Below are 72,089 nucleotides of genomic sequence, written 5' to 3' on the forward strand. Positions count from 1 at the left end.
ATACTAACTGACTTGCCATCCCAGATTCTTGGATTCATCCGAATCACGTATAAGTTGGTTAACTCTAATGTTGGCGCCAGCTATTGACAAAACTACATAGTTTCAGGATTTTAGTCATTTTTCCTTTGCTCATCCGGGTTTTACCTCACACCGTCTCCCAGCTACGACGCACAGGGAAAGACAACTTTAGACTCCAGCTGGGTAAAAAGATCTACACCAATGCATGTTTACTGATATTGATGAGACGGATAAGTTAGAAAGAAACCTTAAGTCCTCTCTTTCATCTTTTTTGAGAGCTCAGCAGAGACACTGGATGATTTTATGGGGCTGATCCTTTCTGAGTAACGCAAGCCTTTACAGTTTATCAATTATGCCTTGTGTCTAAGCCGGTAGATGCTTGTATGACGTAAGCTGATGCAGTGGAAATCTTTTCCAAATTAATCATCAACACTCAGTGGTATGAGGAGCTTTCTTCTGATTCAGCTAAACAATTTATGTAATGCACTTTAGATCCGTTAACTTGGCCCGTTATAGGCCAAATAAACTATAGTTCTCACTAACCTGAATTGCTGACCTAAAATCGGCCTTTTGAAAACGTGATTTCCAGCCACAACCGAACCTTTCATTTACCCTTTTCATGCATCATATCAATGCGACAAATCATTTTAAAATCAGGGAAGAGGATTAAGAACTAATCTATTTAAGAATCAAATAACTTTCTAACATCCCTTTCAATAATATGTGCAGTTAGTCACAAAAATACCTTTTTTAAAAAAGGTATTTTTGCAGCAGTCCTATTCCTATGGTTCTCATGGATATTTCTTAATGACCGTGGGCATTTTTTTTAACCGGAAGATCGTGCTGTAGTCACCTCAATTTCAAGTTCATTGAAACATGACAGTCTCTGACAGCGGTGTGGGGCATGTAGGTTCAAAGAATCCATTTATTTCAAACGTTCCCCATGAATTTATTTTAGATTAATAGTAATCGAAACCACCTTGGTTTTTCCAAACACTGCAAGACAGTATTTTTTTTCTAAGTGGCAATCGCTTCAGCGCTCTAAGGCACATTTTTAACAGCGCCGATATAATCAAAATGGCACAAATTGCCAAACTCATATATTTTTACCAACTTTGTTTTGATGAATTTATTTTGCCTCGCATAGTTAGATCAGTCGTTTATGAAGACAAAGCATATATATTTTACTTCATTAACAATATTTCATCGTGAAAATCAGTTTTTAGTTTGACACCCACTTCTCCACTGCCGCCATTGCAATAAATATGTAATATTTCTCCTTTTTTTCTTCCTTCCTTTCCACCTCCTTATTCCAACTGAGAGCGAGAGGAATGAAAACACTAGGTATGAAACAGCACCGATATGTCCCGAAGGAGCTAAACACACTGAGTTCCGATGCGAACCTGAGGCCATAGCTTTTCAGCCTTTATTCAATTGCTATTTGTTTGTTAATTGATCTGCTGACACTAACCATGCACGATCGAGTAAGTCGGGTGATGCTTTCGGTGACTAATCATCACACTTGCTAGGTGTACGTCGTTGTGTGGTTTAAAAAACTATACCAGTGAAGAAAAAAGATATGTGACACTTTTTTCAAAGAGAACGGTGGAAAATGCTGGAGAGGTAACAGAATAATAACAGGGAAAACTCCATAGATAACTCACCTGATCTAATCGGGAAAACCACTTCATGAAGTTTCAGGATTTATTCCTCACTTTTGCATCACTATTCTCTGATGCTTTACAACGGTGACGGTGGGTGGACTATTGACATGCCCTTTGCTGTGTTCTATACTTCCCCTTTTCATGTCGTAGGCTTGCATTGGGCACATCCTAATTTCGTTGAGCTTCAAAACTCGCAAAATAAAAGACCCAGTCCCACTGGTAAGAATGAGTTCGTACCCGTGTAACATCCTGCGAAATAGATGTGGAGAGCTAGGATTGACTGTAAATGTTTCATCAAAACTTGTAAGGCTCATCTAGGTAACACATCTTGAGCTATCACATGTTCCTCCAGTTTTTAAAGATCAAGACAGAGAGATAGGAGTTCCCATCTTGCAGTTCGCAACTCGTGAGGCATCTTCAACTTTGTGTATCAATTACAGGCTCCAGTTGCCGTGGGCTACATCATGATTACAAAATGGGATATTACTCCGATTTTCCTAAAGTTTCTTTGCAGATTTATAGCAGTAACGCTTGTTTTATGTCAGACAATTTTGAAAAGTTACAGCTTATCAAAACAATCAGCTGGAATGTTAACCAATATTAAGCAACTTGTTTAAAGTGCCCCTGAGACGAAAATTGACCATTTTATTTTTGCCTAAGTTGTTTACACAATGTCGAATTGGGTCAAGTTAAGACCCTTTTTGCTATTAAAAACTCAAAACAAACCTTCGATGACCAATTTTTTACCGCTTCAAATTCGTCCAAAAATCGTCCGCTATTGCTGAAGACATGTTCCACCCGAGCCCGCAAAAACCTCATCATGACGTCAAAGGCTCAACAAGCTTACGCTTTGCTTTGTCACAACTCTCTTTGTTCGCTGCACAGAGAGTCACACATATTGCTTTTTTGAGAACTGTTTCGTTGTCAGTCTGGAAATGTCGACTTTTTCAGACGATGTGTTGTCCCAGAAATCATCTGAAGCTTCTGTGGATAGTTTTGCGCCGACAAACGATGAATTTTTGCCATGCGAGTAAAGATAAACACAGAACGGCACGGACTCCGCATGTGGCTTTTGTAGTCGCATCGCTTTATTGCCTTCGAACTGTATTTTTGTTTTTCTTAAGGGATTTTCCTTTTTTGTAAGAAATGATCGGGTGATTAGTAAAAAAAGTTTTCGGTAATGGCTAATTGTGTATCCGAAGGCGGATATTGGGAGTTTGTGAGAGCGATTTCTAAGCCATCAATTTGTTTTCCCCGATGTATTTGGTCAATAATATCATTAACCCTTTCCTACGTATTTTTTACTATCGGTGCTGTGAGAGGTTTGTAGTGAACTCTGTTGTTGAGTTGCACTTTGGCCTCTTTTGTTTTTTCTGTCTTATTCAAGATGACTAACCACGATAAGTATGTATATTTTTAACTTGTTTTTATTTATACATTTTACTTCATCCTACTTTTATTTTATCTAATTTATTTTAGGCAGGTCCACATCAGCTTTTTGCTGCGATTGTATTAACTTAACCTGCTTTACCAAAAAAAATAAATGTATGTAATGTATGTATGTATGACTATTGTTGTGTTGCTTCGGTGAGGTTTAAAGTAGAGTTTGCTTCAACTTTAGAGCCGTGACCTCATTGAGTTACAAAGTACTTTTTGCAGTCTGCAAGTAGCGTTATGACAATTTTCCAAGTAGCTCTGAAGGGCGATAGAAGACTGAACCGGTGGCATTCATTTTGATATGAAACAGAAGTGGTTCTTTGTTTTGTCCGTGAAAGGTGTAACGGAGGCGCATTCGTCTTGCGAATAAATCTCGCAAAAGTTGGCCTGCTTTTAAATTCGTTTGTTACAGGCGTTGGGATGAATTTGAGACCCTTTGATAGCACGCTGACTTGGCTGTCAGAATTGGTTCATAGTTTGATAGGTTTTTAAAGAAATTTTCATTTTATGGGTTTTTTGGCTGCAAGCCTACATTTTAAAGTGTTTTTACGCTGTGTCTTAAGCTGTTTGTTCTGCTTTCGCTAATATTAAAGCCAGCTTTTTTAGAATCAGAGCACACAATTATATTTTTCATCTCTTTTGTATAAAAGGGAGCTCTTTGAGGTCAGAAATCTCAATCCTCAATTCGGCTATTTTACCATTCTTATTTACAATGTTCACCGAGTACTTTCTTTTGTGTAAGGTATTCTGCCAGAGAGTTGTTAAAGGTGGATATTGATCAGCTCATATGTAAAGGTCACAAAATCCGTGGAGGTTCGTAGACCTTGCTTTCCGGCGTCGAGATCGCACCGAGGACGGTTTTTCTTGTCCCTTCTCTTCTTGAACGGTAGGCACTGAACCCCGACAGAATTCTTCGCCTAGATCCTTCAAAGTACACAGATCTCCGAGAAGTGTTCGGAGTCGGATCACAAATATTTCTGTAGGATTGAAGTATACTCGGCGAGGTCGCACAAATCGCATCCGTTTTTCCCGCTCTGATCTATTTGCAAGGCTCCGATGCAGAGAAATACCTGCAGCATGGTCTGCCCGATTACTTCAGCTTTGAATTACGCATCGATGCCCAGTCAATTTTTGTTTAGTTTTTGTAAGAATATAGTAAAGCGCGCTGTTATGTTTGCTTGACATTTTGCCATGTGAGATTCTCGCGTTGAGCCTTTGACGTCACTCCCTCTGAGTCCTGCGATCAACTTCCGGAACATGATCAAATAATGGCGGAAGCGAAATCGTGAATTTAACGGCCCGAAAAAAGATATTTCTGGTGCTCGATCTAAACTGAAATTTGGCAGAGTAGGTGAAGGAGACAGACTGAACACGAAAATGGAAAAAAATGATGTACGAAAATGTTTTATCTCAGAAGCACTTTAGGGATAAACCACAGTTTTTGTTGGTTTACCGGTGTGATAAACCACGCAGAGTGTTGAGGGAACACGAAAAAAGTTTGTAAACCGCGAACTGCAGCGGATTGGTTCGCAAACTTTTCGCGGATTAAAGTTTGTCATAGAAAAAAGCAGTTTAAGAGGCCCTGCGCCTAGGAAACGACCGATGATTTCTGGCTAAAAATTAAAATCGGCCGATTTTTATCGTCCAAGTAGAGGTTACCTAACATTACCTAAAAATGAGTTTCTTTTGCTTCAGTACCGCTTTAAACAAAAAATATCGAGCCGCGAACTTGCTACGTCTGATAGCAAAATCTGTCCCAAAATATGCCCTTTCAAAAACCGGTTCAAAAATTAACTCGTCGAGTCAGTACAACGGAAAGCACTTAGGATAATCTTCCCCAGTCTTGACTATGGATCTGGCCTTAGTGAGGCTCGGCTGCAAACATTCGTGGTTTGTAGAGCTGAACTGGGTTCCAGGCTCATGGCTGGGGCGAGGAGGACTGAACCTTTACCTTTCATCCTTCCTCGCGCCACAGAGGCGCCATCATGGTTATTCTTTGCGAACTGGCAATGCTCGATTAGATCGGTTTAGAGAGGCCACAGACAGACTTAACAATTTTGTTACTGTTCGTTATCAATAAGATGTATATTTAATGTAGTACCTACGTAATACATATATCTTAATAGACGTTTTGTTGTGTAGTATCGCTGAGTATTTTTACGAGTTGTGCCGCATTTTGACGAGCCCGTAGGTAAAAAAACTCTTAAAAGAGGCGGAACTTACGCGCTTCGTTATCATAAACAATTGATCTAAACAAGTGAAGCACATTATATGCCACAAACCTGAGTTTTGTGAAAAGACGAGCGGGCTCGTCTCACTCCAAACCCAATAGAAGAACTCGGCCAATGTCCAGTCATCTTGACTACACACTTGGTTAATAAAGCATATATATTCAGCGCATATTCACGGGGACTCATTTTGCTCATATTCAATGGCACGAAGAACTTCAGCATAAAAGAAAAAAAAGCCAACTGGTTTTGTGGCCAGAATTAGTCTACCACTGCGATCCTCGGATAATCTGCAGTGAACGTTCGCAAAGTTTGCAAGCCTAAGAAGCAGTTTTGAATTTACGGAGGGTTTTTTTTATCCAAATAAAGGCCACTTTCCTAGAATCTTTACCATTGAATTTTAACTTCATTTTGAGGAATTAACTTTATTAGACCACATTATGACAAAAGCAACAGTATCGGGAGACACATTAAGCCGTGTACACTTGTTCAAGCACCGTTCAGCTATTTTATTTACTCGCAGTACACTATTGTTCCTTGCCCAAGTTGGTTTCTGTTGCCTCCGCATTGATTAAAGCCTTCGCGGAGTTTTTGTTTAAATGTAGAGACGACAGAACAGTGAGAGGTTGATACCAAAACACCCGTTACCATAGCTGCCACAGTCAAAGGTTTTTGAAACTCCCTGACGTTTCCCTGAAAAACGTGAAATTTCCCTGGCCGACAGAATAAACAATTTCACAAACGAGTCAGCTATTCCAAAGCCATCCTTTCCACCGATAAATTGTGTCAAAGGTGTAGAACTGAATAATAATTTTCAGGGTAAAAAAACTGTTAAATGAGGCAGAACTTACGCGCTTCGTTATCATAAACAATTGATCTAAACAAGTGAAGCACATTATATTCCACAAACCTGAGTTTTGTGAAAAGACGAGCGGGCTCGTCTCGGTCCAAACCCGATAGAAGAACTCGGCCAATATCCAGCCATCTTTACCACACGCTTGGTTAATAAAGCATATATATTCAGTGCATATTCACGGGGACTCATTTTGCGAGCTTGGGCTACATGTGATAAGATAAGCGCGGCCAAGCCAGGAGCGAAATTTCTCACTAGGTAATTGCGTAACAAAAAAAGGTGAAATCCAATGAAATCTGTAACACCACAAACCATGGTAAATGAGCCACCAAATATGCATAAAACATAACCAAATGGCAGCCAAAAAGATACAAGAAAAACAGTTTGAATACAAGAATTAAAATCATATCTATCGTTGGGACTGTTGCCGTCGTCAATTTTAAGACTTTGAGGCACTGTAATTTCTTTCCTTTGTAATAGTCTTCTGTACGTTTGCTCTCCGAATGGAGCGAAAATGAAGAAAACCAGCAAGATAATATTTGTACGGCCCAAAGACAGAAGTCATTTTGCATTATGTTGATTACTCCATGTATTCGGCCAAAAATTTCAGCCATTGTACCCCCCTCCACCCCACCCCTCCAGATATTTGAATAGAAGAAAATAGCACGACTTTGGGGACAGAAGCAAACCTAGTGGGACAGAATGGGATAACACGTTTAATCTAAGTTTTAACGCATAATTTAATTGTCTAACAGACCAAAATCGAGGGGGTGACTTTTCCTTCCGTACCAAAACCTCATAGTATCATTGACGCTATACTGTCAGATGAAAAGTACCTGGAGTAGCCTTCAGTGCAAGCGTCTTTTAAGGCCGAGTTAAGGTTATAAGCTCGTGATCATTTATCCGAACTCCATGTTTGATTTGCAGTCAGAGTGGAAGGGGGACGAGGAAAGAGCGGGAAGGGCGAGTAATTTTCACTCCCCCACCCCAGCTCCTCTCCTTATTTTTTACCGTCGCTCGCCCCCTAGATACAAATTGCTTTCTCTACTCAGCCTTCCGCTGCCACCAAAATCAAAGATGGCTATACCAGGAATAAAGGAAAGTTCAATTTAGACCCGCCGTAGGTATTGTCTGTGCCAGATATTGCTTTAAATATCCAACCTTTCTTCCTAAAGATGCTGCTTTTAGTGATCGTAATAATATTTTGCAGTAGGATTCTAAAATCTCCACCAAAAAAGGAGTACGAGAAGATTTGTAGTTTTCTCTCCTTAAAAGATAATTTCTTCCGTAATTTCTTACGTCATTTTCTTATAATTTATATAAACTCCATCCACCAAGAAAATGCGAGAAGCCAAACAGTCTGTGTTCTACTCATTGGCACGTAGATACCGAATTAAAACCCCTCATCATAATGGCTCAATTAAAATCAGCCAAAGAGGGGTTTTTAGTCTGTGCTTTAAGTCTGTATCAATAGCATCCGGCAGAGGAAATCAAATCAAGCCATTAATGTTTTACTAATATTGTTCCCTTGTAACGATGCAGATTCCTGAACAACAACAACTTAAAGAATTTTTCCTCTGAACAACTACCTCAGGCGTGGTTTCGGTCCAGCTTTCAAAACTTGTAAGTTTAGTAGTTTTGAATTTTTATTATCTTCGGATGAGCAATAATGTTAGCACTTAAGGTCCCTAGACCTTTTAGCAGCGCACCCTTCTCCAGGATGGAGACTGAAAATTAAAACCATTGAATGGCAAACTGCACAGGAAATTTTCATTAGTGCTGTAAGAACCATTCTTTATTTGACAAGGCACGTTCATCGTCGAGCAAATGCAAATTGAAATTAATAAAAGAAAAAAAGAATAAAAATTACTTCCTGAGTCTAAGAAAACAAATAAGCTTTTACAAACATTTCTCTCACTGATAAATCGAGTAAGATTATTTTTAATTTTTTTCAGTATTCACGCCTTGAGACATGTTTTGAATCTTCGGGCAACAACGTTCCAGACACAACAGCTTTGAATTTGAAATACATGTTTCGACAGTTTTTTCTGACAGTTTTAGTTCAATCAACGCAAAGTTTAAAAGTGAAAAAGATTTAAAGTTCAATATCAAAAAAATTAGCCTTGAGATGACAGACGAACTGTTGAGAAATGTCTTTCAAAATCCAACATATTGCGTCATGTTAGGATTTTAACCTGCTCGCTACTTCCCAATTGTCATTATCTTTCTACACAGAACCCTGGACTTCAACAAACTGGAGACTCTGCCTTCTGATATATTCAAGCGCTTCAAGTTAATCGATCTGTAAGTAATGGGCCCTGAAGCTTTCGACAGTTGACTGCCGTTCACTTAAATTGATTTTCTACCTTCCCAAAATTGTTTCGAGCCTTTTCTTTAGAAATGAGAATGAATGCCAATTAACCACCTGAGTTTGTAAAAAAGACAAGTGCTAAAACAAATCATCTTGAACAAATTGGTAAAGACAGGAGGTTGACACCTCCCGCCCGACAATACTATTTCTCCTCGGAAGGTGCTTTGTTCAAAAGAAATCTATAAATCACTTCGGGTTTCTTCTCCATGTCCCGTAGTTCATCAAGATTTACCATAACAAGACGCGATTTCAACTTAAAAACACAGAATAGATGACTTACAAAATCAATGTTAAGTTCAACGTTTGTAATAGATTATAATCTTAGAATTCTATTTGTTGAAGGTATACAATAGGTAGATTTCTAAAGCTTGCCTTCAGTGACAGAACACTGTGGCTCGGCAGACTCAAGCTAAGAAAAAAATTGAGTATGGTGTTTTACAGGTGGCTGGGGAACAACAACATCAAAAAGTTACCTGAAGACTTGTTTGCTAAGCAGGATAAGCTTAGATATCTGTAAGTGGTAAATCTTTTACTTATACCTACAATAATAAAATCTGAACTACAGAAATGACCCGCAACATTTCAACATGGAAACCTAGTTTCAGTTAGTCCATTTACAACACACGAACGTTCTGGCGGCACATTCACCTGCACCCGGCGCGCTTCAGCGTCAAATGAAACCTCCAATCAAGAGTCGACCTGTGAACTAACACTGAGAGGTGTCAGACATAATGCATCTATCACTTAGTTGTCATTGTTGACCTTTGTTTTTTTTTTGAGACATCCTGAATCACAGGACCGGTTGAAGGCGGAGAAAACAACATAAAATGCGAGAACTGATTTCATTCGATATGACCTTGCTAAAATTAAACTCCAATCAACCCTAGTGTGGGTTCTGCTATAACTTACTTGGAAGTAATCCCGGAAAGGAACTGGTGTCGGAACCTCTTGCATAACCTTCAATAAAGACAATATTGTCTTGTTTACCACAAAACTCTTCTTTTCAGGCTCCGCTCCCCACAAATGCTTTTATTTCTGGTTTTAGACATGGTCAATTCATAGCCAATTTTTTTATTTATTGAACGTACTGATTGAATTTGCACATGAAATTATGTAAGGCTCCGATCAGCTCTACCGCGAATGACGCCTCTCGCAGAAATTGGACATAAGGTGTGAGAGAAAAAATGGCCGGAATGCTAACAAACAACCAATCAAAGTTAAACACGGAGGCGCGCTATAAAAGGAGCCTTAGGTCCCACTGGACCATTTGTCTATCAACCGTCGTGTGATGTAGAACTCTCAGAGTCAAGTCAGCTTAAGCTACAGCTACTCTACTGGTTAGAGCGCCGGATTGTGTTGTGGGGAGGTCGAGGGTTCGAGCCCCGACCGGACCGATACTCGTGGTCTTAAAATAAGTGAGAAGAATTTGCTACCTTTCTATAATCAAGAAATAGATAGATATTCTAGTCTTCTCGGATAAGGACGAATAAACCGTAGGCACCGTCTCCTGCAGGGTTAGGGGTAGGAGACGTTAATTTCCCACGCACGAGATTACTGTGTTGTGGATGTCCTCCCTTGGGGTGGGATGGGTAGGAATTGGCCTTGAAAAGCCCCCATGGGGAGTGGTCAACTAACGTATGTATCGTATATGAGAACGATCCTTCGCAGTAAAGCACTATTTGAGCAATAGTGAAAATCAGACCTGAAAAAATTTCAGGCCTGTACGGGATTCGAACCACTGACCTTAGTGGTTCGAATCCCGTACAGGCCTGAAATTTTTTCAGGTCTGATTTCCACTATTGCTCAAATAGTGCTTTACTGCGAAGGATCGTTCTCATATACGTCTCATAACCGCAGTTCACACATATGTTTCATATGTTTGTTGTTGTTTGATTTATCATCTACGGGTTTATATCGAATTAATTTGATGGCCTGCTCCCAGTTGGCTTGTTAGCTCAATTGGTAGAGCGCTGCACTAGTATCGCAGAGGTCAGTGGTTCGAATCCCGTACAGGCCTGAAATTTTTTCAGGTCTGATTTTCACTATTGCTCAAATAGTGCTTTACTGCGAAGGATCGTTCTCATATACGTCTCATAACCGCAGTTCACACATATGTTTCATATGTTTGTTGTTGTTTAACGTATGAATGTATGTATGTATGTATGTATGTATGTATGTATGTATGTATGTACTCCAAAGCAGTGAACAGCGGGCGGATTCCTTAAAACTTTTTTATGTCTTCATCACGATATAAGAATTTTTGAGATCTCTATTTCCTTTCTCCAATGGAAACTGTCTCATTATTTGTGGCGGTAAATTTGAGATCGAAGTAGGTGGCTCGCGCGTTACCTCGTGCCACCATGCTGGTGGAAGTAAACAATAGATATCTCATTAGCTCCTTTTGTTCGTCTACCAGCATTTAAATTTGGCCCGCACACGTCAACGGTGAGTGAAAAATGAGCCGAGGTCTTCCCAGGGAAGGCTTCCTTATATGGCGCGCCTTCGTGTTTAAGAGTACTTCTTCCTAGCCGAATGTAAGTTGTTTGAAAAAAGAATATCGACAACGAAATCGAGGAAAACGAGCCACAGAAGTTTTAACAGATCACTCGAAAGTTTCTAAACCCAAAAATGGCTGAGAATACGGGCTAGATAGCTTAAGAGACTCTTAACAGGGACGATGGCTGCAGTCGAAAGGCAATCATATGAAGAGTCCACTCTTTCGCCATTGCTGTATGGGCTCACGTCTGACTAAAGTGCGGAAGTCCTGGAGAGGAAGAATAGGTACTATGAAAGGCAGAAAATTTTAGTTCTAAAACTCCGAACGCTCTCATTTGTTCACTGCAGCAGCCTGTATTGTTGTCCCTTGTTTTTCGTGGCCTTCAAGAACAAATTGGAACGGATGATTTCAGTTATGCAAAAATGACGATGGTGTGGGGCTCATGTCGTTTTTAGAAGGTCCAACAAAGACGAGACAGAGTGGGCTGCAGAGTAAGAACATAGATTTCCAGCCAAGGTTGTTTACAGCACCAGTTAGTGGAAAATGGTATCCGATAACCCACTATTGGATGAGAACCTGTGAAAAACCTATGAAAAACCTATGAATTTTCTGTGAAAAAACATGTGAAATACCATTTTTCACGCGTTTTTTCAAAGGTTTTTCACAGGTTTTTCACAGGGTGTGAAATTTTGAAAACCTGTGAACATGGCACTTTTCACAGGGTCAAAAACCTGTGAAAAAAAATGTGAAAAAAACTGTGAAATAAAACCTGTGAAAAAACCTGTGAAAAAGCCTGTGAAAAAGAATCTTGTTCTGGAGCTTTTTCACATGTTTTTTCACAGGGTCTAATATCTCAAAACCTGTGAACAAGGCACTTTTCACATGGTCACAACCTGTGAAATAACCTGTGAAATAAAACCTGTGAAGAAGAATCTTGTTCAGGAGCTTTTTTACAGGGTCTAAAATTTCAAAACCAGTGTGAACATATATATGGCACTTTTCACAATCCTTTAACTGATTTCATTGTGTTTGTTAATTCATTGGCAAAGTTTGACAAGCAATGACCTGTCATTGATAAGTAACATTCCTTCTTTTGACAATTGAGACATGCATGGGTCTCACGATGTTGGTGTTCTGGTTTACTTTTAGGTAAACAACCTTTCTGTCAAAAACTGGCAAGACTATGACATCTCACGGCAAACATAATGAAGTAACCTGGAGTGCTACCAGATATACTCCAGATAAAAGCCCTGATACAAAGCCTTAGGAAAGTTTTCTATGGCTTTGTATGGGACCACAAGAGGTACTAACAGCGCACACATTTCCCAGCCTTTTAATTTCATAAGGACAGCTTGTGAGATGTGCAGAATCCATAAAAGTTTGTGAGAAAATTAGATTAAAGTGTTTAAGACAAATTAGGAGCTTTTTCACCTTCCCAAAGACTTATTAATTAGTTTTTAAAGATATCTGAAAAAGCTCTTTTTTGCACAGTGCAAAAAGTAACTTATATTAGTGAAAGTTGATGAGGTTTGAAATATTTTGTAATGCCAACGACAAAATGTTCAGCTGTCACATTAGCAAGATGAGTACCACATGGACGTATATTTTAAAATAAAGTACAGAAATATCATTGATTATAAGTTTGTTTCCAGCTGTTAGTACCAGATGACCTGACTCAGATGACCCGACTCCACGATTCTTGTATACATTTGTATGCACACGATTACTTTTTTTAACTGCGACAGGTTACAAAATAGTCACCCTTACCTTACATTTACTGATCGATACACACATGAGGAGCTTGATGATATATATTCCGTCTGTATCATCTATATATAGCTAGACTAGCAGACCTTAAATTGTGTATTATGGATTGGTTACTCATATTTTTGAAGATATACATGTACTCAACTAATTGTCCTTATATCATCACATTAATCTTACCTTTGTAAGATCTTGTTAATTATTCCTTCTTAATTTTCTCTATACCAATCAAACCTTGCTTGTCTTTCAACTACTTCACTAGCTAGCTCTCATCGAGAGAGTGCACTCAAGCCACTGCAGTGCCACCACATGCACAATATTGGCATCATATTGAATCCTTTGAAGTAAATCTTCATGACATGTTCATTTACGATAATTACAATAATTTGACCAAAACATCAAGCATCATTTAATGTTAAAATTTAATAGTAATGACATCAAAAAAGACCAAGTTGGACACATTTTGCTAAACATCATGATGGATGTACATGAAATTGGCTTAGTTTACAGAAAATACTGTCAGTTACATTTGCAATTGCTCTAAAAGCTACCTCTGTATGTTAACTCCCTCTGTAGCTCTATCAAAACACACCACTTAAAACAAATAGTTCTTTTATAAGCTACCTGGTGACATAATGATAAAGCCATTATACATACCAGAAGGAAACATTCCAAAAATTAAATTACTTTTTTCAAACTTAAGTCAAAATCTAAATTTAAATCTAAATATGTCAATATTTTGCGTAACAGCTACAATTGGTAATTGGCCTGGGTTACAAATGGATTTAGTTTTACACCAACATGAAAGGAAAAATGCATTAACACACATAATTTAAGCTTTCTTTTTCTACAGCATCTCGGCAGTTCCAAATTCTATATCTTTGAATCTTTGGAGTTAATTGCATTATGTGGCATTTTAAACTTATAAATCAACAGTTTTTTTTTGCTTTGCGAATCCGCTTGCTCGTGACTGTTACAGGTTTAAAGATGTCTGCAGGTGTAAAGGATTCCACAGGCACATTCACATACCCTCTGTGCCCAATGCATGGTGTGATAGCTGGATTAGTACTGTTTTGTGTATGTGCAGAACTCGTGCCCACTAGTATGGGTGGTGATAATGGGACAGAGGAAGTGTGTGAACGTATGGGTGATGATGAAGACAATGGGGCAGAAGGAGTGTGTGAAAGTATGGGTGATGACGATGGGGCAGAAGGAGTGAGTGAATGCATGGGTGGTGAAGAGAGGGCAGAAGGAGTTTGTAAAAGTATGGGTGGTAATGAGGTCAGGCCTCCTTCAGCATAAACTAAAATATATGCATTTGAGATAAATATGCTGTTAGCTCTCTATAGGAAATGCTATTGGTAGTGTCACACTAGCAAGCGCCTTTTGTGGTTATATTGTCCCGATTGTCAAATTTAAATTTGAATGATCAAATTAAAATATGTCCCAGGTAACATTTCTGCACAACAGATTGTTACTACAGGTTTATTTTAATTATTTTATTGTAGTATTTTAGTGATGTACTGTATATTGTAAATCAATTCTTCTTTAATTTTAGTTTGCATTAAATTTTTCCCTTTAGGTTGTACATCTAAATTCCTAGTAAAAAAAAATTTGGAACCTGCCTTAATCACAGTAAGAATATAAATTGAAGGGAAAAATAGCCCCCCCCCCCCCCCCCTCCAAAAAAAAACAAAACAAAACAAAACAAAACAAAAACCAAAAAGAACAAAAAACAAATTGGTGGTAGGTTTACTTTTCAATTACGCAGACAAATTAAATATGGCGGGTAAAATGCCAATCTGTCTGTTCCCTAGTGTTGTACGTGTGAAACTTTCTTACTTTACAAAATTCTGACCTTAAAATATTTTTGAGCAGCCGTGAGGACTTTCCCAGTGGGCGCCAACAACTCTTCGCCAGTAAAGCTCTTTACTGATGGTGCCGATTTTTCTTCTAAACAAAGCCGTAAAGTTTATGGACTCCATAGTACGGTGCACTAGCTACCTCTTTCACGACTAAATCGGCGTGAATAAGAAAAAAGCGCGAGCTGAATTTTGGCGCCACCATTTTCCCACCTAAAATGGTGCAATAGATGCGAGCCAATGGCAGTGAAGAAGAATGATGACATCATATTCAAGCGAACAGAACAAGATGGCGGCTGTTTCGTGCCCTTGTCCTCTTTGCAAGGGAAAGCTGGTCTCCAGCAGAAAGGTGCGAAAATGTGAAAATTTGTTGTAATTTTCCTCAAGAAACAGGAGAAGAACGAGTTGAAGGAGATACGCTGTCAGATCCTGAGGAATCTGACGAAACACAAGGAGAGCCTGCAGTGCCGGATCCAAAAAGTGATCATGAGGAGCTCGATCGCGAGCAAGAATCTGTCGAAGAAGACTTGCAGCAGCTGCTAATAAGAGAGACTTTTCAATTTAGGATCGTTCCTTCTTTTAGCGAAAAGATCGATGCCCACATTTCAATGATTTATAGGCAATTATTTATTGTTATCGGAGATTGAAAAGGATTTAGATTGTGTTAATTTAGTTCTGCATGAGGAAAGATTTAGCAAAAGCACGAAACGTCGTAATAACCTCTAAACATGCATACATCTTAGTAAAGAAAGTATTTTTTCCAGAAAGCTTATTTTGTCCTCCTTTAAATGAGATACAACACAACTAAATACTGTAAATATCTGTCGAGAAAAAAATAAAAGAAAAAAAATTGTCATTATTTGTCATTTTTTCGCCAGCGAGAAAAGGTTTAATTAACATTAACTTTCTAATTGCTAATACAAATAATGCAGTCTTAACTAACATTAAAACATTATAGTTGTGTATTAATGTTTACATAGAGCACACTTTGATCTTTCATTTTAGCTTGGTGTTAATGATGACAATGACTACGATGTAGAAAGTGATGATGCTTTAGAAAGTGATTGTAGTTTGGAGGGTACAGATGAGTTTAGTAATGTTAGCAAAACTTTGAAAAGTGACACAAACTTTGATCCATCTGTGTATGAACATACATCTGCTTAAACCCCACTGTATCCTAGAAGTTCGATTACACTTTTACAAGCTGTTGCTTCTCAGTTTTTGTGGTTTTCTTCAAATCCTGGTATTAGTAAAGAGAGCCTCTCATCAATTTTGTGTGCAGAAGTGTCTCCTACCACTGGGTAACCTGTTACCGAGTAACTACGATGAGGCATACTCAGTTATTAAACCCTTTCTTGTAAAAAAGCCTTTGCTCGTGACTGTGTTCTATTTAGGGACACTAACAATTACAAGTATAGCACCCTGGTGAAATGCCCCAAGTGTGGCTCAGATCGTTTTTTAAGTAGAAATATAGTGAGGACTCATTTTGTTTATTTGCCACTTGGGCCACGTTTCGCTCGCCTCTATGGGACAGCATCACTAGCCCAAGTGTTCCAGTCATTTACTGGAAATGAGAAAGATCAAACCCAACCTGATATCATGGATGATATTCAACAATCTCCTGTATGGAACACCTTCAGAAGAAGTGCCAGGGAAAGAACAATCTTTTTGAAGTCATCAACAGATGGCATGAACCCATTCAACAAGAATAAAACTTCCTACTCCATGTGGCCCATTACTCTGGCTATGCTAAATTTGCTCCGACAGATTAGGTACCTGTTTGGGAAGCTGTTTCTTGTTGGCATAATTCCAGGTGACTATACGTCCATTAAAATTTATCAGCAAAATAGTTAAAGCTCTCCAGTTATAATTCCTTATGAACCTGGTTGCATTTTAATTTTCTTGTATTTCCGCTCATTGTTTGAACAGTGTAGAAGTAAGAATTATTCTAGTTTTTTAAATGTTGTATTTCTGCAGGGTTGTAATGCATGCTTCCCTTTGTCACTGTTACTTTCTTTATGATGGAACCAATTACAAGAAGCCTGCATTTTGATAGATGGTTTGGCAGACTGCATGTGTTTCGCTGCAAAGGAAAAATTTTATTGTCACTTTTTGGCAACCACATTTTTCCATATGGTGACTGAAAAAGAAAATTCCAGCGGCCAGTTGGCGCCTGCTTAAAAAAGTTAATTTTGGACCCTGTTGAGAGAGCCAAGGAGGACATGGAAGATGCAAGTGGAGAAGAAGAGCAAGAGCATTAGTTTACAGAAAAAGGACACCCTGAATCGGGTGGAATGGAGAAGGGGAGTTTAAAAGATTGCGGCTAAAATGGGGTAAATTTGGCCACCCCCATTTACGGGGTGGGGAGATAAACCCGGATAAAAAAAAGGATTTATGATGATGAGCGAGAGTGATGTCTAATAAATAAAATGGTTCTTTTCAGAGCCACCCGGCTCTTTTCAGAACCACCATACCTATAAGAGTCAACATTTTTTGTCTTATTTTGATATTTTTATCATAATCATAGAGAAAAAATCATGGAAAAATCATGGGAAAACTTGTGTTTTACAGGATTTAAAAATTCTTTGGATTTTCATTTAATTTTACCGTGTATACCCTATTAAAGCCCATTATGAGCAAAGTAAGATTCAATGATAACCACAGAAATTATTGCACGCTCATTGCCTAATTTTGATTGTCCGTAAGCAGACAGCTGACAAGTGAACTTATAACTTATGTGACGAGCAAGAGCAGACAATTTGACAATTTGTTGTCATACAAAACAAAATTGTCAGTTTTCAATGTGTCCCGTGTTATTGACAATTGTCAAAATAGCCTGCAGATCCACAAGGCAAGTGGATCCCCAGCTTCTTTGACAATGTTTTATATGATGAAATTCATTAACGATAACAAGACAGACACATGAAAACCAATTTCAATTTGTCAAAAAACAACGTATCAAAGCAAACAAATATTTTCAAGACTGGCCCCGCCAATTGGGCCTGCGGATTTCAATGCGTATAACTTGGCAATGTCCGCACAAATGAGACAACTGGCCTGGTTAATCAAAGAATTGCAAAATCTAACCAAATCCTGCAATTTCTTAGACTGGTCTGAAAAGCCAAATCTACAATTTGGCAATTCACATGTTTTTTCACAGGTTTTTGAAGCATTTTTTCGGTGAAATTTCTTCAGAGGTTATTTCACAGGTTTATTCACAGGTTTTAAAAGCAAAATTTCTTCAAATTTTGCTCACATGTTTTTTCACATGTTTTTTCACAGTTCTTAAAATTCACAGGTTTTTTCACAGGTTTTAAATTTTGTGATTTTCACCAAAATTTAGCCCTTGCAAAATTCACAGGTTTTTTCACAGGGTGTTTCTGGGTCAGATAATATTTCACACGTTGTTGACAGGTTTTCCACAGGTTCTCATCCAATAGTGAACCCTCTTTCAGCGGTTTGTCCAGCGAAGACCACTAAATATGCAATGATCTGGTTGTTTCTACCTCACTGTCAAACTGAACCGAAATTTCAATGTCAAAATCTGCTTTAAAAGGCAACAGTCAGGCGTAAATATCATAAGCAGCATGATGCAAATGGGGTGGGACGGTATTATTCGTAAATTAGAGAGAGGAAAAGGTCACGAATCTCAGTGCAGGTGCTGGCCCAAATTGGCAGCGTCGAAAGAAAACCAATTGTTACCATCATATTCGGCTTTAAAGTCACTGAATTTCTCCACGAATGCAGCCACTTCAACTATGATGAGGTATCAAGTAGAAGAGACCATGACGGAAGACACTTAAAAACTGCTAAATTTCTCGCATGGTCGGCCACTCAAAACGCGTACCTAAGGTTTGAAAGCGACAGTCGAGTTCTTGCAAACGCATAGCTTTTATAGTCGAGGAAGAATCCGATAGATAGGTGCAAGTTACTTTTACTGATTGCTGTACAACGAATGTTCTTCTTAACGTTTTTGAAGGGATTAAAATCAATGTACACACTTCTCCAAGCTTGTGGCTGAATACCTTTTGAACGATAGTCTCGTTAAAGTTTGAATTTGACATGCGTTGAGTTCTGTCTCGGCCAGTCATTTGGATGCATTTCGAATAAAATAAATGCAAGCAATGTCAAAATTTTATTTGTTGCGATCATCTTTCTTTTGCTTTTTCGTACATTTTTTAATCACTTGTAACTTTTTCACGATAAAAATTGCATTAGACAAGAGTCTTGTTTGTCTACAAAGTTTATTCTTACTAAATCAACGGAGTTTTGTTGTTCTTCCAATGTAGGCGATTGAGCGGCAATCAGCTAGAAAAGCTACCACGCAACATTTTTATTGATTTGTCAGCCTTGGAAGAAATGTAAGCGACAACTTTTTCCATTCAAGAGATATTACTACCCTGTACGTAACGTTTGTATGATCCTTTTACTTGCACAATCGACGTATCTTCCTCTGTATTTCTTTCTAATGTATGAGCGTAATACTTTTTATTTACATAACGATTACTGCAACTGATTAATGAACCACAGCTGCCTAAATTTTATCAGATAACAATTTCGGCAGAAAAAAAGTCTTCCAAGATAGAATCAAAATGACAGAGTTGGACATAGCGGGAGAAGAACTTGATAATAGGCATCCCCCTTGAAAATGGAGTTTTTTAATTGAATCTTTGTTTGTTTATCCATTTTTTCCTAACTGGCAATCATCTCATTCTCCAAACACGGTTTTTTAGGGACTTGTCCTACAATCAGTTGCAGAGTTTGCCTCGAGGGATACTAAGCAGTGATACCAACCTAAAAGTACTGTAAGTAGGACTTTTCTTTGTTCGAAAAAGGTTTACTGGTCAGATATTAACATTCATAGTTGGTGGTCCAAAATTAGTTGAAAATATCACTTATATCTACCTTTTTCGAATTGAGCCTCGTTTGGAAATTACCGATTGAGAGTAGAGTAGTGGTTAAGTGATAGATGTCATAGTACAATGAAGTGTCTCCCTGCCCTTTTTGTCTTTACAGAAGGTCTCTCAGCATTATAAATGGAATAAATATGTCCTTTGAGTCCAGTTGCTGCATAGTGTAGATTCTTGGTTATATTTGATATTTTCAGAGACACACAAAAAAAAGCTTTTAATTTCCTGCCTTGTTAAAAAAATAACTAGTGTTGTACTATCAGCTAGCCGATTTTGGCTTCTGTCCAGCACATAAAATATGTTAAGGAGTGGGACTGTCTCATTTTTTAAGTAGAAATTATGCTCCTAAATGTTAGCTTACTATGTGTCTCAATAAATACTCTAAGGGATTTGTCAAACAACAAAATTCAGCGTCTTCCCGAAGATGTTTTTGGCAACCTTACTCGGATGAAAAGGCTGTAAGTGGCATTTTGTTACAGCGAGTGAAACCGTGCATTTTTTTTTGTTGAGGTTTCAGTAAAACCTTTCATTGTGGCCATTCCAAATAGAATGCTAAAATTGTTGGACTATTTCAATCCACATATGAAGGTAAATTGCCCCATACGCTTCACTAGCTTCATTATGTAACAGGGTAGAGAGAGATTGGAACACCTCTCCACCCCGGTATATAATGCTAACTTTAGTGGATTTGGTCATTGACAGCAGTTAAAAGAAAATATTAAAAAAAGGATTGCGACTGCTTCGCTCAGTGTTTTTCTCCACTTTACTGGACACCTAATTTTTTTTCTGGCCAAGCGATCGGGGAAGGTTTAAAATGTTACGTTTAACTCCCACAAGATTGATTTGCGATATGAGCAACACTTTGAATTCATAGTTTCGATGCCCCAATACGAAGAAGCGAATTCATATCATTATATGCAAACGACCATTTAAACAGCCGAAGTACAAATGGCACCTTTTTTTCACATTCTCAAGATTAGGAACAAAAGGTTTGGTTACTTAGCTAAGATGTATTACCTTGCAAATGAACAGTTAAGTTTTATTGGAGGTCCCTTCTACGACATACTAAAAAGCTATCCGAGAGTCTCAAATACCAATGCAGTTGACTTATTTTTCAACTTCTTTTGTTTCTTTTTTTAAGCTTTCTCTCCAGTAACAAACTTCAGCGTTTGCCAAAGTTCAAAAATCTCTCCGCGATAGAGACTTTGTAAGTGATTCGTCTCTGTGATAAAAACTGGTTTAGTGCGTGTTTTGTTTAATAAGCATTAATCAAAAGGAAGCTTTGAAATAGTCTACCGATTATTCTTGGGACCTAATAAAAGTTTGTTTTAAGGATTTTAATCGAAAAAATATGCAGTAACTTTTCAAATAGACGCAGAAAATAAGAGTTATCAGAAGTCGTGTTTTTAAGGTAGCGCAACATATGGAGGATAGTACATGGCATTCAAATTTCTCTTCGAGTTTTAAACTTTTAAAACACGAGAAGATAAATTTCGTATCTCCAAGTGGCCATGTAATATTCTATTCATTATATAAACAGAAATAAAGAACGAGACCATTTCACTTTAGCAGCAGAAGGTGCAATTTATGTAGCCATGGTAGCGGCAATATTTTCACGTGTGAAGATAACATGATATTCACGCTGTGAAGATATCACGTTTTCGCGCGAAAGCTCACAAGAGTCACAAGGTATTTCATTGGTGATATATAATAGTGATACAGAGCGTGTCGTATATTTAATTTATCGCGTAGATACCTGGAAAACAATAGCCTCGTAACCCTGTCACCGGATCAGTTCCAAGGCTTGTCCAAATTGAAAGACCTGTAAGTAAACCCAGTAATTTAACTGAACGAGGTGGCGAACGGAAATTATACCTAACCGCACTTGTAATGATTCGTAATCTTACTGGAGATATCTGATCATCTGTAATGAAAGTTCATCAGCTGCTGTCTTATTATTTGGTTCTTTCCAATTTTCTGTTACAGGACATGCGATTGCGAAAGAAACCAAAAACAATCATAAAAAACTACCCTGTTACTTGAGGAATAAGTAATTCTCTAAATTATGAGTAAATTGTATCTGTGGCGTAAGACAAAGGGTGAACAGACCTATTCCTTCACCCACTTTTGTTCAAGGTTTCGTTGAATTACTCAAACTAATGCGCTTTGGTAGGCTTAGACTCAGACACATTGGAGGTTACCTGAGTCACGTCTAACGTTGCTGGAGTTTGAAGTTGCTATAACACCTAGGATAACAACTGCTAACTCGAATCTCACTGACAAGATTTCACATGACAGAAAAAGAAGGCAATTACTGAAAGGATGTAGCAACTCTTTCCCGTACATAAAGCAGCGCGTACTCATACTCGGACTAAGCAAGGCAACCGCTGACTGCCTTCACCTAATTTTTTAACTAGTCCCCAGCAGTGAAGTTTTTGTCTATTTTCAATCTACTTTTCAGTGTCACATAGATTATAAAGATATTTTGTAATAAGACATGGAAAAGTCGATGAAGCCATTAAAAGTTTTTCTACAATGGAAGTTTTCTTCTTGAGTTTTCTGTACTTTAACTGATCATGATCTGTCTTCTTTGTCGTTGAAGGGCTGTTTATGAAAACAATATTCAGTACCTGCCGCCTGGAGTTTTTAAAGGATTGACTAACATGCAGTCCATGTAAGTCTCTGTTTCTCATTATCACTTTTAATCTACGTTAGTGAAGCATTGAAAAACTGGGGTCTTTGTGAGAGCGCATTCGTCGGCATGTTCTTTATCTCCGTCATTTGAGTAGGTTGTGTCAAAAAGTATACACGAGTGACCAAGATCGCCAGCGAATGGACACGAGTGACCACTAACAACCAAGAGTGACTACGCGTCATCAAAGTAAAGTAGTCATAAATTTGAGTGACATCACAATTTCCTTGTCATCAGGTGACTTCATCTAAAGACCTATGATTTCACCTTAGACAAACCATTTCCGGAGACTGACATATGCAAAGAATGTATCACCTCCTTGATTCCAAGGGCAGGTCTCAGAGCTACTCAACTGTCAAAAATGTTATGTAATGAGCCCGTTTCGACCTAAAATGCTACGACAGAAGAAAGAAAGTTACGGAAATTAATGGAAAGAACGCGAGGCATACATAGCAAAAAAAAAACCCTTGATTTTGGACAAAAAAAGATAAAACAAAACGACAAAAAAGGAAAAACGCAAAGACAAAATGTTGACGGAGAAGGGTGACGAGTGATTGACACCGGTTAAAAGATTCATGTGGCGGGAAGCAGGAAGATGACACCACCCCTCCCTTCCTTTGATTACTGCATACTAGCTAGTTGCTCTTGATCACGCGGAGTCAATCATGGAGAGTAGCGGTCATTCGTGGTCGCTCACTCGGGGTTACTCGTGCTCACTCTTAAACACCTGGGCCCGGTTGTTCAAAAGAGAGTTAAGTCTAAGCCGAGGGTTAAATCGGCCTAACCCTGGGTTAGATTTTAAGCGGAGGTTAGTTGCGTTGTTCAACGGAAGGTTAACACTAACCTCGGGTTAAACGATTGGTTAAATTTAACCCACCGTGTGAACAGGGTTAAATTGTTAAACTCCTGTTAAACCAGGAATAAAGATGGCGGACTTGTTGCTTTACGATTTACGCAGAAGGCGACCACGAGAAAGGAGATTTAGAGCCGAAATTCAGCGTGAAATCGACGATTTCACAGACGAAGAGCTGCGTGCTCGTTACCGCTTTCGACGAGAGTCTATTTTATTTATTACCAATCTTGTTGCCGGTGATATCAGTCGCAACACTCGACGGAATCACGCCCTACCACCGCTCCATCAAGTTTTAATTTCCCTCAGGTTTTGCCAGCCACTGCAAGTTTCGCCACTTCTCGCGAGCTTCGGCTGTTGTCCGCATTGCCACACCAACAGCGTTAACAGACTTAACAGCATCGGCGAGTTTTTCCACATTTCATTTTTTTTCTGATTGGTGACGCTGTTGGTACACTTGCTTTGTATCACCGAAACGTTTTTTTTCCACTTTTTCCGTCAAAACGGCAATTTCTGAAGCGCTAAAATTCTGTTTTCGAGCTTTGCGTGAGATAGTTGAGAAAGCCATTTTGCAGATCTCGCAGCTTGCTCACCATGGCAACATTGTAAAAAAAGGTAAAGTCTGTTAACGAGCCTAGTGGCCCATTAGGCCGGTGCTTAACTCCGGTTTCTGTAGCGACTAGGAGTATTTCGACTCCCCCCTGGATGGGATGCCAGCCCATCGCAGGATGGCAACATTGTACGAATAGTTTATTATGGGATGCTAGCCGCAGGCTAAACGCGCTTAACCCGAGGTTAGCTAACTTTTCCTCTAACTGCGCTTCGAACAATGCGAGTTAACAGCGAGTTAACAAACTCACGGTGAGGAAATTTAACCTCCGGTTAGGCCTAACCAGAGGTTAGTTTAACCTGTCTTTTGAACGACGGGGCCCTGGTTACTTGTGGTCAATCATGGTCACGCGGGGTTACTCGTGGTCACTCGTGGTCACTCTTACCCACTTGGGGTCACTCGTGGCCACTCTTACCCACTTGGGGTCACTCGTAGTCACTCTTCGTCACTTTTGGTCACTTGTGGTTACTCGTGGTAACTCGTAGTCAATCACGACCAGCCGGGGTTACTAGTGGTCATTCGTGGTCACTCGTGGTCATTCGTGGTCACTCGTGGTCATTCGGTGTTACTCGTACTCACTCGCAGTCACTCATTCTGCTTTCTTCTTTTAATCTAAATTTATGTTTTCATGTTTGTCATTTACGAGTTACTCTTTCATTCTATTTTCATTTGTAGGAGCTTTTATTTCAACAAAATCCGCACAGTGAGCAACGAGCAATTCAAAGATATCGCGCCAAGTATTCGATTCCTGTGAGTTTGAAAAAACTGTTACTATTTAAGGCGTACGTGTGATTAAACTTCATCGAGAGTTAATTCCACATTCAAGTAAGACAGTGTGCTTAGTTCTCGGATTAGCGTTGCCCCCCTTCTTCACGGACACGTAATCCAATTGGCCGAATCATGCAAGTTGAGAATTGCGTTATTCGAATTACCCATAGATACTTAGGAATAGGATATGTAATGGCGATCGGTTGGCTCTCTCGGTGTAGCGCGTCTCTTGTCCTAGTATTGTTATTTGCAACATCGCTAGACAACTCATCTGTACCCGAAAGGCTTTTTGATGATGGAAACTTGTTTCTGGCCCTTAATTTAAACTCTGCCAGCTTTCCTGGACGAAACTCTGGTCTACCAAGACGCTCAACACGTGTTGCCTCGTCGCCATCTTGGAAACTTCAAGCTTCGATTTACTTGGCTAACGTCAGTCTTTCTGCCTCGTACTTACTGCTCTTAGCCGGGGATGTGAGCTCCAACCCCGGTCCGGTGAAAGATCCGTGTGCTATTTGTTCTAAAGGATGTCGCTCAAACCAAAGAGCTATTCAGTGTGACGGTTGCGACAAATGGCACCATGCTAAATGCTTGAACATGGGCGTTGACGAATATTATTCTCTCGCAACTAATGAATCTTCTACCTGGATGTGTTTTACTTGTCTGTTCCCTGGCATAGACTGTTTGGATGACTCTCATTGCAATACTACTACTCAGCAACGGTCAGACAATAACGATTTTCATTCTGACGTTCGCATGTTACGGGGTTTCAAGATTGCTCATTTAAACGTTAATCGTTTGGTAAACAAACTCGATCATGTAAAGGAACTTGTCCACAAACACTCCTTTGACATCTTGACTCTTTCTGAAACCTGGCTAGCTCCAAATATTTTGGACAATGAGATCACGATACCAGGGTACTCGCTTGTGCGTAAGGATAGACAGTGTTTGACCAAAAGTTGTGGTGGAGGAGTTTTAATTTTCGTCCGGGATGGAATCCCCTTTGTCGTTATGTCTGATCTCATAAAGCATAACTTTGAATGTCTGTGGATGGAAATCAAGAGACCTAAATGCAAACGAATGATACTGTGCTGTTCTTACAGACCTGATGATGTGAACATCGATGGTTTTATTTCAAATCTAGCTGATTCGCTAAATTACATCGACACTGAAAACTCCGATATTGTTTTGGTGGGTGACTATAATATTGATTATTCCACCAAGAGTCAGTTACGCCGTAAACTTGATGAATTTGCATTACAACACAGTCTTTCTCAGATTATTTGTAAACCTACTCGGGTCACTGAGAATTCTAGCACCACGATAGACTTGATGTTAGTTAACAACACTCACAGGGTCGTGCAGTCCGATGTTCTGCAGTCAAGCATCAGCGATCATATCATTGTGTTCTGTACTATCAAGGGAGGTGTAAAAGAAACTTCCACCAAAGTTGCTCGAGTATCGTTGTTTTAAAAGCTACGACAAAGAAGCATTCTTGCGTGATCTCAGCAACTTACCTTGGAGCATAATCGAAAGTGCTAATGACGTTGATGATGCCGTTTTCCTCTGGGAAGGTCTTTTCAATAGCATTGCAAACGACCACGCTCCGATAAAATCAAAGCGTGTGAAGGGGACAAAGACACCATGGGTTACGAACAAACTCCTCGAAATTCGGAGTGATCGAGATTACCACTGGAAACAGGCTCAGAAGCGTAAGAGCTCGCAGTATCACTGGCAAATGTACCGAAAATTGAGGAACTGTGCGAATAGCGAGGAAAAGAAGCTGAAATCGAAATATTATTGTCGGCTGATAGAAGATGCTAAAGGTGACAGCTCCAAGATGTGGAAAGCAATTAAAGAGACACTTCCCTCTAACCACAATGAAATTAATGCAGTTTTTGGTCATGGAAAATTGCAGACTGACCCCAAAGGCATTGCAGAAACTCTAAACAATCACTTTTCAAGCATCGGTAAGAGCCTTGCAAAGGCCTTTCGTGGTTTAAAACCGACTCAGTACGATGCAGTTCCTACCTTATCGTTCTCTCTCAAGTATGTGACGTCAGCCTTTGTTGAAAAGCAGCTGCGCCTAATGAAAACCAATAAAGCGGTAGGACTAGACAACATCAGTGCACGTTTACTCCGTGATGCAGCAAATGTACTTGCTTCACCTCTGAGGGATATCATAAACCTCTCTTTTGAGAAGGGTCAATTCCCATCATCTTGGAAATGTGCGAAAGTGACTGCTCTTTTCAAAGAAGGTGATAAGTCCGATAAAGATAACTATCGTCCCATTTCTATCCTGCCCACGGTCAGTAAAGTAATTGAGAGAGCTGTTCATTCTCAACTTTACGGCTACCTCGACTCCAACAATTTGCTTGCTGTGAACCAGTTTGGTTTTAGACGTGCAAGATCTACCGCTTTAGCTCTAACGCAGTTTACCGATGAAGTGCTAAGTAATATGGATAAAGGTTTAGTAAATGGTGTAGTTTTTATTGATCTGAAGAAAGCCTTCGACACCGTTGACCATGTCATTTTACTCGGGAAGCTCAAATCTCTAGGATTACGCAGCAAGAATCTTGAGTGGTTCCATTCCTACTTATCCTCTCGTTACCAGAAGACTGTGATTGGTCAAGCCTCTTCTCCTGCGCGGAAGGTTTCCGTTGGTGTTCCTCAGGGGTCTATTCTCGGTCCATTACTATTTGCCATTTACATCAACGATCTACCCAAGGTCCTTCGGAACACTACGGTCACCTTATTCGCTGATGACACTGCTATCTACTGCTCTTCTCAATCAGCCCGTGACCTACAGACCATGTTGAATAAGGATCTGGACAGGCTAGCTCAGTGGCTCTACGAGCATAAACTTACACTAAATATCTCGAAGTCTAAATTCATGCTCATTGGCGGTCCAAGGAAACTTAACACCTTAGAAGAATTCACATTAACAATCAAGGAGAAGGAGTTAGACAGAGTCAATTCGTTCAAGTATCTGGGCGTAATTATCAATGAGAATCTGACTTGGACTGATCACGTGGATTACATTAAGACCAAAGTGTCTCAGAGGCTTGGCGTTTTACAGAGAATAAAACATCTTATGCCAAGAAATACAAGGGAACTCTTTGTAAAAGCCATGGTGCTGCCAATCCTTGATTATGCTGATGTGACTTGGGGGGATAAATCCAACACCACTCTGATGAACAAGATCCAATTACTCCAGAATAAAGCAGCTAAATTAATTTTAGATATGCCAAAGCATTCATCAGCAACAGAAGCTCTTGATCTACTTGGTTGGGATACATTGGAAAAAAGACGAAGATCTCATCGTCTATTTTTGGTTTTTAAGTCCTTGAATGGACTAATTGATTGGAATTTTAATTTTAATCATTTTAAAGACATGCATGATTATAACACTCGTTTTAATAACAACATTTGTAAACCACAATCAAAGCGTACATGGGGTCAGCATCGGTTTGTTTGTCATGCAGTAGATGACTGGAACGCTCTCCCAGACGGCATTAGGAACATTTCCGATTTTTCAGTTTTTAGACGTCTTGTTAAAAACATGTAGTCTCTTCTATTGATTATGCCCTTTTATCCTTTCTTGATAACCATATTTATATTTTCTGTTATCCTTACGTTAGATTTATGCAGGGCCTCACTGAAAACCACACTTTGTGACGTGGGCTCCCTGTTAAAAGATCTTACTTACTTACTTACTTCTACGAGTGTAAAAATAAGGATAGGCAGTTTATACCGTTAATCACGCGCGAATTTTATACTCTTAAAAACAATCACATCTGAACACTGGAAAAAGTTTGGGTAAAACTAAATGAGGGCTTCCTCTTAATTTAGCGTCCCCTCTCAAGTAGATTACAGTAATATCGTATGTATATATATTTCTAGATATTAAGTGTGTTTTACGTACTCAGTAACGGATTATTCTTATTAAGTTAAGTGTGACTATGTTGGAAAGGAAGTCTTGGTTACTTGCTCTCTCGTCTTCTAAAATGCTCATTTTTTCCATTACTTAGGCTCCTAACTGGTTGGGTATCAACGAAACTGAGGCAAATTTGTTCTTTGACAATGGTATACCCATCCGTTCATTCCTTCTCCCTTCAATCCCAGGGAGTCTCATGAAGTTATAAGAGCTGAATTTTTGGGGGAAGTGAGGATTGGGTGGAGCAAAGGAAAGACGAGAACCCAAAAGCTTGAAAATACTCAGGGTTAAAACAGCAGTATCTTTATGAAATATTGGTGTTAAATTGAATCGCTTTTCCTTTAAATTGCAGTTACTTCCATTACAACCAAATGCGAGAACTACCCGACGGTTTCTTCTCGAACATGAAAAATTTGATAACAACGTAAGTCAGTAGAATATTCCCGATGTCTGGAGATGTTTAACTGAAGAATTTCATTTATCTGTATACAATAAGGCAGCATGTAGAGTATTACTATCACCCTTTCTTTGTCTTAAATTCAGATATTGTGACGAATCAAAAATTCCCATTTTTTTCCACTTTTGTGATCCATTTCAATTCTTTTTATGAACCATAGGACTGTAGACACCAACCTGATGTGTTGCCATTTGAGGAAGGAGGACGCGGATTGCGACTTTGCTTATGTCGACAGCTTTGCAAGTTGTGAAAGGATGTTCAAAGATCGAGCTCCTAGGATTTGTCTCTGGGTTGTAGGAATTATGACATTGGTTGGTGCTGTGTTTGTGATCGTGTGGCGGTTGGTGTTTAAGGAAACAAAGGAGAAAAACAAGATACAGGCTATCATGTTGATAAATTTGGCCGGGTCTGATGGACTGATGGGTGTCTACCTGATCATTATAGGTGTGATGGATGCCATTTGGGCAGGGCAGTATTTCTTGCATGACTATTATTGGCGTTCAAGTTTGCCATGTCAGATAACAGGTTCCCTTTCCATATTGTCAAGCGAGGTGTCCTTGATGCTCATCTGCTTGCTCTCTGCCGACCGGCTTAAAAATATTCTGTACCCCTACAGCGGAAAGTCCCTTACAATTAAGGTTACTCACCTTGTGTGCGTCTTTATCTGGATTGTTGGTGGGATAATTGCGTTTATTCCCACGGTAGGCTTCGATTACTTTGGTAGTCGCCAGAAGGGTCATCATTTTTATGGCAGATCAGTTGTTTGTCTCCCATTGCAGCTTTCTGCTGATAAGCCCTCAGGCTGGGAGTACTCTGTTGCCATGTTTGTTGGTCTAAACTTTTCTCTTGTGTTATTTGTCATTGTGGCCTACTCAATGATAATCTTTAAGTCCTGCGCATCAAACCGGCGCCTGGCTAAGCAAGGAACCGAAAGAGAGAGGAAAATGAAAGCCAAGCAGAGGGCAGCCGATCTGAGGAGGGAGGCCTCGCTCGCCAAAAGAGTGTTCTTCATCGTTCTTACCGACTGTGTCTGCTGGTTGCCTATCGTGGTGATTGGAGTGAGGTCTCTCCTGGAAAAGTCCTTCCGTGTACGTGGTGACCTGGCAGTTTGGATCGCAGTCTTTGTTCTGCCGGTTAACTCTGCCATCAATCCCATTCTTTACACCTTTTCTACCCCACAGGTACACGAGGTCATTATTTGAACGGTTGAAAAATATATCTTCGGCGAAAAAGTTTAATTTTGCCATTTCTATATTCATTCGCATTCGAGGGGAAATCAAAGGCTCGAAAGTTTAAAATGGGGAGTGGGGAGAAAGCGCTGTGTACTGATTACAACTGTGTGTTTTTTGTTTTTTTTTTTTTCGATGTATTAAGGTTCGAGGTGTCATCAATGCCAAACTCCAACCGTTGTGGGATTATCTGATAGCAAAACTCCGCCGAAATCAAAATGTTGAAGGTAACTTTTAACAATTTTAACTAATCTTTCGTCATTCTGTATAGTGTTATTCCCCGTTCTTTCATTTTTTGTTTCTGTCTCATGTTATAAGGCTACGCATAAGACAGTTCTAAGAACAGATATGCCGCGTGTTTATAAATCAAATTGACTTATAAGTCAAGTGAATAAGAAATAGACAGGTATCTATATTTAATAACAAGCTTGTTTATTTCATGTTAACACTTAGTTAGACTCAATCGCATTGAAAAATATGACTACCTCATGAGTGAATAATGTGTTTGTTGCTGGCGTTTTTGTCGCTTGTGTTATTATTTTGTGCCAGCTAAAGACCAGGGAATGGAAATGAGAGTTATCGAAGAAGGTACGCACTCAATTCACTTCTCCACAGACTGCAACAAATTTGAGAAGGCAACATCTGGCAGTCAAAAACCAAGAACAGAACAGAATGATCAAAGAACAATGAGGAATTTATCTAGCTTAAAAAGCTCCAGCTGACGTTTTTTTCCAATTTTTTATATTCTAAGGAAGGTGTAAAAAAAAATTTGACCTTTAGCTTGAAGTTTACAGCCATCCATATTTTGAAAAACTTTAATGACTGCAATTTTCCGTTGTACATGTATAGTAAGTTTGAATCTAATTTCATTGATTCTTGGTATGATCTAGAGAGGAAAATATCCATAGAAAAAGTCACCATTCACAATATTTCTATTTTCAGTATTACAAAAACAAATGGATTCCATATTGCCGTAGGTCTATTCTGAAATTGCTCACTGAAAAATGGGCTTAGAACATTACAGACACTCCGTTGCGCCCCGTATATCATCACTGAACAGACGCATAGCAACTTAGAATTTACTTGTTTGTTCGACAGTTAAAATTCTAGAAATAATGGTTTTGATAAGGTATTAAGAGCAAATGTGGCCAAGAATCGCACACTTTCGCAATATCGTGGCAACAGCCAAAAAATCGATTTGGCTCATATTCTCAAGTTGGGTAGGCCTTACAGTGAAAGAAAGAACTGCATACTTCGTTTGGCTGAATATCAATTTATTTTCGAGAAAATCGATAATAACTGAATTCCACCAAATGCCGCTTTAGAAGCTCAACATTTGTTAGACGAATCTCGGAACGTCGCGCCACGATGAAAAGTACCAAATCTTGTAAAACAACATCAAAACATATGTTGACAGCAATTTGAATAGTTTTTGATTGTTTTGTATACACAAACTGATTGAATTTATCCGACCTTCATCTAATTTGATTAAAAATAGATCAAGAGTAACCCGTTATTTAACTATGTGCTAAACAAAATTATCCACTGAAAATCTGGCTTTTGGAAGGTGAAGTGTAGTTCTTTTCAATCTTCGAAGGAGTTTTTGGGGAAATGTTTCAGTGCGATTTCATTAAATTTTAAAATTGGATGAAATGCGTTGATTTGACAGTGCCGTCAGTTAGTGGAAAATGTATACATACACACGCAAACTCGATTGTTTCGCATTTCACCACAGTTTTTTCAACATAATATTCATTCATCCTTCATGTTGCTGTATCACAATAGAGTATTGCAGTTCTGAAATTGTTGCATCGCTCTCACAATAGTGATATAACTCGGAAGAATAGTCAACACCTCCTGATAACGATTGTTTACGGGGTTTCTCTATACCCAATTCGTTGAAAAGGAGGCTGTAATTACTTCAAGAGATCATTGTTTAGATATAAGTCTTCAACCGAACCGCAAACCAAGCGGAATGTTGCCGAAATGCACTTTACCGCTTTTAGAGAGACTGCCTCTCAATGATGTTTAGAACAAGGGAGACGTGTTGAAATGGAAAACTGGCTGTGTTCAAACGCTAGTCTAAACAAAATCTCGTTCCTCTGAATTTCTGATCTGGATGAGTTTACGGAGAGTTATCTAGTTATTTTAAGTAATATTTGCCATTTTGACCCCAATTTACGTGAAAACCAACCTGAAGTAACTCAGTTGGCTGGGAATTACTTTTTACTTCCTTTTCTATAACGTTCCTCTATATATCAAAGAAACTTATTATTAAGAACTCGTGGAAACCTAGAGAAAAAGTATTTGTAACGTAGAATTCTTCTGTTTTGGCCCCCTTAAATCATGAGCATGGTGGTATTTATCCTCTGTTCATCCATCCGTTTGTTCACTTAGGTTCTGCTGAGTTAATTGCTCAGCTTCAGCAGATGCAACTCGATGCAAGCAAAGCCAATGACAAGACAGACCTAAATACTGAGTTGAAGAAAATTGCTTCAGACAAGGGCTTCAGAATCGTCGACAATGAAGGATCAGGAGATTGCATGTTCTCTGCTTTGTCAGATCAACTGGAAATTGCTATGAGAATCAAAATCAAGCATGACGAATTAAGACAACTATTGGTCCAATACCTCAGAAAAAACCCTAAATTAGTAAGTTGATGTCTTGCACTCTGTGTTCACCACTGTTACTTTAAGAGCACCATAAAGGTTGGATCCACATGTGGGCCAACTGGTCAACACATCACTACTCGTTCTATAGGGGATAATAAGGATCATATATACCTTGAAATCATCGTTTAGTATAAATCACACCGCGCGCACCTTGTTAATTGATTGGCAAGTACCATTCACCGTATTCTGGTATAGACGTAGATTATCTTCTACATAAGCGTCGGTGAAAGTGGTGGATAATTAACTTGCCTCTTTGCCTCGGAAGATACTCACCCCTATTCACCATTTATTTTGGAGAATAATTGTTCAATACTTCTGGATTGCTCGAAAAAAAAAACGCTGTGTTGTTCAAGTGTGTTTTTTTATAGACCATGTCCGGGTCACGGATGAATTCAAACCTCCTTGATAAAATGAAAGGGCTCTGTCTTGTGGAGAAAGCGGCCAACCCGAGGTTTTTTTAAAAGTGCTTCACACTTGAATCTCTCCTAGAGGGGACAATCCTAATTGGATAACCTTGACTCTGGGTAAGGTGGACATTAGATATTCGATGTTTCGCAGGGCAAATTCAGGAGTTGAGACTGCTACATCCAATGCAGATCCTTGTGATTATTACTCTGATATGTTATTATCCGTTCTTACTGTTGTTTAGTATCTGTTATTTTCTCATTCGATGACTCCTTCCAACGTACTCAACCTGGTCCATTGTACCATTAACTTTACACTCCAAGTTTCGTTCTCTCTTTTTTGCTTTTCTCACAGCCGAATGGAACAGATCTGTTTCACTTCGTCCATGGACATCAATCATGGGCTGATTACTTAACGCACATGGAGCAAGATGGCGCATGGGGTGACCATGTTATTCTATGTGCCGCAGCAAACTGCTACAAAACTTGCATTCGTGTGGTCAGCAGTCTTAACGCTTCTCACGATGTTATCTTACGGCCACAATGCCCTGTTGACAAAGGCAGGACACTTGTGTTGGGACACGTCCCAACTTTACTCCACACAAGGTACAATTCTTTACATTACACCCAGTAAATGAGGTGTGAGTTTATAATGATATTTTGTGTAATTATCTACATCACCTAGGAGGGAGGGGGTGGCTCTATCGCTCTCTGGTATAAGCCGCCGTCAAATGATCACTGTCAATATGACGTCACATACCAACACTGGAAGCACTAACTTCGCTAAGTTTGCTCAGTAGAGCTTGAGGACAGCTAACAAAGAAAATGCCATTACAGGCTCCTAGCGGGCTATTATTGACTAATTTTCAGTGAGTGTACAAGCTTCGTTATTTCTATTGTGAATTCAACAATGTACTGTCTTGTGAAAATGTTTGTTTGTAATTTTGTCAAAGAGAACTCGGGACTAGAGCGGCTGACCGCCATATTTACTTCCGCGTGTGTCAAAACAAACCAAACCGTACGCCGTTTTTTCTGTAGGCTTTGAACAAATCGGCCTCATAAGAGGAGGTTTTATTCCTTATTTATTTAGGTTCGTACCTACTGCTATTTGGGGCGAATCTAATGAGTCATTTTTCTCCTCACTCCTTTTAAGTTTGAAGTTGTTGTATTACATAGTGGTGAGCCACGATTACATACTTGTCTTGTCTGCTAGTGTTGTAAAGACCTTGATATGAACCAAAGATTCTAGTTAATAAGCTTGCTGGCTTCTAATTATCTTTCTGCTTGTGGCTCTTTATTTTAAAACGCTCTTGCTACTCCTGTGATTAATTTTTCCGGGCTTGTATTGTAAACTGCTATTATGGCCAGAGTGTTGACTTGTGTCCTTTTTAGGGCAAATGTGGCCAAAGATTGAACAGGTTCGAAATGTGGCAACAGCCGAAAAATCGATTCGGCTCACTTTTTCAAGTCAGGTGGGCCGTACAGTGAAACAAAGCACTGCATACTTTGTTTGGCTGAATATCGATTTATCTTCGAGAAAATCGATAATAACTGAATTCCGCCGAAATGCCGCTTTAGAAGCTCAAAATTTTACACGAACCTCGCGTGACCAATTTAAAAGACTTGGACCGATGAAAGGTACCAAATCTTGAAAAACAACACTCAAATTTAAGTTCTTGATTGTTTGTAGACACAATCTAATTTTTATTAGTATGAATACTTTTCATCATTATTTATTAAGTTACATGTATCATCGTGGAAAAGAAAAACTTTTATTCACTATAATCTCTAAAAGTATATGCAAAAATTATGATAAACTGCTTAAAAATCGAAAAAAAATGCGTGAAAATGTTTAGTAAAAATTTAAGTAAAGCTCATGGATACACACTTCGTTTAATAACAATATTAATTTAAGATTATTTACAAAAAATATAATTAATAAAACTAGTATACAAAAACTACATAAACAGAGTAATCGACTGAAAATCTGGCTTTTGGAAGGCAAAGAGTAGTTCTTTCAAACAATCATTATCAGGAGACTTCCTTATAAGTTATATCGCTACTTTGAGAGCGATCGATGCAACATTTCCAGGATTGCAATCCTCTATTGTGATACATCAACAGGGAGGGTAAAAAGATATTCTGTTGAAAAAGGTGTAGTTTTGATGTAAAATGCGAAACAACCGTGTTTGCGTGTGGATATGTACATTTTCTGCTAACTGATGGCACCTTCAACAAATCACGCCGAATCATATCCCCAAAAATTCCTTCGGAGATCGAACAGAACTACATTTCGCCTTCCAAAAGCCAGATTCTCAGTCGATTATTTTGTTTAGCACATAGTTTAATCAGTAACGGGCTACTTTTGACCTATTTTTGATCTAGCTAGAAGATGATCGGATAAATTCAATTAGACTGTGTATATAAACAATCAAGAATTGCTCAAATTGCTGTCAACCTATGTTGAATGTTGTTTTTCAAGATTTGGTACTTTTCACTGGTCCAAGTGACTGTTTTCAATTTGTGGCGCGACACTCCAAGATTCGTGTGAACTTTTGAGATTCAAAAGCGGCATTTTGGCGGAACTCAGCTATTATCGATTTTCTCGAAAATAAGTCGATATTCAGCCAAACGAAGTATGCAGTGATTTATTTCTCATTGAGACCTACCCAACTTTTAAATATGGGCGAAATTTATTTTTCAGCTGCTGCCACCAAATGTGTGACCATTGGTAACATTCACTCTTAAAGAGAAAAGAGATATTCGGAAAGAGCAAAAGCGGAACGCAAATGACTAGGGATGGAGAAGTTACACGATACGGTTACCAAATGCAAAACGCGCAACGTGGCTTATTCGACAAATCTGGCGATCTAGCGAACTAAAGCCACGAGAGAGAGCACTTTGTAATCTTATTCCCTTTTCGTGTTTTCTTTATCGAACACAGTACAAAATCTAGAAGAAATTGGGAGCGCTGTTGATAGTGAGGACGAGTTGCAGGAAGAACGGGTAGAGAGGGAACAACATGCAGGATCAGGCGAAGAAAACGAGGAACCCACTGAACCCCAGCAAGTTGAGCCTGAACAAGACGAAGAACCAAAACAAGGCCAAGACGAACTTACTGGACAGCAGCAAGTTAAAAGAGAAGAAGACGCAGAACCAAAACAAGGCCAAGACGAACCTACTGAACAGCAGCAAGTTGAAAGAGAAGACGAAGAACCAAATCAAGGCCAAAACGAAACCAGTAAACAGGAGCAAGTTGAATCAAAACGAGACGAAGCACCAAACGATGAGCAAAAAGAACCTAGCACAAAGCTGGAGGTTGGACCTGGTCATTTAAAGGGAAACAAAGAAGTTGGTAAAAACCAGCCAGTAGACCAAGAGCTGAAAGAAGAACATGAAAAACCTGAGCGTGAGCAAGATGAAACTGTTGAAGAAAAGCCAAAAGGGGAAGGCCAAGAATCCAAACAGCAGCGCACTTGGAAAGAAGAGGAAAAAGAACTGAAAGTCGACCATGGGCTAGAGGTTAGTTCTAAAAAAGACGAGAAGTCGAAAAGAAATAAAAAAGAAAGTGAACAGCAACAAGAAGAAAATGAGCAAGATGAGCAAGAGCAAGAAGAGAAACATGAAGAAACCGAAAATCAGCAAGTTGATTCTAATCAAGGATGGCGAGAAAAGGACCACAAAGGTCCAAAACAGGTAGAAATTGAACAAGAGAAACCAAGAGGAGTGTCTGAGGAAGTAAATCAAGTTCAACTGCAGGACAAAAAACAGCAGTCAAAACGAGATAACGAGGACTCCCGACATCGGGGTGAAGAGTCTATGGAAGATGAATCACCACGACACCAGCAGACTATGGACGTTTTACCCGGCCTCCGTTTCCGCTAATTTCTAAAGTTTTGGGGGAATTAATTTTTCGTTCATCACGTTGGGTGGAAGAAAAACTTCTTCGTTATTCCAAAACTTATTGTTATTTTTTTTTTAAGGTAACAATGTATAACTGAAATGTCTTGATAATTGGTTACTTTTATTCAACAGAGCAAGACAAAGAAGATGATATGGTGCTGGACACACGTTTGTAACGGGTAGCACTGACTTATCAAGTCCTTTTAGTTCTAATTATTACAATAGAAGTAGAAAGATTACATACTGTTGTGTCATGGAAATAGTTCATTTACTTAACCAAGAACATTTTCAGAAAAAATGATCGAAAAAAAATCAAAGTAACTAACTCGCACTCGTGATGTTTGTTCGGCACTGTTTGATCGTCCAGGGTGTCCGAAAGGGAGGGAATTTGGTATGCGGAATAAGATCTCGTTAAAGCATGCTTACGGTTACATTGCGCCGCCCGTGTTGTCAGAAGTTTCCGCAACTTATCTTATTCCAATATTATTAAGTTTACAAGTACTTACAAACATGACTTAACTATTAACTCAGCATCCAGTTGCATGTCTCACTTATTATTTATTGACTTAAGTCCTAGTGTATTATTTACTAGGTGGCTTCTTTGTTACGACATTGCTAAGCCACTAATCGTATTTACTCCACCGCACATATGTATTAAGTGCACAGGTCAGATAATGCATGTTCATCTGCCTCATTTATTTACTCACATTTGCTGTTAATGTATGGCAAGTTAATTTTGTTGGAACTTGAACAAAAATGAAAGGAAAAAGTATTAGAAAAGTGTAACCCAAGTGAGGTTGTTTTTAGAAGTGTTAAATGTTCTTTAAGTGATTGTCAAGCCATTTAGTACCTAATTAAAAAAAATTAATAATATTTCATCTCTCATTTTTTTTTTTTTTGTTATCTAATAATTGAACCATCATGGAGTTCAATAGTTTAAACACAATCTCATAGCTGAAAGGTAACTTGGAAAACATTTCAGTTGTTGAAGGACTGTTAAAAACGATTTGAATCAGATTTGTCGGTTGAATGATCAACATACCATACGGGAAGTGAACCCCCCTAAAGAAAGGCTGAGGTTTAAACAAAGAAACGATAGTGGGAGTACGAGTACAATGTAAAGATTCCATCAACAAGCTTTTTTGTCTCTCCTTAAATTTTAAAGGAAGATCGTGCTCTGTGGTCTCCAAGTGTCAGTCTTAATTCCCGGCTCAGTGTCGATTCTGACTTTCCCCGTGGAGTTTCAAAAATCTTCCATTCCGTCCTAGGTACAAATAATTGGAATTAGTCTTTTAGTAATTTTTTTTTGCGGTTATAGGTAGTTAGTACTTTAACTAGTCTCCCGAAAAATATCTCTCTCGAATTAAACTATCAGTTAAAAAACCATACATGTCCAATACACCAAACAGATTATGACGGTTGGCTGATGAAATAGGTAAGTCTGAACGCGAGATAGAAGCATGAGTCGGCAGACAGAAGGGCTGGAAATCCTTGCAAAACACTACACTAGTCTTTTAATAATACATAATGTTACCGTGGATAAATTAAAACTAGGTTTTACGACTGAAAGACCAAGTATGAAACTTCATTATTGGAGGTTAACTGATGTTATGCCGTTGCTATGAAATTGCTTAATTGCTTGTCTCGATACATTTCCTGTGGTGTTGGCAGGGAGAATTTGTATAACAATGAGGAGCTTTTTCAGTTGGTGTCCATTTCCCTTATTCTCCTGACCCTGATGTGTGATTCAGGGATGATTTTGTAAGGAGAAATTAGATACTGGTCACTCTTGGGTTTAAAGGGTTTATGTTTGCAGAAGAGTGTGCAAACATTTAGACTGAAACAATGGAATGGGAGTTCTTACATTTTCGCTAAATTTTGACTTAGAAAAGTTAGGTATAAAAAATTCCAAAAAAAGGAGTCAAAGAAAACTTCAAAGAAGAACTGGAAAAAAAAGTGTTTCATTTCAAAAAATTATACAAGCACTTCAACACAATTTGGAACACATACCTGACAAATAATCGGCTTGCGGCGGTGACAGAGCGACGTTCTTGAGGACGAGGAGAGATTCAGTGACTGAGTTTACACCTAGCAAGATCTTCCCCAGCTTGTGAAGCATTCCCGCAAAGATTTGAGCCATCTTCACTGAACAGCCTTCAAAGAGGCGAGTTTGGTGGAAAAATGCAGAAATCACTCAAACAGTGCAAGGTAAATACGTTATGGAATGCCATCATTCAACACTGATTCCTCCAACAAATGAGGCGAATATTTGAAACTTCAACGCGATATTTGCATTTTTAGCTTACTTTGTGTTTGTCTCCACGCGATGAGATTTCAAAAACAGTTTTTCCGGCGTAAAAGGTACTACTCTTGTTATCATACTCATTTCGTTTGTTGTGTACAATACCCCTTAATTAACCTGAAAGTATTTTCCTCACGTGCAGGCCTCACGTGCACTTGTCACCGCACGTTTTGTTGACTCGTGCTACTCTTCCCGCGGCCACTCGATAGAATGCCTGACAGATTTCATGGATGTCTCCGCGGGAAGATATGTCTGGACGTAACGTACAAAGCAAAAACGTTTAAGAATTTCAATGCCTTCTGAAGGCGAAGTCCAAATCATATCACAATCTAGTACCTCTTCGCGTCAATTGAACAATGATCGAAAGTAAAACTGAGGATTCTGACACAAATGCAAAGAGCGCCGAGGTGAGTCTGCGTGATGTTCTATCATTTCATCGCTCGAAACGATCCTTCAAAAGTTTCAGTACCTTCATCATCATCATCATCATCATCATCATGTTTATTTGTTCAAGCAGGTTGAATTTATTGGCAACTGTATAAGCTGATGTGGACCTGCTGTTTTCCCACCCAACCCACGCCAGGGGAGGACATCCAGCACACAGTAATCTCGTGCGTGGGAAATTAACGTCTTTTACCCCTTACCCTGTAAGAGACGGGACCTCCGGCTTTACGTCCTATCCGAGAAGACGAAACAATGTGAGTGAAGTGTCTTGCTTAAGGACTCAACGTGAAGCCCCAGCCAGGACTTGAACCCGGGCCGTTTAACCCAGAGTCCAGCGCACTGACCACTGGACTACTCACGCCTCACAAACCTAGCTCGTGATAAACAGGGCATGCGCGTTGCTGAGGATTTTTGGGCTGTTACAAGGATCAGAATTGTCCAGAAAGTTCGCGAAGGTCAATGTCACGCAATCTGTTGTTTTGAGAATTTTCTAGAACTGTGACTCATCAGTTTAAGAATAGAATCTACTGTAATAGTTATAAATAGTTACTATTGTAATGGTTATAAATAGTTACTTTTGGAAACTTCTAGACTCTCTTTGGATGCTTATACAAGCAGCTCGCTAGTCAGGTTGTTGTGGTGATTTGGGACTTCGTTCCCTGTTTGTGATATACAAGTGATATTGTGTGACAAGTGACAAGTGAAGGGATTTTCCCGTTCGGATGTGATATTGACATTCTGCTGTCAAGTCCAGAGTTGTTTACAGTCGAGTGCGAAACGTCGAAGGAAGTCTTCAGGAGATTTCACCAAAGAGAAGGACAGTACTTTGCTTGTGGTCAGATAAGCGTAGATAAATACATAGTAAATCTTAGTTGAATTGTTCCAAGAGTAGTCGCTAGCTCGTGTTGGTTTATCTCCCATTGTTTATAGTTGAATAAATTGTGTTTCGTGGTAATAGCGAGGTTATTATCTTTCTGCCGGTAATCAGTTACCGTAACAGGGCTGAAGTTTTTTGTTTACGAAAGCACTTTGTGGGTAAGTAAGCTATGCCTTTCTCGAGAGGTCGATTATAGAAGTAGACAAACTGACTTCAGAAATACATCATTTGCAAGTTTAATATGACCATTCAAAGTACAAAATGAGAAGTTTTAGGAAACAAAACAGCATTTCCTTGTCATTTACTTTTTAATACGTAGTCAGGTTTGGTGAATTTTAAAAGGGGTGCAGTGCATTACTATGGCTAACTTTGATTGCAGAAAGAGGAAAGAGGAAAAGGAGCATGCATACATTTGTCCTCAGCAAAAAGTTCAGATTCAGCAACAATCATCTACAAAATGCTGCAGTCCTTAGGGTTTACTGTTAACAAGGAATCAAGCATTGCATCAGCTGGGAAGAAAACAAATTCATAAAGACTATCAAGTAAGTGTCATCTTTTTAAGAAGTCTGTCTCTTTTATCGTGAGTGGCCAAATTAAGTACAATTTAAACACATTTTTATGTACATAAAAAAATTATGCGCTTCCAAGTGGCTGCAAGTGAGTGCATTTTTCATGTAACACAAATGTAGAATTATAAACAAGTGCAAAGTTGCGGTAAATGGTTTGAACCCGGGGGTAACATGTGAAGGTGTAGTCTGATCGTCCGGGTGAGTGTAGTCCTGAGAAGGACTGTTGTCGGTGGCAGTGACTGACGTTTCGACAACCTGTGCGGAAGTCATCATCAGAGTCAAGTGAATGATTGTTGTCAGTAGAATGTTTTTATTCCAGTTCGTGTGAAATGATCGGTTGGTTTTGCCGTGGTGTTATTGGCTGTAAGACTCAAGTGACGTAAGTCGGTCGTGATTGGTCTGTTTCGGTCTGTCGGTAAAGTTAGGTTGTTCTTTTTCGGTCGTTTGTGATGTTTATGTCGTGAATGAGTCGTTTGTATGGGGCGGGTAGTTGTTGACATCTGTTTAGGGGAGTCTGTTCTAAGTTAGTAAACCAGCTTTCCAGAGTCAGTCGTTGAAAATAGTCAGTGCTGTAGGTTAGACATTGCGCAGAGTCCCAGTCAATGTTGTGGTTGGTAAGTCGATGGTGTTCAGCAATGTGATTGCTGACATCACCTTTCCTCGTCGCCCGTCTGTGTTCAGTCAGTCTTGTTGTGAGGTTTCTGCCAGTCTCACCGATGTAGGAGGCTTGGCAGTCGGAACAATTGATCTTATAAATCGTTCCCTGTCTGTTCCTCGGTTCGTCTTTGTCTTTAACGTTGGTTAGTAACTGACGTAGTGTGGTGATGGGTTTGTGGGCGACGCGGATATTGAAGGGTAGTAAGATGCGCGAGATGTTTTCAGACATGCCTTTTATGTACGGTATGGTTGCTGTAGTCGTAGGGGTTGCGGTGTCGTTTGTTTCGGTAGTGGTAGTGGGTCGGTGAGTGTTTCGTCGGATGAAGTCGTTGTTGTAGTTGTTCTTCGTGAAAACACGGTGAAGGTATTTGTTCTCGTCGGATAAGCTGTCTGTCGAGTCACATACTAGTTGTGCGCGTCGTGTTAGAGTTCTGATAGTTGTGGCTTTGTGTGATGTAGGGTTGTTGGATGACTCGTCTAGTAATCTGTCGGTGTGTGTCGGTTTCCTGTAAACTGTCGTTCGTAATGAGTTGTCGTTGTGGCTTACCAGGCAGTCTAGAAAAGGAAGTTTGCCATTTTCTTCGACTTCTCTGGTAAACTGTATGTCAGTGTTTTGTTCGTTAAGGTGGTTGTGGAATGCGTCAATTTCGTCGTGTCGAACGGCGGTGAATGTGTCGTCAACGTAACGTAACCAAAGCGGTATCGTTTGTCGGCAAGTCGAAAGGGCGCGTTCCTCGATGTTCTGCATCACAATTTCTGCTATAACAAGGGCTGGTTTACTAACTTAGAACAGACTCCCCTAAACAGATGTCAACAACTACCCGCCCCATACAAACGACTCATTCACGACATAAACATCACAAACGACCGAAAAAGAACAACCTAACTTTACCGACAAACCGAAACAGACCAATCACGATCGACTTACGTCACTTGAGTCTTACAGCCAATAACATCACGGCAAAACCAACCGATCATTTCACACGAACTGGAATAAAAACATTCTACTGACAACAATCATTCACTTGACTCTGATGATGACTTCCGCACAGGTTGTCGAAACGTCAGTCACTGCCACCGACAACAGTCCTTCTCAGGACTACACTCACCCGGACGATCAGACTACACCTTCACAAGTGCAAAGTTGTAACACAAGACAGTGTTAAATTACACTTGCTTTATGTTCTTTTGCAAATTAATTTTGTTTTCTGTGAAGAATTTATTTGTGCTTGATTAACACCAAATTACTCTCACTTGAAAATGTCATTACCTGAACATGATTAATTCAAAATGCTATTAAGCCTTGGATTAAATTTAAGAACTGACTAAGTCTTCTGGGCATTTCTTATGATCAACATAGTGATTTATTGAAGTCCTGAGATTTTTCTCCTTTATTTGAAACTGCATGAATTGGTAATTTAAAGATTTCCTATAGTGGACTGTAAACAATTAGTGATAATATAGAGGCTAATTTGCCCTGCCCTTTAAGGCTTTAAAGCCCTAAAATATTTCTAAACATTGTAGTATTTCATCTCTCTTGATGTTCCAAAATTTGTCACTATGTATTTTGTGTTACTTGCTTTCTCAAAACTAAATAAACATTCTCTCTCCCTTAGACAGTTATAGCCTCTATGGCTTCTTTGATGAACCCTGTTTTGTTTCAACAGATCACCAAAGGCATGTAATGAGCACACACCCATTATGTTTATTTCCTCTGGACCCCTGTCAGGTAAACCTGTCCCTTTCTCCTTGGTTACTTATATCACTAAGGTTACTGGCCTTAACCAGCCTTCCCTTATTCATTATCATGACAGATTGAAACCAATTATATGAGTTCATGGAGACAGAGCCAGCTTCCTTGACCACTGCTTTAAGAACTGAGGCACTTAAGAAATTTAAATATTGTTAAAAATAAAGGTCAATCTCAAGAAAAAGAGATTGCATGATTAAAAATCTATTGTTTAATGTACCTGTAATGCTCCTGATGGAGCTATGTCACTGAAACTTAAGAAGAAATTAAATCAGGTCAGTGATTTTCCATCCCCTCTAGTAATTCCCTTAACTTACATGGGTTAATGGAGACTGTAGTAAATGATGGGAAAACTGCTTACCTAAAACAACAGCAGTGTACAAAGTCCTGTACATGTAGGTATAACTAAATTGCCTCTTCTAATAATCGGCTTGACTAAAATGACTAAAATGATAATTAAGCTCTATTTCTGTACTGGTTAAATGCTAAATTTGTATAAAATGATACTTTTGAGATGTCAGCACTGTAATTTTGTGTCATAAATTATCATAAATTAACCTTGATACCAAAAAAGCTGTCACGGAGGGGACATACACTAAATAAATATTGTAGATCTGTCTTGAGAAGAAATCTAATAATAACTGTCAGGACGTTAAGTTGTTTACCCAGACTTCCTATTTTATTAAATCTGTTTCTTGGCTTTGTGCGGAAGAGATGTAATGCTTTGTCCAACATTGAATTGTCCCCTCTGTGACAAAAATACCCACAAAAATTATGATCTTTCTAAAATAAATGGGGATAACTGCAGAAACTTCTGTTAATTATTGAAGTATGGGCTGACAAACTCAAAAGTGGTAAAGAGTTTCTTCCACTTCTTTTTCTTTTTAATAATTTTAAAAAGATAAAAATGTCACGGAGGGGAACTTTTGTCACAGAGGGGACTTTTCTGTCACAGAGAGGACATTACTGTCACAGCGGGGACATCACTAATGAAGAAAAATTAACTGTCACTGAAGATAAATGCAATGCAACAAACTATACTCTCCTCACTTAAAAAAAAATTAGTTTAACTATTGAGTTTAAAATTCAAGTTAATTTACGTCAAAAGTGGATGTGAGTAGAACATTTTTACAGTCACAGAAAGAGTTGCACATTTCATAACTAATACATGAACAAAAAGTAAAGGATTCTGGGATTGTAGGCTCTGAGCATGATCACCACAGCACTGGCAGTTGCTTTAGAGCTGAAATGAGTTCTAAAGAGAGGACAAAGAAATACAGAGAAAGACTGAAAGAAAATGATGAAAATTATGAGATGGTTAAAAAGAAAGATTGAGACCGAAATTTCATGTTGATCATTCTTGTCTTTTTTCCCCTTCAATTCATCAAGAACAAAAAACACTTTTTCTATATAAGTGCAGCTGGCAGTTTTGTCAAGCCCACCCACCAAAGAGCTGTCTGTAAGATGTGGAGTGCATTGCTTGTGGCAGATAATCAGCCTAGTCCAGGGGACTGGTCCTTCCATGTAAACAGTTCTAATGATATACAGCAACAAGAAACAGATTATGATTGTGGTGTGTTTGTTTGCATGTTTGCAAGAGCCCTTGCTCTTTCCTGTCCTCTTGTCCTTAAAAAGGACATGGTGGATGTAAGGAAATCCATTATTCATGATCTCCATGTTCAACATCTCAGCCCAGTACCATCTATGGGGGTTAAGGTGGGGATGTACTTTGCTGTAGACTATGTCACAACTTTTTACTTTGGCCGGGTGATTTTTGTGGAAGATGGCTTTGTAGAATTCAAGTTCTAACACAGCATAAGCTCTGCCACCTATGACTGGCCAAGATGAGATGATGTGGACAGGGTGCATTGCAGTTGTATTTTTTATGGTCCTGAAAGGCAATCGCCCATTTACATTTTCAGTGCAAGGTGAAGTTGAGAAAGTGCACCTGTTTTTCAAAAAGCAGGACTAATTCTGAGCACAAGAAAGCCTATGATAACTGTCTGTCTTTTACAGCATTTATGAAAATGAGATTTGAGCTTTTTGGAGGTTTATTCACTTAGAGTGTACTGGATTTTAGACTACTTTAGTACGAACTGGAATATCGTCAACAGTTAGCTGTACAACTGTACATATTCAAGTATTAAAACTTGTAAGTCGTTATCATTACCTCTGAATCTGTGGCACTTTTGTTCAATATTCAGCTTATATAATTATTATATTTACATCTTGCACATCATGCATGCATGCATATTTGCAGTCTACAATGCAGTTTTAAGCCTTTTTATTAAGAGAGAGAGAGACAGAGACACAAAACCTTGAAATATCTGAGTTGCTTACATTTTTAGTTATACGTGTAAGTTTTAAAAATGATGTATATGTTTTTGTATGCACCAGGTCTTATTGAACCGTTGGTGTTATCTTGAGTACTTTACATGAACCTAAAGTTTCCAAATAAAAACTAAAAAATGAAAAAGCAGGAAGGTTTTTTTAAGAAATGTGTTGTATCATATGAACAAACAGCATGACACAACTTTCCAGCCATAAATTAAATGTCTTTAAAGGCTTGACGACACGTACAACAGCCAACCTTTTTGATGTGGTCAAGCTTTAAAGAATATCTAAACTGGGGCTGTAAACTCATATTAAGGCTGGAAAATTGGTCCAAATTGGTTCAAATTGATCACTGCTGCCTATTGGACAAAACGTCCTCTCCGTGACAGTCCCCTCCGTGACGATAACCACGAGCACTTACTGTTCTTGTACAATGTAAGAGAGGAGGAAGGCCTTTTCCATTTAAGGCAGTTTTATTGATGATTAACATCTAAATAAACTATGTACTAAATTATTGTTGCTGCCGTTATACATTCACAGAAATCTGAGATTAAATTTTAACTTTCAGTTTTCATAGTTTCTCTGGTCCCCTCCGTGACAATCTAAATAAATGACTATAATTCCCCCCAAATGTGGAAGAAGTCGTTTGGAAATAGTTTGATTTAAAACAATCATTAGCTGTTCTATCCATCAGAAGTCCTCAGTGAACTGAATTATATTAAGCTGAGGAGCTATCCATGATATTCTCGTCTGAATTGTCCCCTCCGTGACATGCAAAATACTGTGGAATGACCCATAGCTGGAGATGCAAATTAATACTGTAGCAGAAACCAATGTAAATTAAAATTATAGCTTTTTTATAAAAGGTAACTCAGCTGTGAGTTTCCTAATTGACAACTAAAAGATTGAACCAATTGAACTGTTTCCAAAAATAAATTTGATCCTATTTTTTTAATTCTTTGAGATAGAATAAATATATGAAAATCATATATTTTGAACTGCGGTATTTGATACGTATGATGGACGATCCTCGCAGTAGATAGCGCTATTTGAGCAATAGCGAAATTCAGACCTGAAAAAAATCAGGCCTGTACGGGACTCGAACCACTGACCTCTGCGATACTAGTGCAGCGCTCTAACCAATTGAGCTAACAAGCCAACTGAGAGCAGGCCGTTAAGTTGATTCGTAATGAACCCGTGAAAGTGATAAATGAGATAGAATAAATATATGAAAATCATATATTTTGAACTGCGGTATTTGATACGTATGATGGACGATCCTCGCAGTAGATAGCGCTATTTGAGCAATAGCGAAATTCAGACCTGAAAAAAATCAGGCCTGTACGGGACTCGAACCACTGACCTCTGCGATACTAGTGCAGCGCTCTAACCAATTGAGCTAACAAGCCAACTGAGAGCAGGCCGTTAAGTTGATTCAACTTAACGGCCTGCTCTCAGTTGGCTTGTTAGCTCAATTGGTTAGAGCGCTGCACTAGTATCGCAGAGGTCAGTGGTTCGAGTCCCGTACAGGCCTGATTTTTTTCAGGTCTGAATTTCGCTATTGCTCAAATAGCGCTATCTACTGCGAGGATCGTCCATCATACGTTTTTTAATTCTTTGTTACACTAGAATGTAGTATGTTATTTTTCTGAGTATTGACTTATGGTAAAAGTTGTCTGTTGCAGTTAAGTGTTATAGCTAAATTTAGAAATTTCTCCTAGATTCTGTAAGATACTTGATGCAAGAGTAGTACATTGATGAGCCTGTGTTCAAATGCTTGACACTGGAATGTGATTTGGGAAGTGCAGTAAATCGCCTGATAATACAACCAGGACAATTTGCCAGTATCTATCACAAAGCATTTGGGGAATTCATGCTAGCTTTTTTTTTTCAATGTCTCGCATTATTTTTCAGAGTGTTTATTTATATAGTCAATTTATATAGTCAGAGTTACAGGGAATTTTGGATGGTGTACTCTGCCTGAATTGCTCTTTAACTAGATATCCTTCCCAAAAAAAGACAAATTTAAAGAGAGGAAAAAAACCTGGACAGTAGTCTAATTGGGATGTGTTGTGGGTTTATATCCATAATACTAACAATAACTAAGCAATGGAATTAACTGCAAGCAAATCAAACCACCAATTAACAATTTCTTTTCTACTGACTGGTGGCACATTTTGTGAACATGTTCATTCTGGTTTTGACAGTTTCTCCCTGGACATAGTCAAGAACTTTTTTGTGGTGGACACTAAATGAGTATAATCAAGCAGTGAAGCTGTGTGCATAATGAGAATGTTGTTGGCAGAGCCATACACAATTTAGCCCCTTTCAGAAAATTGTAATGTCACCCAAGTATACTAGTCTTCTAATCACTTGTGAGAATTTTCTTTAATTCTTTTTTGTAACTTAGTGTTGACTTCAATTTAGCTCATTTCCTATTCATTTTTATTACTGAACATGCATAATTATATGCATGGCCCTTTTCAGTCTGGTGAATACTTGTGCACCTTGTAAAAACAAAATATCATTTATGAATGTTTGATAATGATTTAATAGATTTACAAGGGAGATATTGTCTAAAAATTTCTTCAAAATGTTTTTGCAGTTACTCCCAAATCAAAGAGGCCTAGCATTGTAAGGAAAAGGAAATTTGACACAGCTAGCTTTTCTATCATCAAGTAACAACCATGATAGTAAAGGTATTATTTGATTATTGCTCTATATGGAAGAGGTTGGTGAAGGAGTGAATACATTCATCATTTGTAAGCCTCTGACTGCATATCACTTGTTTCCTCAAAATTATAGTTTTCTCAGCTCATAACCAAGTTGAAGGTCAGAGTAAGTGGGCTGATTAATTGTAGCAACTTGTCTGCTAAATGTGTTAAGCACATGTTTTGGTTACTAACAGATTAATTGTGAAGTTCTGGATTTTTAGGTGCTTTAAATGATATTAAATCTTCAATGTGAACCAAGAGTCAGGGTGCTAGTTAGACATCAAAGTGAGTTGGCTACTTGTTGATATGATGTAGTGTACTTGCAGATTTACAGGATAGTTGGGGCAGCTTGTTGAGCAGTCTAAATGAAACATTACACCAGGTTAATACATTGTGACTGTTTTGTTTGCCTTCAGTTGGTAATATTATGTTGACTGCACAGTGTTAATAATACTACCATATACTTGAGAAGAACTTTTCAGATTACTCCTGCCTGTAGTTTTGCAGTGTACATGTATGTGATGTTTTAAGAAATGCAGAATCCCTCTAGTTCCTTGTTTAAACCAGGTGCTGGAGCAGCAAGTCTTAAAGATCAGCGGAGTCCATCTTCAAGTAGGGGTTTACCTTCAGTTTCATCATCTTTACATGGTTATGATAACACACCAAGTGTACATAATCACATTCATCCACTCTTGATTTCTTCATCACCTTTGAATCAGCAAGGCTATTATCAGAAGAGTACTGTGCCTCACTTAGCAGAACAGATGTCATGTGGTGGTTTGTATCACACACAGCTGCTACCACAACATCCGTTTCACTTAATTATCCTCATGTTACAAATGGAAATAGTAATGTTCATGTAAACAAAGACAGAGGTGGCCCAGGAAGAACTGTTATGTCTAGTGGGTTTATGCAAAGAGATAACTCAGGTAACCTTCAGTGCTTACAAAAGAAGAGGACAAGAAGCAGGCCACGGATGAAATTCCACAAGATATTTCCTGCAGGAAACAGACAGAGGCAGAAAAAAGCTGTGATGGAGCCAGTGAGTGCTAATTCCAATGATGAAATCAATCAATCTGGAAAAAAGACCCCACAGACAAAAGCTCTTAAAAGTGATAATGGAGAACCCAAGAAAACAATGTGAATGAAAAAATTTACTTCCAAAGGTAAGCTCATTCTCAACTTTTGATACCATAACAAAACTGAAAATTATTTATTGGAAATGTTGGTAATTTTCTTAAGAATTGCAAGATTGCATTCACATTACCAGAGCTTAAAGCTGACTGCATATCCAACCCACATAAATTTTGTGTACTGGTATATGCTAAGTTTGCAAGTGAAAAACTACTCAAGTAAAATTTATTCCATGTTTGAGCGAAAATGAAACTAGCTGCCCCATCAATGAAAACTCAGCATAATAATTCAGGTATCTCATACTATCAACCCTAATACTTTTACTCACTGCCATCAGTTTTGAAATTAATGAAAATGCAGCCAGTGCCAAGGGGGTATTAGTAGGACCCTTTAGATACATGCATCTAATATACTAAATTACACATATATGCAGTGAGTTACTACCGTGGTCTCAATCTGGTTTGTGTTCCGACTTAGCCTTAACTGATAAACTGATACATGTATAGAAGCATATTATAGTTTTCCCACTCTATCACTGGCGCGCGCAACCAAAGTTTGTGCATTACTACATGCAGCAAGATATCCATGTAATCATCATGTGTTCAACGGCTGAATACCGAAGTAATTTTCCATCTTGGCAAGCTTAGTGAAAAGCTCCTGCAGTGTGCAAACCAACAGTTTCCATCATAAGAAGCGTGACTAATAAATGTTATATGCGCATTTAAAATTGAGTATAAAAATAATCAAAAGAAGAACCCCTAACTGAGATATGCAAAGTAGTGTAGGTCTTTTGGTCGTGCGATATGTCTCAGTGCTCAGGTTAGAAAGATGTAGTGTATTATTTTGAAAACTTTACACCTGGTTGTGTTCAGGGCAGGGAACAGTGGTTCGTTCGATGAGCTCAAACTATTTTCTAAGCTAAGGAAAAACCTTGGCTGCTGAACATTCAATAGCAACCAATTATGAATGTCGATTTAACGTGTCAGTACTAATTCACCACATCTCAAGACACCTGACTCAAAAATCTTTCTAAATGTCTCACTGAAAATTTCCATGCGTCCACCGGACTGAAAATTATACCTACCTATTGTCTTAGAGAGGACTTTCATAGAGTGCATCAAAACTCCCGCTATTTTTCCCAAAATTGCTTTTGAAGCTGAACAGTTTTTGTTTTGCGAAGTTATATGCTCGCGCCAAGTCGTTTACATAGCCTTAAAGTTCGGAGAAACTGAAATAGATTTGATTAAAAATTGTTAATTCTCGACTTGATATAAGCAGCAATGGGCACAATTATAGCAGAAAAGCACTGTTTTCCACCTCTGTTGTTGATGCATTTCATCAAGCCAAATTTGTGTCACATCAACAAATATATTCCATGTTGCCTTGCAGTTCCCAGATCACATAATGCGGTGAAAACAAAAAAGTTATAGAAGATGCGTGGCCGAATAAGTCCCTGATGTTCTTATCACATTTTGCCTTCTTCGATGATCTCGTACTTAACACACACGGGCTTAAGTAGAATTTGTTTTTTCAGTGTGTAATGAAAAGCAAGTTGTTTGTTTGTGGTGACGCCATCTACACCTCAGTCCTCTAATAAGTCATTAGTTACAGCCAATGAACATGCAGGAGGTCAATCTGATATGATGGTATTATTATCAGCCGGCTAAGGCTATTTTCTTTGTGATGAACGTTTCCGGCTTTACGCTAAGAAAGTTCTACCACAATGCCTTTGATCACAGACTCTTCTCAGAAATAAAATGAATTTCCTGTTATCTCAGGAAATGTGAGAGATCAGCTGCTTTAAAGTGAGTAGAGTCACCCTGCAAAATAAAGCATAGTTTCCAACTTATGAGGTACCAGGGAATATCGCGGGACCAATGCCCCTTGAGTAGACTTTTTAATTAGGATTTCTTATCGAAGACACTAGCAACAGCAAAGAAAGCTATGCTTTCTCCCAAATTTCAGCGAATCAATAGGTTCTTGTGACCGTGCGTCAGTAAACTTGCGAGAAGAGAGAGAATTTACATGCAACGGCGCATAAAAGGTTTTGAGAATATCCCTTGGGACTTCTACGGCCATTAACATTTCGGCCATGAGAGTGTGAAGTTATCCAATTTGCTAAATCCCCATGCGGTAGCTTTTACGCGAATTAGAATAGACTACTTATTTTAGTCTATAACTATCTAGGTGATGGTACGTCTGTCATATTTGGAGTACTCCTTTAGTGCTAATGGACATGTATAGCACTTGGCGGTACATGTAAGTAGAAACATACGCACGCGCCCGTACACAAAGACATAAACGAAATTTTGCACAGACGCTCTCTGCACAACGCTTATGCTGAATAATTCTCAGTTTTTTCAAATCAACAATTTATCAAGTTTCATGAAAATCCCAAGCTTGTATCTATCGCAAATGCTTTTGTTCTTTTGTATCACTATACTATTATTATTTTGTCTTAGACCCAAGGTATAAGAAAAAGATAAAAGAGCAACTAATTCAAGATAACTTGAAACTCATCACAAGACACCATTCGTGTCTTAATTTTGAGAATCAAGTGCTTTTCATGTTGGCAGAAGCTTCGTTAATCATTGCATACTCTCGTTCGTTGGCTTCATCGGGGGCCCGGCCGTCCGCCTTAAACATAAAAAAAAAAAAAAACTCTCGTTCCTTCGCTGATAAACGAATACAAGGACAAACGTAACGGAAGCATTAGAATTAATGTAATTTCCAGTTCTCCTTTTCTATGAGCTTATTTCGTTTAAAATTAGTTTTCTTTAAAACTGTGCGATAATTCACCACGTTCGTTTAAAGGCAGCGAGAAGCAAAAGATTATAAACCGTATTCTCTTAGTGAGAAACCTTTAGTAACGTTCAGTTAGAAACTGTTAGTGAGAAAGTGAATAAGGGCCGATTCACATGGAGGTGGGGGCTCCAGGTACGTTAGGTAACCTACCTAAGTAGGGTGACCCGCCTAAGCAGGATGACCGCCTAAGCAGGTAGCCCGGTCTGCCAGGTAGGGTAACCCTGTCAGCCAGGGTGACAATCTACCTTGTAAATGCCTCAAGGTGGGTGTAACAATAGGCAATGTTTAACAGTAGCCTCCTTTGAGTGTTTAAACTTGAGGGGCGGACGTTTCTAATAACGGGTCAATTGATGTAACACTTGATGGCAGATATTAAAACGATTCCTTCGTAACTAAACAGTGGGGTAGCCCGCCTGACCTGAAAAAAGCTCCAAAACGAAACAAGCGTGTTTTAGAACTTTGTATATTTCCTAGCTGTCCCATACAGAACTAAAACGTTAAAAAACACCAACTTTTACGTCCTCTTACCAATGAAACCTCTAAAGTTTACCTTGAACTCAACACTATGCGCATTCATACGTTATCGACTTCATACGTTATCGACTTACTCCATGACGGAGTATGATAGAATAACAGTGATGGCAAAACAAGTCCAAAACAGCAGAGATCACCAGAAACTGCAATGGACATACAAGGATGTCAAATATTCCCATCTCGGGATATTCAGTTTAGCGTTCTAAATCGACCATGTTTCGTTTCCCATACTTTTCCATATAACGTATCAACGGTTTCAAATTGTCAAAGGTTCCTTGTGTAACCCGTAACACGCCTAACACAACGCGTGATGCCTTTATGAATAAACACAAGCGTGTCCGGGAATAAATTTTCTGTCCCTCTCGAGACGTGTAAATCGTTTATTAAATCGTTTATTAAAAAAAACACAACTTGCGACTATAAGCTGAATTACTTGTGTAACATACAACATGTTTAAAAATTCAAACTATAAAAATTCCTAACTATACAAGTATTAATTTTTTATTTACAATTGTTGTTTAATTACAAAGTGCATTATGAAAGTATTTCTAGACCTCTTTGTTTTCACATTCGGGATTGAAAACATACGCCTAGTCCTAAAATTATATCTCTCACTGTCATTGCGCGCGGGCAGCAGGCCAGCTAGTTCATGCTGGTCACTATCAACTACTTGTTTAAAAAGACTGCTACATAATTCCTCACCTCTATGGAAGAGTGTTTTTTGACCCGTATCTTCCAGGGCCTTGCTATACGAAACCTCTGGAAAAAGGATCCTTCAGACCCTTTTCTGAACTCTCTGTATTTGGTCGGAAAAAGAGGCTAACAAACTAGTATGGAAGGCCTGACCTGCATATTCCAGAACGGAAGGTATGCACGCACAATAAAATAGAATTAGAGACTTACGGTCTATGCCAGCGCGCTTGAGTTGCTTAACCTTGGAGACGTGAGCTTGGGACACTCACGCTTAAACTCCCTAATTACAAGCGCAACAACAACCTCCAAAAACTTAACCCAGGCACCCCGGGGTTGTAAGATGATATAAACACGTTTTACTTTTCGACCACGGTAAGGCGCGTTACCTCACCGACCTGGGGTTCTCCACCTCCGTGTAAGCAGGCCTTAACTCACAAGTCTATCCGTGACCTGTGACAGTGTGAATGACGCTCAATTCATGCACCTAAACGTCATCATCATCACTTTGCAAGAGAATTTCAACTCTCAGCAGATATTCTCTTTTATGTCATCATCATCGCTATCATTATTAGTTAATTTACTACTCGGTCCGTCAAAATCAAATATGGAAGAAAATTCAATTCACTGGAATTATCGCTCTATTACTCCGTAGCTTATCAACTAAAAACTAATCTCTTTACCTATCTGTCTCTTTTTTCTTTTGGTTAAATTCCAAGGAAGGAAAATCTTAGCAATTTTAAAGTGGATGATGATCGACATTATTTTCTTCTGCCTTTTATTACCTATTTAATTATATATCTATATTCATTTGGTAGAGTACTTTTGTCAGAATAAAGGCCATCGTTAATGTCGGGAGCGGGAAGCTAAATATGAAAGTCATACCAACCTTAAAGCTAGTTCATGGCTTGCCCTGTTTCCAGTGGTGCTTGTTAGAAAGTGTCTGTGATCTGCATCTTTGCTCCCCAACTGCAAACTCAGTTTATACTAACGCGATAGCTCTCAATTGCCTGGCTTCTACTGCCTTGCTGTGAGCAGTTTCTCTTTGTTTCATCTATGCAGGCATATATTTTTTTAGGATATTCGATTTATTTAATGGCATGAGAATTACTTTCTTACGAGCACATTTTGCTCTAAGCCTTTTAGGACTCAGTGAGCGTGGAAAAGTCAAGCAATAAGACACTTGAAAACAAATGCCTGTTAAAAATTTTTCCAGTCTCTGGCTAAACAAAGCGCTAAAAAAAAAATGACTCTTGTAGACATTCACGATCAAGAGAAAGAGAACATACTTACAAGAGAAAAAGCATAGGCCGTATATATTTACAGCAACACTTTTTCACCAAAAAGTTTCAGTGGAAAGTTTAACTTACCACTCCATACATTTTTCCAGTAAAAGGAGCTTATCAAATACACTTGATAGAAAACTTGCTGAAGAAAAACTGTGCTTAAAACCTTAAGCATTGTCCTTGCCAAGTCATCTTGAACGCGTTTTTCAACTCATCATTAAACTACAGGTGCACTCTTCAGAAATTTCCTTGTGAAAGTCCTTCCAGGTCAAAAGCTCAGTTATAATCGCCACCTATTCTACCCTGAGAGGTTTGCAAGAGAAAACGTATCGAGGACAAAGCGTGACAGAACCAAATGATAGTTATAAAAAAGATTTCCCTTCGTTGTTCGTTAGAAATTTGTCACAAATGGCATCATGATGCTTCTTAACTACTGAGATGGAAAACCCTGACATGGACCAATCTTACACATTCAAAAGACTTCCTTCGAAATATAGCGCGACTTAAAAGTCATGTTACTTCTCCCAATATCGGTCATGATCATGAAGTATGGCGAGAAATCGATCATATCAATGAACGGATCCTTCACTTTGCGCAAAGATTTCTGGGATCGCCACGGGTCAAACATTGTAAGCTGCTAGAAGGAGACATTTGGCGAAAGGTTGCTTTGACGTTAAAAAAGAGCGATTTTATAGGTAGATAATAGTAATAACTATAAATTAAGACCTCTCTGGCGCTGGAATCATACGGAGATGTTCTCTCGCGCTTTGCAATCTTACAATCAGTAATGATATTATAATTGCGCTTTACAATCAGCAATTATATAACTCATAAAACTAGGTGAGCTGAGAACTAGATAGAACTTCTTTAAAGCTCTAAGCCTCTGGGAATGAGTGAGTTTTAAGAAGTCTTTTGAAAGATTGTACATTATCTGCACAACGGACCGACGGTAATTTATTTCATAGCGTTGGCGTAGCTGCGGTAAGAGATCAACGGGTTTAAACGGTTTTTTTTATCACAAATGGATCAAGATAACCTGATACGAGGGAAATTTAAGTTTTTTTCGAATAAGCACGAAATATGTTATAAAACATACCAGTAAACTTCTCTCCTTGCGTAAGGTTTATCGGGTGAAATCATCATCGCGTAGTGGTCTCGAAGTATTACAAACTCAGCCATACATCGCTAGGAAATTACTCAATAAAGTCTTCTCAGTTATATTAATGTGTCTTAAGCCTGTTTTCGTACTTTTTAACGTTTCCAATAAACAATTTACGGCGTCTGACAATACACCTCTTCTAAGGAGAAAAGTCGTTGTCACCGGAAATAGGAATTGTTTTATCAAGCTGTTGCTCCGCTTTGGAGGGATAAAATAAGCGAAGAAAAACATGAGAAAATTCCTAGATCAAGTGATACTTTGTTTGAGAAAAATCTAAGGTTTTTGATTGGCCACTCTTTTCTTCGAACTCCTCAGGGGATCTTATCAGGGAAATTAAGAAAATAGGAACTCGAGCAGAAGCTGTGGACATTTATTTAGTTGTGCATCGCTCCTTAAGCGGACCAAGCTAGTTGAATCTCAATTTGTAAGATTTCTTTCAAAATCAAGATATGTGGTTATAACTTGAAAAATTAAAAGATCGTCTCTTGATTTGATTGTCTTTGAAACTCTAAAAGAAGCACTTTGCTTGAAATTTATGCTCACCTTTTTAATTTTGAGTGCGGAACACTACTCGCAGGACGATCGGTTAATACCATATTAAAACAGAGAAATATTTGACGCGCTTAAAGAAACGGTAGCTACAATAATAATTTTCATGATGGTGAAGATGGAAACGAAGTTTATAAAAGTGATTAGCTAGCAATGAGACGTTGACAGGACTTGCGACGCGAAGCGACAGAAATCTTACACTGAACACAGATGCGCTCACGCATAGGTTGGTGATTAGTAACTGTGGTGCACATTTTCGTAATATGACAATAAATACTTTGCGGTTGGCTCACAGAATGCAAGACTCTCTGTGAAACTGTACTATTGTCTCTGAACCACTGACGAGTCGACAACTTTTGAAGTTTACGGAAACGACCGTATATCGGATAATCAACGGTTTATTGAAATAACTATTCGATCTGAAATCAACAAATTTCACAACAGTTATTTGTGGTATTCACCTACGTTGAGATCCCTAACAAATAAATAAAGAATTACCGTAGAAAACTCAAACCAAACCTACTTCTGTGGCGGGTTTCCATGAACTATGAACTACTGAACTGAAACTGCGGCTTGAATTACCGAGTTCGGTGAACTTAAACTCCTGTATCTGGTAAGCGGCTGATTCACATTTTTTCTAAACGTGCTATAACTAGACAAGAAACTAAAACCAATCAAAATGTAAATTATTCCTAAGTGTCAATCAAAGTTTGCCTATTGTCCGTTAATAATTAATTCCGTTGAGGGAACATTTCCTCCGCCCCGATGGACAAAGCGTCCATCATCTCATTCAAAGCCTTCAGCTGGTTGCACTACTGCTATCTTTGTGATAGGTCTTGAATATTCGCCAGTTGGTGTTTTAACTTTCAGGTTTCTGACTCTGCCATCCTGCCCTGGGTACACTTCTATTACTCGTCCGGTAATCCACTTTCCTCGTAATGCCTTGTTGTCTTATACCATGACAAAGTCGTCCACGCAAACGTTACGTCTGTCTGAGTTCCACTTCTTCCGTGGGACTAACAAGGGGAAGACATCCCTGGTCCACCTTCTCCAGAATGAGTTCACAATCTGTTGGATGAACTCTACTCTTTTCCTTGGATTTTTTGTCTCATTAAACGGGCCTTGTGGGACTTGAGAAGACGCTCTGCCTAACAGCATATCGTTCGGACATAAGTAGGCTCCATCGTCTGGATCGTTCGGTACTCGAACAATTGGATGCTGATTAACTAAATTAGCAATTTCTAATAGGCAAGTGTATAATTCAAACGGCGTAAGGGTTTGACTTCCCATGGCCTTCTTTAGAGCAGTCTTGCAGCTCTTCACAAGGGACTCTGCGCAACCATTCTGGTGTGGCGCACCTGGGGTTGTGAACTTCCACTGCATTCCTTTGTCGGCACAGTAATCTTGAAGCGCCGTTATGTCCCATCCTTCAATCATCTTGCGGAGTTCCCTTTTAGCACCTACCATCTGCTTCCCGTTGTCGCTTATCATGAGAGCGGGGTAACCTCTGATGGAGAAAAACCTGCGAAGCGTTTGCATGAATTGCATTGTAGTGCAGTCAGTCGCTATTTCCAGATGGATGGCTCTGGTGTTCAGGCATGTAAGAATAACTCCATAATGCTTTACTGTCTTGTTTCTGCTAATTTTTACCGTGAAGGGGCCAAAGTAATCGCAGGATGTGTAGTGAAACGGTGGGGTGCCTGGTGCTGTTCGATGTTGTGGTAGATCTGCCATGATCTGTGTCTCTGCTCTCGGCTCCATTTCTCTGCACAAGACACACTTAAACTTGACCGTTTTTGCAAGGTCGTGACCTCGCACGATCCAATAATTCTTTCTTGTTTTGGCTACTGTCGTTGCTACACCTGGATGTCCGCATCAATGAGCGTCTTGCATGATCAGGCGTGACACACTGTGGTCATGAGGTAACAATACTGGGCGCTGCGATTCGTATGATACGATTGCTTTGTCAACGCGTCCTCCCACTCTGATAATGCCTTCGTCGTCAACAAAGGGACTTAACATTTTGAACTCGTTCTTTAGGAGGCGGTTTTGTAAGCTTCTCTGCGCCTGCCTGATCACATATCTTCTGCTTTCCTCTAACTCTTGGGCATTTAGCGGCCCTTGGGACGGTTGAGGCTCGTAAGTTTGCTTTATTTTGGCCATGAGGTTTTTCTTTAGCCTGAAGACCCATGATATCACACGAACTAGCTTCTTCCCACTGGAATATCTATTGCCATCAATGATGGATGGCGTGAATACTACTGCTCCTACATTCATTGTCTTCCTACACTCCTTGTCTACTTCTTCTTGGGTTGGTTCCAGCTCACTCTGGGGCCACTGTTCTTCAGGTAAGCGTAAGAAATCTGGTCCGGATTACCACCTTCCCGACAACTCCGTAACTGTTATGCCACGCGAAACATCATCTGCCACGTTATGTCTGCTTGGAATATGCTTCCATTGTGCTTGGTCGGTCTGACTTTGGATTTCTCCAACTCTGCTAGAAACGAACGGTTTAAAGCGTCTGACCTTGCCGCGTATCCATGCCAATACGATGGCGCTGTCGGTAATCATGAAGGTTTTTTCGAACTCGAAACGCGATTCTTCCTTGATTGTGGCTTGTAATCTCGACGCCAATACGGCTGCTTGTAGCTCGAGTCGTGGGATCGTGATTTGTTTGAGAGGGGCCACTCTTGACTTGGCTGCTATAAATTTGACATCAAATTCGTTATTCTCTATTGACCATCTGATATAAGCACATGCGCCAAATGCTTCTTGAGATGCATCTGCGAAAACACAAAGTGTCGGTCGGGAATATGAAGGTTGGCGCGGCGACAAACTTCTAGGGAAGGAAACTTCATTGAGCTCTTTTATTTCCTTGAAGAGACTGAACCACTTCTGATGTACTGCTGTGGGTAGGTCTTGATCCCATCCATATCCTTGTTGCCATAGCTCTTGAAAACCAATCTTGGCTCGCACCAGAAGAGATGCTGCAAAGCCAACAGGATCGTAAATTCGCGCTATTTGACTAAGAATGCTTCTCTTTGTCCATTTGGTTGTATTCAAGCTGTTCATGACTTCCGTTTTCACTTTGAACTTGAACGAGTCTTCGGCAGTGTTCCATACTATACCCAAGACCTTGTCTTCGCCAGATCCCTTTATAACGTTCACTTCTTCCCTCTCTCGTTCACCGGTGCCCTTCAAATCTTTATTTGATCGCCACTCTTTTATTCTGAAGCCAACTTTGGTTAACACTTCATCAATTTCAGACGTCAGTTGTGCTGCCTCTGTCACCGTCTGCACGGAATCCAAGATGTCGTCCATGTAGCTGTTTTCCTTTAATGTTTTTGCTGCACGTGGGCTTTCAGTTCCTCCTTCTTCTGCCGTTTTTCTTAAGGCTATTTGTGCCATGGCTGGCGCTGGCTTGTCTCCAAAGGTCAGAACGGTCTTCACATAGGTATCAGGCTCTCGATCGATTTCCATATCTCTCCACAGGAAGCGATGCACATGCTGGTCTTGCTCCGGAATAAGCACTCTGTGGTACATTTTGGAGATGTCGCCACTAATAGCCACTTGATTTTCTCTAAAGCGCATTAAGACGCCAAAAAGGTTGTTCAGTAGGTCCGGTCCTTTAAGCCAATAGTCGTTTAGGCGATGGCCTTGATATACCGAGGAAGAGTTGAACACAACTCGTAGGGGAGTGCTTTTTCTCTCTGGTTTCAAAACTGCATGATGGGAGATGTAATGTACGGGGCCAGTGTACTTTGTCAATTCCGCTCTTGTCAGTTTTCTAGAGAATTTCATGTCTTCCATCTCTTTCATTTGCTCGTTATATGCCTTGGCATTTGCTTGATTTTTCATTAATCGACGCTCTGTTGCTTCTAGTCTTTTCATAGCTTGGGACCGGTTGTCGGGGAGAAGTTTGGGATCTGTTTTCCACGGATAGGGAATCGTCCATTGATTTCCCACTTTCTTGCAAGAATTTTCGATTATTTTCTTTTCCTCTCGTTCGAGCTGAGTTAGCTTGTCCATTGAGCAATCACGGGATCTTGCTGATACCCCCATGGATTCGGTGGACCAAAATTCTGAGAGATCAACAGGAGCGGCGTAGTTGACGAAAAATATTCTACCTTTTTCTTGGCCTTTGCTGGCTGTCGTTCCAAATACCACCCATCCAAGCGGTGAATTCCTGGCCACCAGATGCTCTGACTGTCTCGTTTCGCCTGTGTGCATTCGGGTGTGGTCTATTCCAATAAGGAGATCTACTGGACCAGAGCCTCGAAAAATTTTCTCTTTCGTCCAAAGTGACGCCTTTGCAGCATTCTCCTTAGAAATTCCGGCGATGTCATCGCTTATTTGGGGAATTCCAACTGCCTTTACAACGAAACTTCTCATGTTGACCAGTGAGGTTACTTGGACCTTAAACTCCCTCGTCCTCATTTGTTCTTCTTCTCCGCCTATCTTGGTGATGGTAATTGGGACTTCCTTCCCGTCAAGACCAATACTTTCCGCTGTCCCCGAGCGAGTCAGGCTTAACTGAGCTCCGGAGTCAAGAAGTATATTGCCACGCTTGTATAATCCTCGCCCTTCTATTTCAGCTGAAATAATCGGGAGTAGTGCATCCTGGGTATGTAGGACTGAGGAGATGCTTGCTCTAACATCTGTATTCTTGTGGAGTAGAGGATGATGGTAATATTTGCATCGCGCACCGTGCACAGTTTCTGTACATTGCTTTCTTCTGCTACAGTTAGACATTCTGTGCTCTTTTCCCGCTCTTTTAAGGCAACTAAAGCAGGCGTGATTTTCCTTGGCGGAACTTAAACGCTCATCTGGATTTAATGCTGCAAATTTCAGGCACTGATCCGGCCAATGAGTCGAATTCTTACACAACCAACATTTGTCACCTGGGGTTTTACTTCGTTCGTCATTTCCTTTGGTTACGTAATGAACAGTATGATGAGTGCTGCTCGTTCTGAGGGGTGCGGTGGCTCGCATGCGGGACTTCATCTCAGTTGTCATCCACGTCATCAAATGGTGAAGGGTAGCAGGCTCGCTGTTTCTTTCCAATTCTCTCGACCACACCTTCCTGTCATCGGTACACATTTTCTTCGTAATAAGTGACAACATAAGACTGTTGTCCATGTCACCTGGTACTCCAATTTCTTTCAACGTATTATAACATTGTTTAACAAGATGAACTAATTCGCAAAATCGAGCATCTTCGTCGTCTCGTAAGGGCTTAAACTTAACTATATCTTGCATGATGGTGTCGGAAACAACTCTGGGGTCCCCATAAATTGAATCGAGATAATTCCATGCTGCGTTGTAATCTGTTCCGATTCCCTTAATTAATTCCAGCGGTTTGCCTTGAAGGCACGTGCGAAGAAAAGTGATGGCATCGCGCGTGCTGTACTTTGATTCAATCGCATGTTTGAAGTCTGCTTTAAATATCGCGTATTCTCTGACATCTCCGACAAATTTAGGCATTTTTGGTTTTTCCATTTTGAAACCGCACGAATCAACAACAGTATTTTGGCTATTTTCTTTATCATTTACAACGGAGGTATTAACGCTTTGACTTCCGCCAAGCTGAATTCCAATCATTCCATTACTTTTGTCTGTGACTGAACCAGGATGATTTTCACTAGCATCGAATAATACATTCGTCGTAGGTGGAATACTACTCTTAACTTTGTCCATAGTTTGATCAATGTACTCCTTTGACCTAATTTCAATTCGCATAAACATTTCTTGACACTCTTCAAACCAACTTTCTTCCTTCTCAAATTCTGTATCATCATCGATTAACTTCGTAAATTCTTCGTGTCTCTGGATAAGCTTCTCATACGCTTCTTTTACTTTATCAAGCGATTCTCTTACCTCGGAAGCTGGACGCTTGCTTTCAATTGTGTGATGAAGAGATTTTCCAGCCCTGGTTTATGCTGCTTTCGCGTTTCGGCGAGTCACCTTTGCTTCTTTAAGAGCCTCTGACATGTCGAACTCCTCGTGACCTCAGGTTAGCGGAGAAATCGAATGAAATGGACCACTGACGAGTCGACAACTTTTGAAGTTTACGGAAACGACCGTATATCGGATAATCAACGGTTTATTGATATAACTATTCGATCTGAAATCAACAAATTTCACAACAGTTATTTGTGGTATTCACCTACGTTGAGATCCCTAACAAATAAATAAAGAATTACCGTAGAAAACTCAAACCAAACCTACTTCTGTGGCGGGTTTCCATGAACTATGAACTACTGAACTGAAACTGCGGCTTGAATTACCGAATTCGGTGAACTTAAACTCCTGTATCTGGTAAGCGGCAGATTCACATTTTTTCTAAACGTGCTATAACTAGACAAGAAACTAAAACCAATCAAAGTGTAAATTGTTCCTAAGTGTCAATCAAAGTTTGCCTATTGTCCGTTAATAATTAATTCCGTTGAGGGAACAGTCTCCCTTATAATAAAATTTCAATCTTGCTTTTAGGCTGAGCCACCAATATTGCGGAATCGTATCTTAGGCTTACAACAGAAAGTAACACCAGCGGATAGGAAGTATCACTACCAGCTACTTCCTCCGAATTGCATGATACATATACTCTGTAGTCCATTGCAGGTTCAGCAGGGGATCGCTGCAGGTTACCAGTAACACTGGACTTCCTCAAGGGCAGTGCAAAGGCCTGGTACAGACCCAGAACTTCCTAAACTACCTCCAGTCACTTCACACGGCCGGAATACTTCTGAAAATTCGTCAACGAGACAGGAAAAAAAGCACTGTAGCCAGCCAAGCTAATTAGGTGGCTTAGCCTAGCTATAAGGGTGAAGAGAGTGTAAGGGGGACAAAGGAACATTATTTATATTTATCTTTTAATGCTTAGCTGTTGTTGAAGTGAGGTTGGTAGAGATAAACTGTAGTTTTCACCCTTTCGATTAACATCATTATCAGAGTGAAAGTATTTAGGCTCTTATAGAAAAGGAGGAAAAGGTCACACGACGGCTTCTCAAGATCGAACGGACACTGCAGAGAAATCTCAAGCTCAACGACTCATTCAGAATAGCTTTAAGTGCCATTCCTCTATCCCCTTCCCAGTCCTCGTCGGGCAAGAACTTGTACATTCCAATCTAAGAAGTTTTTGTTAATCAAATTTTTGAACCTGAAGAAAAAGAAAGCGTTCTCAACTGCTGTAATGTCATAATGAAGAAGTGGCCCTTTACCTTAGACCAGACGTAAAATATCAAACTAGACGATAAAATCTTCCCTCCCCTGTATTATTTGCCCCTCGGATATCTAACCATGGGAATACCTACACATTGTGTCTCTACATCTTTCATCAAAGAGTTTTAAAAGTATAAAAGAGCGGATTTCAAATCGTCCAAAATATATGACTGGTTGATACGGATTTTACCAATATTTCTTAAGACATGAGCAGTTGATCTACCAGCGGGTAAGTCGGAGTTTCCATTCGATCGATACTTTTACGCGTTTACCTTATACGTTTGTGACAGCTCATCAGTTGCTGCCACAGAAAAAGTCTTCAACCAGGTTATAAGTTATTTTAATTGTAAACTGACTTGTAATCCGTAGTTAATCAATTTTTATTGTATATATGCAGCTTGAATCATAAAACTTTCTTTTTTTAACTTAGAAGTATTTTCCATTTTTTTCCAAGGTACTCGTACTCTCAGGGTTTCTGCCATCTCAGAGAAGACAGAGTATGTCTCTAGTTAGGAAGACAGTTACAGTTAACTTACGTGAAGTGTGACTTGTGCGCACGTGTTTAGGGAGATTTAGAAGCACGTGAGTTTCTGTGTGTAACATTTTAACGTGTTACCCTTTCGCGATTCGCGTTAGGGTTATAGTGAAAGGTTATTGGCAACCAGCAGATTAAAAATGCTTTTTCTGTCCTCATACTGAAAGATTTGTATTGCTTGAAGAGGCGTTCAAAAGCAGTGGTGCCAAAACTTGATCAATGATGCACGCGCTTCCATGAGTAGGAATCGGTTGTTGTCATTTTTCAATGCATGCATTGGCTGAAAGCACGGCAATAAAAGCCAAACAATGCGGATATTGGGTGGGAACTCATTTTCTCTGTCAACTTTCATACTTGCCACTACTCTTTGACAATTTACTGGCTGACGATGTTATAGCTTCGTAGTGCTACTCACTTAGTAAGTAAGAAGGTAAGTGACTAACTTTATTTAATGTGGGTGACACATGCATATCAGTGACAGAACTAATGAACTGATGACCCAGTGGCCTTCAAATAAAACGAAACAAAAACATGTATCACATAATAAATATAGAAGTAAATTCAAAATGTATAAATAGGTCGATTTAAAAATGTAAAAATGTAAAATATGAAAACGTATCACAATAGTTGAAATAAAAATTAAGAATTATTAGTCATTATTTATACAATCCATAAGCTACTATAGATGGAGGTTGCCGAGACCTAAAAGTCATATGTATAACTTAGAATAGCGAATGCCTAGTGTGTTAAAACACATAGATATCTACAATCAAATGATTTGGAAAACATTAAATCAACTTCCTATTCACTTAGGATGTCCTTCTTTAATGATGCTTTGGAGAATCTAAGTGCTCTAGGAGAGGAATTCCATTCCTTAATTGAACGCACGGTAAAACTTCGGCCATCCTCAGTAACATTCTTATACATCGGGCACCTTAGACTTAACTTGCTATATCGAGTGTTCCTATTATGAATATCTGAGTTTGTTTTCAAAATATCGTTCATATATTTAGGAGTGTTCTTCTTCATTCTAGTATAAAGCAGTGAGCTTCTGTTGATGTACGCGTCTTGGTAGAATGGGATCCAATTTAGGGTTTTAAATGGGTCCACGGATCTTGATTTGGGAGGCGGATCCAGAATTACTCTTGCTGCTCTCTTTTGAAGTCTTAAAATGTTGTTTTGATTAGCCTTGTTTGTAGATGATCAGACACTTGATCCATATTACAGAGTGGGTTTCATTACTGCGATAGAGTACGTTTCCCGCTGTGGACGAGTTAAAAGGGGGCTCAGTTGCTTTAGAAGCACAATTTTCTTAGATAGCTTTTTACACAAAGTACCACTAAGTGCATCAGAGTTTAAATCCTTGTCAATTTCAACACCCAGGAGTTTATGGGTCCTAACTTGCTCGATCTCGGTATAATTTTTGTGGATATCAGGACTTCCTTCTGCTATGTACGCATTTTAGCACATCCACATGGAATTTACGCACTACAAATGCTGTGTAATTATTATTATTATGCCCGACCGCTTCCTTAAACGCTTGCCAGTCGATAACATGGATTTGTTTTGTTTCACTGAGGTACATTTCTTTTCTTCTAGCTCAATTTCCAATGTTTTCTTTTTCCTCTGAGATATACTTTTCCATGAATGATTTCTCATTATTCCAGGTTGTACCATATGAAAGGGTTCCGTCATCCGCGCAAATATCAAAGTTAGAATTACTAACATAGAGTTGCAAGTCATTAACAAAAAGCAAGAACAATATAGGTCCAACAATTGAACCCTGGGGTACTACTTGTTTAACTGACATTAGAGAGGAAATGGTGCTATTAACCTCAACAGACTGACTCAGATACGATTCAAACCACTTGACAGTTCGAACAGTTCAGCTGTATATTCCAATCTTATTTAATGGAACTTTATGGCTTACCAGGTCAAAGGCCTTTTTGAAGTCAATGAAAGATAAGGCCTGATACTTTATCACTATCCACGTCAAACAGAAATTTGTCAGTGAGCTTGATGACAGCAGTCTCCGTCGGGTGATTTGGTCGGAATCCTGATTGCACTAGGAAAATCAAGCCATTATCTTGTAAGTGAGCAAGTAAAGAGCTTGCAGCGTGCCTTTCGATAACTTTATAAATAACTCAAAGGACCAAGATTGGCCTGTAATCGTTGCAATCACCCCGAAGTAGACCTTTATACTTAGGCCCTTCGTGCAACGATAAAAAAGCAACAACAACAACAAACAAAAGAGAAAATAGGGAAAAAGGCGATTCGAGGAGTCTGGCAACGGCGTGAGCGCGTGCGTTGGTGCCAGGATCATACTCAACTGATGCATGCCTGCGTATGCTGCATTCCCTCCTTCCGTTTCGTTTTTTGTAAAAAATCAAATAGCAAAAAAACAGACTAGAGTCCGAACTCCGTAGAAGATATGTAATTAAAACGATCACAACACTCGGTTTGAATAAAACCCTTTCACTTCGTAAAAATTCCGAACTCAGGGATTTAAAATAAGCGCGAGTTAAAACTCAAAGACAACAACAACCGAACGTAGACTCGTTGACTCGTCTCAACTCTTAGCTAGATAAACTGCTGCCGCGTACGCAACTTCTGACCCATCTCCAAAACCGTGTAATTGAATTGAAATTACGCTCTCGTCTGAAAGATAACATCTTTGGATCTGGATACATTCGGCCTTTGACAGATCCGATAACCATTGCGAGTACCTCAAAAATGTCCCTCATCGAGAGAGGTATCCCATCCTAATCTTTTCTTGAAGTAATTTGTGGTAATCTTTACATCTGCACTTAGTTAAAGAGATACATTTGTTTTTAGACAGATAGAAAATATTCCATTCCTCTAACATATTTCTGTTTTTCTCTTCAAATAGTTGGGGATTGCAGCAATAAGTTGAAAATATTTTAAATAGTTTAGTTCAACATTATATTTCCTTTGAAAATTTTCTAGAGATAAGAACTTACCGTCTCTATTTAGTAAGTCCTGTATGAAATAAATTCCTTTTTCAAGCCAATATATACAGAAAATAGATTTGCTCTCTATTGTAATTTCTTTATTGTTCCAAAGAATAAATTCACTAATAAACACATCAGGATAACCCCTGCGTAATTCCTTGAGATAGTCTAACATCTCGCTATAAAAAAAGAGGCATTTTCTTGTCAAAGTGCTTAGAGTTGTAATTACATTTCAGTAGGAAAGATAATCCTCCATATTTGTTAAAATAACTATTAGGAATAGCTTGCCAGGTCTCATTTGTGAAATTTGGAAACCTGCCTAACCAGCTCAAGTATAGTGATTTTACCACAGTGTGGACATTTGGGAACTTCACACCAGCATGAGAGAGAATGGCTGACATATTACTGCTCTTTTTACTTCATCATCCTCTTTATTTTTCCACAAGAATGCCTCAGCTGCAACTAAACTAATTGGCAAAATTGGGTCCTCCACTAATTTCTTTCCATTAGCTTACTAATGACAACATTATCTGTGCTTATCTCTGACAGTCGTGTTTTGTTTACTATTGTCCTTCAACAACCTTACTAAAAAGAGATCATGCTTCCTCTACATTTTTTATTTGAGCTTACTAAATGTACCTTTCAAACAGCCTGAGGAAAAACATGTATGACTTGAACATACTTTCTCCCCAATTTTCTAAATGTGAAAATTAAGGAATAATGGGGGTATTAGTTTCTAAAGAAACTGTGGTGCTGCGTCAGTGTGGGTTACCAAGGTAATTTGGTTTTATCAACTAAGTTGAAATTGTAAATTGGCCACTGTAAAAGAGTTAAAAAAGCTAACGTTTGGAGCGTTAGCCCTTCGTCAGACCAAATGGAGGAATTGTGGGTTGTGTGTGTGTTTATGTGCAGAAAGTGGAGCTACGCTATTGGTGGGAACATGGTGACGAGAAAAACAAGAATGAATTAATGGAATGAAAAACGTTCGTTGATAATATTTCAACTGAGGCATCAGTACCTTTTCAGTAGAGTTATTTCAGTCCTACTTAATCAGACCTGACCTTGATTTACATTTGTGTGAGACATTTGAAGTATACTTGTACCCTACATCAACAGCAAAGAAAATGATTTTCACTGAAACAGTATACTTAAAGTGTACTTCAAAAATGGTACTGCAGTTGTACTTAACTAAGTGCAGTACTATTGAAGGGTTATTGAAGTATGATTGCAGTATAACTCTTATTGATGCAGAGTGCAGTACGCTTGTAGTATACTTGAAGTATACTTCAAGGTTATCTTTTTTTGGTAAGGGATGCGGTCCGAATTTTCCTTCTGTGACGTTTGTAGTGCTGACTGTCGATCAATAAGTTGGGCGCGGTAGTGACCCACTTGAACGACAGAAACAGTGTGACCACGTTTTTCGAAAAAGTCGCAAAGTGACCTTGATCTGTCGAAAAAGTCAGTCACCAGTACATAAACGACGAAGTCTTAGAAACTGAGAAGAGGGAATGGAGTTCTTGAAATAAGATGAATGCAAAGATGCAGATAGCAAGTAACTATCTGAGTCTAGGTTTGTAATACACACTAGTGCATAAATCGTTGCCCAAGGAGTTGAACTAAGGGCAACCGAAAACAAATCCAATGGGACACCGGATTACAAGTCCAGCACCCTAACCACTCGGCCACGCTGCCTCCGGAGAGTAAAATAATGAATTACATACACTTAAAGAGATTCTTTGTTAACTACCATGCTTTCATGACAGTAGGACAAATGCAAGCCGAGTCAATGCGTCGGCTTGGGTTGTTGTTTGTAAATGTTAGGTGAAAAGTAATACAAGAAGTTCTAGGAGTGATAACGATGAGATTTTTTGCAGTGGCCGGCAACTCTTGTTCAGCTATGAGTTCGTTTATCGTATTGTTGACATGTTTTGATTAATGGAAGTGAGATCTTTGTCAACCTTTCAAAAAAAAAGAGGTGTCAGAAAGTTTCCGCAAAGCTTCTTTTTGGCAGTGGTCGGTCCGCCAAACAACTACTGCGCCGCCCTTGTCGGCCGCTTTGATAACAATTTCTTTGCGTTTTATTAGGCTTCTTAGTGCTTGCCACTCTTTAGAGGATAGATTGGGAAATCTAGCGCTACGATTGAATTTAAAATTGATTTTAAAAATTCTTAAGAAGTCTTACTTATAAAACACGTCTCTTTCCCATTGTTGGCAATACCATAACCCTGAAAAATTTTCTCAGCGTGACCTGTACCGTTGGTTCATTACATGAAAATCCACAGGACTCAGCGTTGTAATGTAATTTTTGAGAAATTCGGTATATAAGCGACATACTTCAGACTCAAGAGATCAGGACTCCCCGGTGTCGTTGTTGCTTTGCGTGTGTGCATAATTCCGTCAGTGCGTGCTTGTACATGCATGCGTATGTTTATACTTACAATATTGAATGCTGCACATTAGCACCAACATAAGCAACAATACTCTAAACTTGGGAGACATGGCAGACAAATCTAGATAAAATGAAATAAAGAAATTTTACGTTAGCCCATATGTGGGTTTCTGTGTTCTGTTGTAATTCTTATTGCGAGGAAAACATATAGGTAACAACACTGACGAATGTGTGTCGTTAAATTAACTTAGGCATGGAAAAATGGCAGGGGTCTATGGCTCTAAACGTAACTATGAAGATAAAATCTCGCGGAACCATGAACAAACAAGGAGAGAGATATAAAAAAAAACTGACTGTAAGACCTTAACTTTTGTCTATTTTCCTCCATTTGTTCTATAAATCGGAGTTTACCTTTCTGAGGAAGTGTCTCTCAAGAAGCTCACGCAAATAAAATGCCTCGCAATTCTCGATAAAGGAGTTGTTTTTATGGCATTGAACATTTCATTAGACATGCATCAGTGACAAAATGAACAATTTGATTGCATTCCGCAGCCCATTCAGTTTGCTCAAGAGGCCATGATATCTTGCAGAGCGCTTCATGGTGTTTATTCAAGTGTCTCAAACAATAAGGTCCTTATTTTAAAATATACCCTTTTAGAAATTAACAACAAGAAGAAAACTTGTTACTGAGGGTATATGTAGGAAACTGTAGTAATGAACGTTTTTGTTAATCCTATTTCGAATGAAATTAAGAGAGAGTCTTTTGAATGGAAACTACGATAGAAAGAAAGGTTGGTGGCATGCACGAGTGATAATGTTGGAAAGCTATGCCTTCTGACAATTATCGGGTTATCACTAACCGCTGTAAGGTTGTCATTAGACTTTGTTATTTTCTCATAATAGAGCAGTCAGTTGTTACTGCAAGGTAGATAATTACATAAGTAATTAAAACATAGCCTAACGATAAACGTGTAAATGCAAGTAAGCATAGCTTTCCTACTCTATCGCTGGCGCACGCAACCAAAAATTGTGCATCACTAACTTCCTATCCAAGTACAATCGTAATAATACTTCGTTGTAGTCAACATAGTTTCAACGCCTATGCAATAAATGTAATTCCATCTTGAAGAGTCCACCGAAAAGTTTGTGGAAAGTGCAGAACAAGACACTGAGTACAGTATTCGTTATAAGAAGGGTGACTAGCAAAGAAAGGTCGGTGACATGTACAAGTTTTAAGACATATGATGCACGATCCTCGCAGTAGATAGCGCTATTTAAGCAATAGCGAAAATCAGACCTGAAAAAAATCAGGCCTGTACGGGACTCGAACCACTGACCTCTGCGATACTAGTGCAGCGCTCTACCAATTGAGCTAACAAGCCAACTGGGAGCAGGCCGTTAAGTAGATTCGTAATAAACCCGTGAAAGTGATAAATCAGTGACAATGAAATATATGAAGTTCATATATTTTGAACTGCGGTATTAGATACATATGATGCACGATCCTCGCAGTAGATAGCGCTATTTAAGCAATAGCGAAAATCAGACCTGAAAAAAATCAGGCCTGTACGGGACTCGAACCACTGACCTCTGCGATACTAGTGCAGCGCTCTACCAATTGAGCTAACAAGCTAACTGGGAGCAGGCCGTTAAGTAGATTATGCTTAAATAGCGCTATCTACTGCGAGGATCGTGCATCATATGTATCTAATACCGCAGTTCAAAATATATGAACTTCATATATTTCATTGTCACTGATTTATCACTTTCACGGGTCTATTACGAATCTGCTCTCCAAAGTTGTTTTTATGTAATTTGGACCTTATCAAAATACAATTTTAAAAGTAGAATTCATGATTTCCTCCTCCAGAGACTCGAAAAATATGACGATTATATTGATTTGTCTACTTTAATAGCACAACTATAAGACCCCAGCTTGTTCTGTTTTCTTGCCTTATCTTAAATGTATTAATCTAGTTGCAGTGCAGGAAACTTGGCCCGTCCGAACGTCCGAGACGGGTAACTTTTCCATTCGGACAAGGAAA

General features: G+C 39.1%; 4 protein-coding genes, 1 long non-coding RNA gene and 1 pseudogene across 7 annotated transcripts; 3 read left to right on the plus strand and 3 right to left on the minus strand.

The window, feature by feature from the left end:
- Nucleotides 1-8,427: 8,427 nt before the first annotated feature.
- LOC111346208 (uncharacterized) lies at nt 8,428-37,105 on the plus strand (the record flags this gene model as incomplete). Its single annotated transcript, XM_088747793.1, has 14 exons — nt 8,428-8,504; nt 9,013-9,084; nt 18,984-19,055; nt 19,428-19,499; nt 19,991-20,062; nt 20,746-20,811; nt 21,357-21,428; nt 22,207-22,278; nt 24,432-24,506; nt 28,811-28,882; nt 29,076-30,096; nt 30,290-30,371; nt 30,694-30,732; nt 36,165-37,105. Coding segments are annotated over 14 exons (2,805 nt in total), but the record flags the coding sequence as incomplete, so codon positions are not given.
- Nucleotides 37,106-39,649: 2,544 nt separating this feature from the next.
- LOC148742536 (uncharacterized) lies at nt 39,650-49,182 on the plus strand. Of its 3 annotated transcripts, XR_016000147.1 has the most exons (5): nt 39,650-39,832; nt 41,126-41,288; nt 43,640-43,701; nt 47,778-48,755; nt 48,965-49,182. It is a non-coding gene; the product is annotated as an uncharacterized LOC148742536 (long non-coding RNA). The 3 variants fall into 3 exon arrangements; XR_016000143.1 differs by lacking the exon at nt 48,965-49,182 and having other exon boundaries at nt 47,778-48,893; XR_016000144.1 differs by lacking the exons at nt 47,778-48,755; nt 48,965-49,182 and having other exon boundaries at nt 43,640-43,850.
- A 106-nt stretch (nt 49,183-49,288) lies between these two features.
- On the plus strand, nt 49,289-49,914 carry LOC148742537 (uncharacterized; annotated as a pseudogene).
- A 7,425-nt stretch (nt 49,915-57,339) lies between these two features.
- On the minus strand, nt 57,340-58,794 carry LOC148742538 (uncharacterized). The gene has a single exon (XM_088734967.1). It carries the CDS (start codon nt 58,686-58,688, stop codon nt 57,879-57,881), a length of 810 nt encoding a protein of 269 aa, XP_088591093.1. The 5' UTR covers nt 58,689-58,794; the 3' UTR covers nt 57,340-57,878.
- An 8-nt stretch (nt 58,795-58,802) lies between these two features.
- Nucleotides 58,803-59,204, minus strand: LOC148742539 (uncharacterized). The gene has a single exon (XM_088747802.1). It carries the CDS (start codon nt 59,202-59,204, stop codon nt 58,803-58,805), a length of 402 nt encoding a protein of 133 aa, XP_088603928.1.
- Nucleotides 59,111-62,624, minus strand: LOC111337764 (uncharacterized). The gene has a single exon (XM_022944127.2). The coding sequence runs from the start codon at nt 62,622-62,624 to the stop codon at nt 59,301-59,303; it is 3,324 nt and encodes a 1,107-aa protein (XP_022799862.2). The 3' UTR covers nt 59,111-59,300.
- Nucleotides 62,625-72,089: the final 9,465 nt, after the last annotated feature.

The sequence above is a fragment of the Stylophora pistillata genome, chromosome 1 (genome assembly GCF_964205215.1).
Source record: "Stylophora pistillata chromosome 1, jaStyPist1.2, whole genome shotgun sequence".
NCBI lineage: Eukaryota > Metazoa > Cnidaria > Anthozoa > Scleractinia > Pocilloporidae > Stylophora > Stylophora pistillata.

What these genes read in the sequence shown, in the direction of transcription:
- LOC148742538 (XM_088734967.1), bottom strand. Translation starts at nt 58,688, where the DNA reads ATGGAGCCGAGAGCAGAGACACAGATCATGGCAGATCTACCACAACAT.
- LOC148742539 (XM_088747802.1), bottom strand. Translation starts at nt 59,204, where the DNA reads ATGAATGTAGGAGCAGTAGTATTCACGCCATCCATCATTGATGGCAAT.
- LOC111337764 (XM_022944127.2), bottom strand. Translation starts at nt 62,624, where the DNA reads ATGGACAAAGTTAAGAGTAGTATTCCACCTACGACGAATGTATTATTC.